The 72089-nt window shown below is 41.1% G+C and overlaps 1 protein-coding gene across 1 annotated transcript; it reads right to left on the bottom strand.

Moving 5' to 3' along the window:
- Nucleotides 1-3227: 3227 nt before the first annotated feature.
- Nucleotides 3228-33756, bottom strand: ALDH6B2 (aldehyde dehydrogenase 6B2). The gene is made up of 19 exons (XM_087331484.1): nucleotides 33568-33756; nucleotides 32273-32376; nucleotides 19298-19372; nucleotides 19049-19210; nucleotides 18891-18969; nucleotides 10825-10979; nucleotides 10685-10748; nucleotides 10320-10399; nucleotides 10142-10207; nucleotides 5832-5882; nucleotides 5606-5757; nucleotides 4968-5058; nucleotides 4737-4817; nucleotides 4453-4530; nucleotides 4338-4373; nucleotides 4220-4263; nucleotides 4063-4141; nucleotides 3761-3851; nucleotides 3228-3669 (listed from the first exon to the last, which is right to left on the bottom strand). Exons 1-19 carry the CDS (start codon nucleotides 33680-33682, stop codon nucleotides 3563-3565), a joined length of 1710 nt encoding a protein of 569 aa, XP_087187610.1. The 5' UTR covers nucleotides 33683-33756; the 3' UTR covers nucleotides 3228-3562.
- Between the last annotated feature and the right edge of the window lie 38333 nt (nucleotides 33757-72089).

The following is a 72089-nucleotide window of genomic DNA, read 5'->3' on the forward strand; positions in this document are numbered from 1 at the left end:
TGTCATGAGTTTTATGATGTGGTTGGATGTATTGTGTATGACCTCATTAGTCATGAATGGGTGCAAATTTCATTGAGGATGAGGTGGACATGGTTTTAAGGCATCTTCCTAATGAAATGGTAAGAGCCTTGGTTGGGATGGCTTGACAAATGAAGTTTTTAAGTGACATTTGAACATTTTAAAGGGGTCCTTAACTTTGATGTTTCAACATTCTTGGAATTTTGGTTGTATGCCTCAAGCTTGGAAGGTTGTTCTAATTAAATTAGCTCCAAAGGTAGCATCTCCCGAGTCATTTCATGAATAGGGACCTATTTCTTTGACGGGGGGGTTGTATAAGATATTTACAAAGGTCTTGGCAAATAGATTACGAAAGTATTTGCCAAAGTTGATACATCCCGTCCAATATGGTTTTATTGCATGTAGGAATATATTGCATAATGTGTTGAATGTTCAAATGGCCATGGATTATGCTCGAAACACTCATCAAGAATTGATTATGGTGCAATTAGAAAGCTTATGATCATGTTAATTGGTCCTTTGCTTCTGGGTTAATGCATACAATGGGTTTTGGACCTCGTATGTCTAGCTTCATATTTTTATTAGGACAAGATGCAGTGTCTCGAGTAATGCTTAATGGGGAGTTACATTAGATATTGCCCTCACAAGATCAGTTCGTCAAGGATGCCCACTTAGCCCATTGTTGTTTGCTATTGTTACTCATCCCTTGTTGGTGATACTATCAAGGCTTGCAACAAATGGTGACATTGTGGGTCTACATCTTTCGTTTGGAGGGCAACTAGTAGTACAAGCTTTGGTTGATGATTCTTTCATGTTTCTACAAGCCTCATGAGAGAATCTTGAGAAGGGGATGCTTATATGGAACCAATTTGCGTTGGCTTCTAGATTACATATCAATTGGAGGAAGTCTAGTCTCATATCATGTACTGAAATGGATTTGGAATGAGGATGGCAAGGATATGCGGTGAAGAAAGACTCTATTTTTCGAGTCTCGACACTTGGGTTATCCATTAGGAATGAATGTTACAAATGGTCAATTGATCAACAGTCACTTGTATCAACGATATTTGACCCCGTAAACACCAATCAATCCACTGTTGGTCTCTTGTTTGTAGAGGTAAAGGGACCTTGCATCAATGCAATATTTTGTAGTTGTTGCTAGATAAACCCATAATTAGGCGAGATGCGTAATAATTGTCGCGCTTCAACAAACTCCAAAATTCTTTGAGATGGAGCCTCAACTATATATTTCACCTCTTTGACCCCCAAACGAAACAAATGATTAAATTGAGCACGCAATCTCTCCTTTCCTGGCCACCATAATAACCGAGAAGACACAAGTAACTCTTTTTGCAAGGAATTACAATGCTCTCTACTAAATGATGGTTTCCATACACATAACAAGAGTGCTTCTTGCCATGAGGTAACCAAGTGTTGAACACATTACGAGCCCAGAATCCTAATTAAAATACATCCATTCAGTAATTGCCACCATGAAGCCTTAATCGTTGTCCTCCCATGTGTAAAACTTTTGTTCTCAATGAAATATTGAACAATAAATATCCATGGTTGTGAGTTTGAACACACATGTCTTGTAACAATGAAAATCTACGAGCCATCATATGCATAGATAAGTTCAATATTCCAGCTCCCCCTAAGCGCTTAGGGGTTGCTAGATGATTCCACGCAACCCATGTGATTCCAAACTTATCCCTCTTCTTCCACAACAAATATCAAAGAGGTTGCAAAATAGAATGCAAAGCCTTCTTTGTCCATGGCAACAATGGCAAGTAATATAATATCATGAGTTCCATAATACATTGTACAACATTCATGCGTACATGAAATGACCAAGATTGTCAATTCCAATACATGAACTTATCCCTCAACTTACTAAACATCATTCAATCATTTTTGCATCATGCTCTATTGAGTCTCTTGGATGGCTATCATCTAAGGCTAAAGAAGAATGGAAAATACACAAATCTGGTCATTTGTAGTGGCAAATCTTACAAAGTAATTGACATTCTAAATTGTCACTTGTAGAAAAGGTCTTCATTTGAAAAATTTTGATTCGAGGATTGCCTTTGGGACTAGCTCTAAAGCATCGTGGACTAGCAATGGGTACTCATAGATTTATACAATAATACTCATCGATTTATACAATGTCTGATTGCTTCTCAGATTTGGAATTACATTTCTCAAATTTGGCAAGTTTTATCACGGTGTTATTTGACACCTAGACAGTGGATGTTTGCACAATTTTCATAAGTTGACCCAAAATTAGAGATGGAGATCGTTTTCCTATTTTTGAGATATTGGGGATTGCGTAATAATTGGGACATGTGCAACACTTTCGTATTCGTTGGTAAACATGGAGTGAAAGTATATCTACGAAAGTTGAAGTACTAATGTAGCAATTTTCTTTATTGGAGCAAGTGAAAATTCTTTCCTCAGTGGAGTGCTCATCTTGCCTATTGGCAGTTCAACATGTTCCACTACCCATGTAGTGTAGTTAATGGGTGACCATACTCCATTGTCACACCCATTGTAAGTAGTGTTTTTCACACACATTACTAATATAATTGTGTGTTTTCACCAAAGAGAGAGAGAGAGAGAGAGCTCATAATTATCCAATTTCTAGAACTACATGGCTAGCTTCAATGAGTAATGTACTTAAACATGGTAGTGAATCATGAGGGTGCATGGGGGATTACGATCATCAGGGCCCTAACAACTTCGATTGTAGACTCACCACATGGAGTCAAGGACATTCCCCCATAATTTCTTTCAATCTTAATCATACACCTATGGATTTGGGATTATACATCGTAATATTTGCTAAATTACTTGAAACTAGTTGTAACCACAATATTTATAGCTATATTCATTAATGAAAACCCTTCATTGCCAAATTACATACACATATTTTAAGTCTACATCATCGCAAACTATAATCCAATCCTTTTGTCTCTTTTTGGGTGATTTGTTAAAACACTTGGGGGGAATCACACAATATTCGGATTTCCAACAAAAAATTATACACTTGCGTATACATCCCCCACTTTAATAAAAACTATCCACACACACACACAAGCACTTACACATAGGTGCATGCATACAATACACATAAACATAGTTCAAAAAGACAATTGCACATAAATCATTTCACTCACACAACACATTTTCACCTATACACGACAATGCACACTGGAACAAGGAAAATGTTTATAGAGCAGCACCTAATATTTTATCGCAATGTACATGCCTATGCATTTGCTTTCTTTTTTTCTCCATGCAAATATCTCTATGCTTGTCCCCCAAGCAAACATGTAAAAGTGTAAGGATTTGAAATAGACAAAGTCTTGCATTGTCATTGAGAAATGCCATAGAGCTTTCCATATGGTCATAACATTAGGTTTGGAGAAACCAGGAATTGCATATTTATTGATATGGGTTTAAGTAATCCATGACGTATAACACCCTTCTGTTTTTTTTTAGTAAACTATCCATTTACGAGGTCTAAGATGACATCGTCATATAATTAAGCTTTCTGTGATGTTGGCATCACAGTTGTCAAGCTTTGATTGGTCGTCTTCCATTGTGCAGTAACAGTTTTGAGTTGTGTAAAGAATTGTACACCTGCTTTACCTGCAATGGAAGTTAACCTCTCCAAAGCTAAGTCACGACTTGAGGAAAAATAAATTCATCAAGTTCAATTTTGGTAGAAAATCATATTTACCATAAAAATTTGAATCTCCAGCAAATGAGCCTCTCCAGCCAGTAAAAGAAAAGAAAGGCAATGGTACAGGGATTGGCACATTTATTCCTACCTGTATTTGAAAAGAATGATTTGTTTCATATAGACAAAGCAAAGAAAAGTTTGGCCTATAAACTACAAGGTTAGGGTTGTCATTGCTGCCCAGTGGTTGAAGAAATTGTCCAAGGAAAACGTATTAGATTTCGAATGTTTTTTTACACAATTTCTAAAAATGCTGAAGGTTTTTCTTACATTAAACTAGGTTCCTTTTTGTCCTAATTTACCTGGCCCACATCAATCTCATGCTGGAAAGCCCTTGCAGTGACTCCAGAAGTGGTAAATATAGCAGTTCCATTTCCATACCTTTGTAAGAACACAGGTTTTAGTCAAGGGAAAACTTAACCTGATATATTTATTAAATTTGATCTTATGTTCGCAAACCTATTTTTATTCACAAGTTCAATAGCTTCAGCTAGGTTTTCTGTCTGCCAGAACATGAAAGCAAGTGAGGACATTCCCATGAAAATAAAGAAAATGTTTTGTAGTCTGGGGCTAATACCTTCATGCACAAGAGGACTGGGCCAAAAATCTCTTGCTGACAAATTCAAATATAGGCATTAGCTCTCATTAATGTTAGATCCAGACAAAATTGATCTCAGTTGACAAAACTATACCTGATAGCATTCCATCTCAGGGGTAACATCTGCAAGGATGGTTGGCCCTATGAAGTTCCCCTTGGGATAATTAGGGACCTACAAACATGAATATTATGTTGTGGTTCGAGATATAATATCACTATGAATACAACATTGATAAATGCACTGCAAAACTGCATTTGAATATGGTTGGGAAACACATGAAGGAAAAATTGATAATACTGTTTACTTGGTAACTATGACATATTGCACTTCCTTTTATGATAACCGATTTAATAGGATAAGGCAGCATTTCCTAATACCTGAATATTCCGGCCATCAAGCACAAGCCGTGCACCATTATCCACACCACTTTGTATCAGGCGACAAATTCGCTCCTTGGCCTGGATGTATGGGAAGGGGAAATGAATGCTAAAGGTAGGATATCATATGGCTTATAATATGAGCTGCTGCCCAAAAACTTGAGCAGATGCCCAAGGAATAATGTTGACCATCAACTATACACGAACTTCAAGGTTGGCATAGAAGTTCACCTGTTTACTGATCACTGGTCCGATGTCTGCCATAAGTTCAATGCCAGCTGTAACCTTCAACTTGTTTGCCCTCTCCAAAATTTGCTTTTCCCTGACAATAAAATCCTACTTATATTGACTTTTACATGCCTCATCCTTAAATAAAATTTGGCTTTCCCTAAATGCTTGTCAAAAACCAATAGAGCACATTATAAGTGACCTTAACCAACCAGGAGGCCCTTGGTCCTTTCCTAGATAGGCTTACAAAACTACTGGGCTTCGATGGTGATGTGGACATGCAAATAGTGTCAGCTACATTGGATCAACAAATCGCTTTCCAAAAATGATATTTTACAGGAAACGTATGTGCATCTTTCATAGCCATCTCTTGTCACTGGATGCATTGACCCACTGAGAGTGCAACCAATGAATCATATCATTTTAAATTTCATGTCTGATTCCCTTGAAATTTTTATTATAACATTGTCATTATGAACAGATGCATGTCCCTGCTAACCAAGACAGCAAGAAGCTACATATTTACAGAAAGCTTACAGACGGCAAGAAGCTTACAAAATAATGCTTTATTAAGCGGGGCATTGACACACAGGATTGTTATGATTTTTGTCATAGCAGGTTTTGGATTGAATTAGAATTACCATGTCTGAGAATCTCCAACAAAAACAGCTGTGCTGATTGCCATACACCGTTGCCCTGCTGCACCAAATGCAGCACCAACAAGTGCATTTGCTGTCATGTCTACATCAGCATCCGGCATCACAACAGCATGATTCTTTGCACCCATATTGCACTGGTCAAAGGTTCTTTCAGCTCAGAATTGATTTATACATGTCCAACATAAAATATAAAGGGTTAACTATCCACCTGGACCCGTTTCCCTTTCGAAGCTGCTCTGGAGTAGATGTGTAATCCAGCCTGCAATTCCAAATTACATGATCTCTCTTTCTTTCTCTTTATTGTCTCACTATTTCAATCATACGAAGTCTGATTAGGACAAGCTATGGAATGAATCGAAACTCAATATGCGCTCTATGATGTGATCAGAAATGAGAATATTTTTTAGTAAGAATAGGTATGGAAATTCCAAAACAGCACTTTTTAAAGAGTTTGGCTTTGACATCAGTAGCACTCATCAGGGAGCAAAGTTCGCTAATAGAATAGAAAATGTGCAAAGTCTCCAAAGCTTCTTTATCTCAATGCAAAAACATTACCAACTATAGAAACAATGATTACAAGTCATTTAGTGTGTTTACATGGTACTAACAACAAGCAAGGTAAAGATTTGCAGCACTCGTTAGAAATATTGAGAATCGATTAGATAGGTATATAGAGTTACAATTACAGAGATGGATATATGAAAACAAAACTTCTATTAAATATAAGAGTAGCTCACAATGGTAGTTTACCCATGCGCTCACACCTTAGAGCTTAGATAGGATATGGACCAGCTCACTTCAAAATTAGTGGGGACTGATGATCAATCCAACCACTGTGTAAGAAAGTGGATTATATTCTATGTTTGGTCTGAGTATAAAATTAAACGTGCAAGTCAGTTGATAGTAGTGGAGATATTCCTTTTCTGTCAACTAACTTGTCATTTAATATGACCCAATTCCCTAGATATAGGCCAATGCTAGATAGTACTTATCTTGAAGTCAATGGCACATACTTCAAGACTAAGTACATCGTAACTTGCCCACAAAATATTCTAGTTGACTTGATTAGCCAATCATATTACCTATTTCTCTCTTTCCTAAATACATTGTGTCCTACACATCTACAGTTTCCTAGATTAACACCTTATCAACCCATATGGTCGAGTTGCACACTAGCCACTCATTTGGGGCGCTATCACAAAATGTGCACTCTAAGAGCACATATGGGGATAGATTTACAACTTCAGGCTGATCATTGATTATATCTAACAGCACTCAGTCAAGGTTCTCATTGTTGAGAATGGGGATCTCAAAAAATTGTTTGAGATGTAATTAACACAGCTCACACAAATTGACAATGAAGCGAAGCAATATAACCAACCTCTTGTGGAGGTAACACTTAAACAATATTGAACATGAATATGCAGTGAAAGAAGAGAAATTGTACACCAATCAGCATCATATAAAAAAAATGAAGAATATATGCACAACAAAGTCATGTGCTGATGTATGCAATGGTGATAATGTTGTTTTCGATTCCCCTATCATGCAAGTTATGGCTCAAGCAAAGAATGTGGAAATATAGAAGCATGTGCATTGAAAGAATGGGAGGTACAATCCAAGAACATTGTTATTCATGGGATCCCAGAGGAGAATACAAAAACACATAAAATGGCTTGGAAATGATATTGGTGAGTTCTTTAATACACACAATAGCATGTCCCAAATGAATGTTTATTGCAATAGCTGTACATAGAGCTGGAAAACAACTTGCCTCTAACTCACGGGAAAGGCCTACTGCATGCAATATAGTTACCAATCGAAATTCCCACTTCTGTGATTGGATGCGACATTCCTCATTATGATTCTTATTTTTATGCTTGATTTGATATTAATCAGCTTCAAAGCCATGGGAGAGGTTATTATCTTTGGTGACATGAGTACCCACTTACGAATTTTGCAACATGATGCAAAACTATTTTTATGCATATATCTCAAAGATGTAAAAGACTATACACATGTATGGTCTCTCCTTTATGCATGAAAACGATCTAAATCAGCATAGAAAATTTATTCTACAAATGTGAAATAGTATCAAACGCTAATTGCAAATGGTGTATATTTAGGAATGACATTGATGACCTTACATGTATAAAACATAATGAAATAGTGTGATTGATTATATGTTATTCTCAGAAGGACTTCAAGACTGGAATGCGGAAATGGACTGGAAAGGAAACACGTGATTGGATAAATGATATTTTTAATTTCACATTGCAACATGACATGCCTCAAGACTGGCATACAAATTGGATCAAATGTTTACATAAAGGGTGAAACATAAATATTGTACACAACTATTAGACTATCATAGTGAGGTTTTTTATGAAAAAGCTATTTGGATGTACAATGGAAGCTATGTTAAGTGCATGGGCTCAAAAGAATGATGGTTTCAAAATCATCGCATCATCCATCACCTTGTAACCTTTTCAAGTGCTAATGGACAAAGTCTTCAAAACTTTACATAAATGGGAAGACATAAATAATGTAGAAAACTATCATATGATCATGATTTGTTCTCTTATCACAAATCTATTTGGATGTATAATGAGAGCTAAGCTAGAGCATGGGCTGAAAAGAATGGTAAAAAGCATTACGAACAAGTTGGTTTAAAAGGGAAATTACTTGCTGCTTCCCAGACTTCAAGAAAACTTTTGACAAGATGCCCTATAAGCATCTTTGGAGATGCATGGAAAAAATCAAGTTACAAACTAACTATATGCTTGCAATTACTGGAATTGATATGACGTGTAAAAAGAAGGCTTTATAATGCACCATCTTCCAACAAAGAGCCATTCTAGGAATGATCCATCTTCTTTCACTATCCATTTTAATGACATTGGTTACAATCACTCTATTCTTTTCCACTTTGGGGATAGTTAAGATCGGAAAAACTAAGGTATAGTGGAACAGAGATAGTGCATTTATAGTCACGGCATGTGATTAGAACCATTCTTGCTTTTCAGCATGCCAACAATGATTATCTTCAGTTCAGCCAGTGTTTCCATGAATTAAGTGCTAGTCATGATTACTTTTGCTTTAGGGGTTGCCAAATACAGTGGATACCAATCACTGATCAAAATAGTGCTTGGATCACTATTGGGGCTGCTCCAATTTCTGGCCAGATTATATCATGGAGCATTGATGCGTTACTCCTCATCATGTGGTCTTTCCGGATTTGCTCAGTTATCTGCTCTATGAAAGCTTCTACTCCATGAGTTTGTGATCCTTGGAACTGTATATGTGCACATTGTCTTTCAAGGACAGCAAGGGCTGCATATCCACTTGGGTGGTGGTTAGAATTATTCCTTCTTGAGGGAGAGCTTGACACTCACAGACCCACCTAAGCAGGGAATTTCGACAAATTTATTTTACATAGGTACTACTAAGGATACTCATCATGATGCACATGCAAATGTCCTGGCTAAAGTTGAGTCACCAATCAGAGAAGTGACAATTTCTAGACCCAGCCCTCTTCGTTGTGGATGTTTTTGATGCCATCACAAACCACAACTCTGATGTGATATCATCTTGATATGCTCAATGGCATCAACCACAACTCTGATGTGATACCTGTCTTCTCCCACTGACCTTTCATTACTCGATCACCTCAAATATTCATAGACAGCAATTTCACATCAAGTGAGTAGGCACATCGAGCGAGTAGGCATCAAACTGATAGTTGGTTACCCATGATTACATTTCCAGCTGTTTTGTTAGGACGATAGAGTAGAAAGAAAATTTTCACTTATCACTAGTGTTGATGAGTCAACATAAAGTTTTTTGCAATCTTTGTGACGGGGCTCACAGGCCATAATAATGTTTTAGAGAAGTTGTTGAAGGACAACAATACAATCACACTAGCTCATCAACAAAGAACAGTCACAACTTTCTATAACCCCATCACTCCTACTCATGCTACAAGTCAATCAAGGGCTACACATGTAGGCTTCTGACCAGGATATTGCAAAGGAGTTAGTTATTTCAAAGAGAGAAATTTCAATTTATTTGACTTGAGAATCTTAATAGTATTGATAACGAGTTTTTCTTTGCTTTTATACTTACATTGATTTTGGTTTTATCTGAAAGATTAGACAACATTTTCAGATGGAATCCCCAGTTTGGTCTTATTGCCCATTTTGGCTTCTTAAAAAGACATTTATATATATCGATAATAATTCTACGTATGCAGTATGACAAAATATATCAGTGAAAGAAAAATATATTAATGTCTTTATAAGAGGCCAAAACGGCCTGTACTACCACGAAATCAGAGATTATATCTGAAAACGTTTTGAGAACAAACCAAAATAAATGTAACTACGTAAAAAAGTCTGAAAAAGAGAAGCTATATCTTGTTATTCTTTTCCTCACCTTGGAAGTCCCAAATAATGACAGAAATAATTCTAATGTGCAAGTAAAGAAACAACTTTGTGTATTGATGAGTTTGAATATTACCACATCAGAACCGACAAAAGAGACTGCCTTGATGTCTGGATGATCACATAGAAGATTGACCACATCCTAATTGCAGAAAATCAGGGAATTAATATTCAATTGAACAGCATCCCAGATATAAAATCTGATTATACAATTTACAAGGAGCGATTTTTCTATAATGATAAATATTACATACATGAGTTCCATGTACAATATTTAACACACCAGGAGGCAAACCAGCTTCTGCTGCAAGTTCTGCCAACATCATAGCGGCACCTGTTCCAAGTGAATGTCACATTAGTTCGCTATCTTCATAATTAAATAATTCAAAACAGTACAAACTGTTTAACACAACTAATTTTTCAGATATTTTGACACAAGGAATATATTATAAATTGATTATTAAACAAGCATGTTGATTAAGAATTGGCATGCCTGTAGACAGATACTCATATCCCAAATGTGGTTTAAGAATGCACAAGATAATGGTCATGCTGATTTAAAGATAAACTTTAATGCTTCAAAATTGAAAATACAAACCAACTGTGGCATTAAACTGACCTGGATCCTTTTCTGATGGTTTCAAGACGAACGTGTTTCCACAAGTCACTGCAATTGGGAACATCTGAATAAAAGCTCAGTTCAGACTGTATCAAGTTTGCAAGAGCTCTGTCAACACAGTACACAATAAACTTATTTACCCAAAGTGGAATCATGGCAGGAAAGTTGAATGGACAGATGCCTGCACAAACACCTAATGGCTGCCTGATGCTGTATGTGTCAATGCCATTGGATACATTTTCAACAAATTCACCCATTTGAAGAGTTGACATATTGCAGGAATGCTCAACCACCTCTGCATCCAAAAAAACCATTTTATGCATGGGTTTAGTATATTGAAATCTTAGGTTGTATGCTGGTCCATTAAGAGACCAATTTCCTGCCATCTCTTACCCTCTTTCTCCTCTCCAAGTAGGAGTTGGCATTGATCTATTTATAGGGTTTAAAGATTAATCAAACATGAAAATTATTCTATTAAATCTTTCTTAAACAATCTTTAATTAAAGTTCTAGAAGAAAAATATCTTAGCATAGAACACGTGTTTAAGGTTTTGGCCAAATCCCTAATGTTTTGATTCAGGTATATCTCTTTTAAATACTTCTAATTAAACTTCTAAGCAGAATCTCTTAGTATTGGACACTTAGATTAGCTAATAAAGAAATCTCTACAGTTTTCATTTAGGCGTATTTATCACTTTAAACAAACTTTCTATATGCTCATTTTTGTTTATCTATTAAACATATACAATATAAAAAGTTGTTGGTCCTGAAATATAATAATAACAAACTTGATACCGATAACATTTTAGCAGATTAGTGTTCCTAATCTCTAGAAAACACAGTTAGGTACTCAATCCCTGAGAACCCCTGATCCAAAGGTTCGTGGTTGGAGAAATGGATTAAATCGGACCACAATAATAAACACTGGCCAAATCGGCTATTACAATTCGGTTACAAGCACAAAAGGATTCCGCAACAGCTGAATCGGCTAATACACACAACACAGTCCAAATCGGCTAAACCAACGATTGGCTATTAATCAACACGGCAATTACGAACTTGATTAAGAATTATCAATGGGCACAAAGGGTATTGTATACACAAAACTCTTCGATATTAAACTCTCAATATATATCCCCTGTATCGCTTCATATCTAATATTATTTCAGCTACATCAATATTTATGCTATTAACATTTTGGCTATTAATAATCTCCGGCTTCACACTGCTAGCTGTCCGATTTGGCTTCGGCTTCAGCTTTCATACACTAGCCGGCTTTCATATGTACCTAGGGTGGGAGTATCACTACCTGACCTTCGATAATCAAGTATACCAACAAATCAAAGGAACAGCCATGGGCAGCAACTTCTCAGTTGTCTATGCATGCCTTTTCTTATCACACTTAGAAAACTCACAAACCACACCCCATCTCTTCTATTTTACTAGGTACATAGATGATGCCTTCGGGGTTTGGACTGGTACGAAACCCCAACTCTTAGAATACCTCGGTTTCTATAGCCGTATGACCAATAACTCCATTAAACTTACGATCCATACGCCCCCCACTAGGCTCCCTTTCTTGGATATTTGGATTAATCTAGAGAACTCTAAGTTCTCTTTCAATTGTTTCCAAAAACCATTAAATTCCTATCAATATCTTCCCTTCTCTTCAGACCATCCCATACACGTTAAACAAAATTTTATTTCAGATGAATTAAAATGCTACCTAGTTAGAGAAAGCACACACCTATAGGGTACTTAGAAATGAAAAAGCGTTTCTTCCTTAGACTCATTAGCCGAGGTTACCCGCCCCATTTCATCCTTAAGGCTTTTAAAAAACATCCTTTCTCCCTTAGGAATAATCTCCCTTACACCTACCATATTCAAGCTTAGGTACTCGAAAAACTCCCCTAAATTAGGCATCCACTCGTTTTTATAAGACTTACATGTTGACCTTAGGCTAGATCCCCAACTAAAAGACATCCCTAAGCCTTTTATATGTTGGACCAAGTCAAAATCACTCTATTCTTATCTAGTCAAAACTAAATATATTGGATCCCCAAATCCCCATTAAAATGTCACACTTATCATTGGTATTTATCTAGTATAACTAAATATAACAAATCCCCAAAATCATCCCTTCCCATCAAACTCATTAAGCTATCCCTCTCTACTATAACTACCTCCCTAACTCCCACATCCTCCTTTATACACATTCAAAAACCCTCTCTCCTCTTTTCTCTCTCTCTCTCGTGGATATGCAGCCCTGGGTGCTCTCGAAAGACAATGTGCACATTTGCAGTTCCAAGAGCCACGGACTAAGCTGTGGTTATTTGATACACTTGTCACACCAACTCTTCTCTATGGAGTAGAGACATGGGGACCGAGTCTTAACAAGGCAAATCATTGGAAAGATTTAGAGAGACCTTTAGTGTCAATGATTGCTCGCATGATAAGGAGCAAAGCATCGGTGCCCCATGATATAATCCGGGCAGAGATGGGAGCAGCACCTATAATAACCGAGGCATTGTTCCGATCAGTGACATTTATCCAACGTCTTTGGGAGCTCCCTAAACGAAGGTACCCAAGGTTGGCACTTATGTCATCAAGACAATTGGCTGAAAATGGAGACACTCATTGTTGGTATGCTGAAATGCAGCAATGGTTCGAGTCACATGGCATGAGTATAAATGCACTACCCCCGTTCCAATATAGCTTGGACTGTCCCCATCTAAATATGACCAAAGTGGAAAAGAATAGAGTGATCCGAACTGATATTATTAACTTAGAAAACAAGATAACATGGATCAGCCCCAAAATAGCACTTGGTACAAAGATGGCCCACTATAAGACACACTTCTTACATACATCGGAGGATGGATTTGTCATAAGGCCACCTTATATGGACATACATCTATCCTATGAGTTGCGTAGTGTGATAGGGCAGCTGCGAACCTCATCACATCAGCTACAGATTGAGGTGGGCAGATATACACGACTACCTCTAGAAGAGAGAATTTGCCAATTGTGTCATCAAGGAGTGGAATCTGAAGAACACTACGTTTGTCATTGTAGTGTCTTTTATGAAATCAGAGGGAGATACCATTGCCTCTTTAAACAAGGCTTTGGCCCACTACGCAAGGTAATGGAATATGAGGACCAAAGATGCCTAGGACTTTTCTTGCTCGAGCTCAAGAGACATCGGGAAAAGTTGTTGAAGAATACAGCCACACAAGCTCATCCACAAAGAACAATCACAACTTTCTTTAGCTCCATCACTCCTAATGCTAGAAGTCAACCCCAGGATACAGAAATGGGATCCAGACCAAGATATAACAAAGGGGTTACGATTGATCGGGCAATGGCAATTTGCCGTGCACGTAGGCCCCGGCCCCATGGACCACGACCCCGACACCCTTGTCATCGAAAAATAAAAGCCATTATCTCCCGCCATCGTAGGTGCTTCCCTCGCTTTGGAGACATTTCCATTCTAGATCGACCTATGATAGAGATCTTTCGGAGACAAAGGCTACAATACACCTAACTTGAGAATCTCGCATGTGCCAAAAACCAGATTCTCTCGTCTCTTTTCTCTTCATCTTATTTACTTTTATATTTATTGTGTAATATTTACTTTATTTTGATTTGTTCTCAAAGACGAGAAAACATTTAAGATGTAATCTCTTATTCGGTCTTATAGGCCATTTTGGCCTCTTAAAAGACGTTAATATATCTTTCTTTCTTTCTTTCTTTCTTTCTTTCTTTCTTTCTTTCTTTCTTTCTTTCTTTCTCTCTCTCTCTCTCTCTCTTCCATCCCCACCACTCCCCATTCTCTCTTCTTTCCTCTTCCCCTATATAAGCCTCTAACATTTTTGTATGGTCTTTAGCACTGATGAGCTCATATAGAGCGAAACATGTTTGCCATAAGACCTATTTCTTACATAAATTGAAGTTTGAATTCTCTCTCTCTCTCTCTCTCTCTCTCTCTCTCTCTCTCTCTCTCTCTCTCTCTCTATCTATCTATCTCTTCTCCTCCTCCGATATTCTCTTTTGAACTATTCTTTAGATACCATACTATCTAACCTAATTATTCAACCGCCGAAGGTTATTCGCTCGCACTCCTTGCTTAGGCCATAAGGCCAACAACTACCCAAGGAGTGGAATCCGAAGAACACTATGTTTGTCACTGTAGTGTCTTTTATGAAATCAGAGGGAGATACCATTGCCTCTTTAAGCAAGGCTTTGGCTCACTACGCATGGTAATGGAATATGAGAACCAACGATGCCTAGGACTTTTCTTGCTAGAGCTCAAGAGACATCGGGAAAAGTTGTTGAAGAATACAGCCACAGAAGCTCATCCACAAAGAACAATCACAACTTTCTTTAGCCCCATCACTCCTACTAATGCTACAAGTCAATCACGGGATACACAAATGGGCTACAATAGCTACAATATATCTAACTTGAGAATCTCACATGTGCTGAAAACTAGATTCCCTCGTCTCTTTTTATCTTATATACTTTTATATTTACGGCGTATTATTTACTTCTTTTTTATTTGTTGTTCTCAAAGACGAGACAACATTTAAGATGTAATCTCTTGTTTTGTCTTATAGGCCATTTTGGCCTCTTAAAAGATGTTAATATATCTTTCTTCTTTCTTCTAACTGTATTAATGCTCTGCTCGACCATCTTATAGAATCCTTTGCTGGTCTTTTACCGATTTTCATAGTTTGCAATTCAATCGCTAGTGCCGACCATTACTTCCATACTGCTGCCGAACTTTCTTCAATTCTGTTCTCCAGCCAACTGCGATGACGCTCGACAATAGGATTTATTTTTTTTGTATGCATTTCATCATGTGCCTGCACTGCCTGTTTCTCTTGCTTCAGCCACTTGATCATCCTTACTGCCGATTGAGGCTGCACTTCATAGGCCTTCCGCTCCATTTGAAAAGTTTCCTGCAGCTGGTCCAATGTCCGCTTGGACATTTCACTAATTTCCTCTCTGATCGAAATCGGCTTTCAATTCCTTGTGCTCCTTGTACAAGCCGTTCGATTTCTGCATTGGCAAGTTTCTGTATCCTCTCTCTTTGTTGCCATAATTCCTCATTTTCCTCCGCCAGTTCCCTGTTTTCTGCATTTAACCGATCATTGTCCTCCGTCAGCTGCCTGTTTTCTTCATTGAACCGATCGTTTTTCTTCTTCAGCCGAGTAAATCCCTCGTTGAGCCACTCAACTTCTCCTTTTAGCTTAGTAATTTCCTCATCAGCCGCTTTCCTCAGCTTCTTCTCCTTTTCCGCGACGTCCGTTTGCACTGCCAGCTCTTCTTTTAAGCCCTCAATTCGGGTATCCTGCCAGCCCCTTCTCTGTTTGTGCCACGTCCTCATCAGCCCGCCCGGCTGGCACAAGATTCAATGAAACTCCGTTGGCCTGAGCCCCTGCGACTATCCTCAACTTTTCCTCCAATAGCTGGATTTGGTTCTTGGACCCTATCCAACCTTTGGATACCTGATTGGCCACCTTTCTGGTGTTCTTAACCCTTTCGACCATATCTTTTGCTACACGCCGGACCGTGGAGAACTCCTGTATTTTGGCTAACGCCATATTCAATGCCGGCATCCCCTCATGCTCGAATTCGGTCTGGCCAGGCCTATTCGGCTTCATGACTTTCCTATCCATTTCTCTGTTATTAACTTGGAAAACAAGATAACATGGATCAGCCCCAAAATATCACTTGGTATACACGAATAACTCTAGAAGAAAGAATTTGCCAATTGTGTCATCAAGGAGTGGAATTCGAAGAACATTACGTTTGTCATTGTAGTGTCTTTTATGAAATCAGAGGGAGATACCATTGCCTCTTTAAACAAGGCTTTGGCCCGCTACGCAAGGTAATGGAATATGAGGACCAACAGTGCCTAGGACTTTTCTTGCTAGAGCTCAAGAGACATCGGGAAAAGTTGTTGAAGAATACAGCCACACAAGCTCATCCACAAAGAACAATCACAACTTTCTTTAGCCTTGTTATATTAACTGTTATATTAGTCCTATAGTATCAACAAATTCAAAAACTAGCCTTGTTCGTGCTGGTTCGTATCTCGAGGTTGATTCGTACCTGCCCTAGTCAACCTAGTCAAGTCGGCCCATTTACTTCCGACACTTGCCAAATCGGCTACGGGGTTTAAAAGGCCTCCTTTTCGGCTTCCGCCGATTCGGCTGATACACTTCGGCCCTTATCTTTGTCGACTACGGCCGATTCGGCCGAGTCTTCTTTTCCAGGCTTAGTCTGCTATCGGCAGATTCCTTCCGGCTCGTTTTCAGCCTGTCGGCAAACAGACTCATCGGTGTAGCTAGGACCTATAGACAATGACATGTCATGATAACAACATTCGGAAAAGAAGCAGACAGAAAGCTCATGAAATGCACATATGAGTTGGATAGCAGAATAAGCTTCAAGTTGGTACCATGAATCTCTGAACGAAGACTGGAACATCAGATATCCCAATTGCCGCAGCACAAGAGGGGGAAAAGATGGCTCTAGACTGAATTCTTCACTCATCCTTCTCATAGAAAAAGAAGAAACTTGCTTTATTCTCCAATAAAAGGGCACTCAAGAGCAACAGGATATAGGTAGATGAAGAGATCATATCAGTTCCAGTAGCACACAACAAAGAAAACATGCCATGAGTGATGGATGCAAGAAAGGCAGGAAAACAGGTTGTTTATGGACATGGTTGGATTATTATTACTGAGAAGAGAACCACAGACAATGTTATGGCCTATAAGACCAGGCACATGACTATAAGGAATTGCAATGGCTCCCACAAGACAGAAGGTTTTTTGAACATACCTTCAAGGATGCACATTGAGATGAATACAAAGCTATATTAGGGCATTGTAGCAAACTCCCCGATGTACATGGATATAGATACTGGTCTATTCCATCCTCGACCATGCACACTAGAAAGTACTAGAAGTTACGGTAAGCAGATGTGTTGTACTGAAAGAAAGAATATCTTAACGTCTTTTAAGAGGACAAAAAGGCCTATAAGACTGAATAAGAGATTAGATCTTAAGCGTTGTCTCGCCTTTGAGAACAACAAATCAAAAGACGAGACAACACTTAAGATGCAATCTCTTGTTTGGTCTTATAGGCCATTTTGGCCTCTTAAAAGACGTTAATATATCTTTCTTTCTTTCTTTCTTCTATCCCTTATACCCAAGATAAAAGAGTTCATTACCTCTAGTAGATTTCTTGTCTTCGCTGCAGATCATGCATATATAGACTTCAAAGGAAGTGGAGAACTATACGAAGATACTCTTGAAAGGAAGTGGTGGGCTGTCTTCCCAGAGTGGTTGGCTTTCATTCTCCGATGTATCTTCCATGGATTTCATTAAGTCAAACCATTGAAATGTGCCTAAACTTACATCTAACCATTGTGAAGTAAGAGATACAGATAGACAAATATGCACGGAAATCTATGGAAGAACAGATATGTCAATTGTGTCATTGTAGCATGGAATCAGAAGAACACCATGTCTGCAATGTTCTATTTTTTATGAAATATGACGGACAATAGTACAGCCACAATAAAGACCCGATCACAACTTTCGTTAGCTCCACTCCTTTTAATGCTACAAGTCAATCGAGAGTCACAAGTTGCTTTCCACGCTTTGGAGACCTTCTATCTCGGATCAGCCCAAGTTGGAGATCTTTAGAAGGCAGAACTTTAAACTTCTAAGCTCAAAATCATAGCTGTTTAGGTTATGAGAATCTTTGGTACCTTATATTTAGTTGTAAAGATGTTAGTGTTTCCTATAATCTGCAGTTTTTATTATGCCTAGGTATTGAGAGCTATTGAAATGAATTTATGAAGTCTCTATTAAATTTGTGTATTAAAATCTAAATCTCGTTTCAAACTCCTTCCAACTTGAAACTAATTGAAATTGCATTACATAGGTGTAAATGTTTAGAAATTCTCAATTAAACAAATTAACAATTTACTCTATTAGTACAGACAATAGAGAAATATGAAGATAAAAATAAATAGAAACAATTGCAAAATAGAAAAACATTCTATTGGGGGAAATTACCATCCGAAGGAGACCTTGTTTAGAAGAAGAATAGGTAATTTTCACTCACAAAATGTCTCACTTGAGATATTTATTGTTGGTTTACACAAATCCAAATCCTAAAGAACTAACCTAAACCACGAAACACATCACCACGTGCATCTGCTAACGTCTTCCCTTGCTCCAAGGTGATATTCTTTGCCAGCTCATCCTGCAATCATATGGTTTAAAGTAACATGATATACCTATTCGTTTCAAGGAAAAGTATTGTTTCTGTTAAGTAATCTCACCATGTCTCTCCTTATGAGCTCTTGAAATTTCAACATGATCCGCTGCCTGGTTGTCACAGGAGTGTCTCTCCAACCAGGATATGCTTGTTTAGCAGTCTCAACTGCTGTTTTGAACTCATCATCTGTTGTTAAAGGAACTCTACAAACTGTATCTTGTGTTGCCTGCTTGATGCATATGAAGCATCTACATTAGGTTTTGGGAGTAAAGGGATAAGTATATCCATAATCGATCAAGTTTTTCCAACTGACCGGATTAATGACATCTATCCATTCCTTGGCCTGTGAGTCTAAAAACTCTCCACCTATCAGTAATTTTACCTTTGGCTGCAGCATAAATATTAGATAACTATGTATCAATAGAGAAACAAAACTTCACATGTAATAGGAAAGTATAATATTTAGGTTTCCCTTACGTTTTAACTGCTTTACACAAAAGAGGAATTTATGCTTTCAATGGATATGGAACCAAACCATAAAATGAATAGGTAAGGACATAAATTAGGAGGCATAATATGTTTTCATACAAATAGGTAAGGACATAAATTAAGATGCATACTAGGTTTTCAAACAAATAGGTAAGGACATAAATTAAGGGGCATGCTAGGTTTTCATACAAATAGGTAAGGACATCAATTAAGAGCCATGCTTCATACAAATAGGTAAGGAGAATTTGAGAGCTAAATTTGCAACGATAGTTCCAATAGAGTCAGGGCAAGATATGAACTCTTGTTATGTGAAAAAAATTAAGAGACCCCACTTGTGAGTCATGGATTGATGCTTAGACCCCACTGCAAAGGCAATATCAGGGCGTGTAGCAACCATCGCATATATCAAACTGCCAACAGCTGAACCATATGGAACCTTAGCCATTTCAGCCTTCTCATCATCAGATCTAGGGCTGTCTTCTGTACTAAGTTTCAAATATGGAGGCAATGGAACCCCAATTGTTTCCCCCCCTCCATATTGAAACACTGCAAAACCTTAGAGATATACTCCTGCTGAGATAGAAAGAGTACCCCTTTCGACCGGTTTCGGAGTATTTGCATGCCAAGGATGTGATTTGCATCACATCCTTGGCATGCAAAACCTTCAGGCTGCTGCATATATATGTCTTCATGTAGATCGCCATGTAAAAAGGCGGTCTTCACATCCATCTGTATGAGCTCCATATCTTCAGCTGCAACTAAGCCCAAAATGATTCTTAATGTAGTCATCTTGACTACAGGCGAGAAGATCTCATCAAAATCAACTCCATATTCCTGCTTGTATCCTTTTGCAACCAATCTTGCTTTGTACTTTGGCGAGGAATCAGAAATGACCTTCATTTTATAAACCCATTTGCATGGAAGTGTTTTCTGCCCTTTAGGCAATTGCACCAAATCCCAAGTGTCATTTTTCTCAAGAGATTCCATCTCTGACAACATGGCTTTATACCATTTCTTATTGTCATGTCTGTCCATTGCTTCCTTGAAGCAAGTCGGTTCGCCACAATCAGTTACCATGACATAATCAGCCACACTATTTGCATCAGGAACAAATCTGTCAGGCTGTCTAGTAACTCTAGACGATCTCCTAACCCAATGTTCATTGTTTGGTAGCTGTTGAGCCTGCAAATCATCATTTTCAATTTGCAGTCAAGGCATTTCAGCCTGCAAATCGGCATTAACAGCTTGCTGTTCTAGCTGTTCCTGCACATTTGGTGGCTCATCATTATTGGCAAAGGCTGGCTGATCATTTCCAACCTCATTTTCTGCATTTGCAGGTAAGTTTACAGCAGGTGTTTGCTGCTGTACAGCGGGCACATTTTCCTGTCTAAAAGGTATTTCTTCTCGGAATACAACCCTACGTACTTCCTCAGTCTTTTCGGGTTGTTTATGCATGCGATTTTCCCGGAAGATAACATCATTGCTGCGTACTATTTTCCTTTTCTCAAGATCCCACAATCTATACCCCATTTCACCCTCGTCACCATATCCTAGGAAAATACATTTGCAGGACTTTGGCTCAAGTTTGTTGCGTTCTTCTTTACGAATGTGCACAAAAGCCTCACAGCCAAACATTCTCAAGTGAGCATATGAAGGTGGCTTGCCCGACCACGCTTCTTGGGGTATTCCCCCTCCCAAAGACCTGTTAGGTGACCGATTAATCAAGTGAATAGCTGTCATAACAGCCTCTGCCCAAAAACCATGGGGTAACACAGCATGAGACAGCATAGTACGGACCTTATATTGAATAGTCTGATTCATACGCTCTGCAACTCCATTTTGGGGTGGATTATAAGGGGCAGTGAGTTCCCTCTTTATCCCTTTGCTGTCACAAAATGCTTGAAAAGCCTTGGACACATATTCCCCACCATTGTCAGAGTGAAGACACTTAAGTGTCTTATCAATTTGATTCTCAACTAATGCCAAAAATGTTCGAAACTTGTCGAGCACTTCATCCTTGCTACAAATAGGGTAAGCCCATACCTTCCGTGTAGCGTCATCGACAAAAGTGACTAAGTATTTCTTTCCCCCTAATGATAGCCCTGGCATCTGACATACATCTGAATGTACTAACTCAAGCAGGGACGACTTCAGCGAAAGAGACTTTTTATGAGATGTTTGTACATGTTTACCATAAATGCAATGATCACAATGTTCAAAATCAGCATAACGAAGACATGGCAAGTAACCCAAACGAGACAATACTTTCATACCAGTTTCACTGATGTGTCCCAACCGGCCATGCCACAAAGAAACACTGGGCTGCTCGTTATGGCAACAACATGGTCACTCACACTAGATACATGGAGAGGATACAAAGTATCACTTTTACTACCCTTGGCAATAACTCTAGATCCCTTACAAATCTTCCCTTTCCCATCACCAAAGATTGTGTGAAATCCATCATCATCTAGCTGTCCTGTGCTAATCATGCTCTTCTTGAGCTGGGGTACATTCCGTACATGCTGAAGTGTGAAAGCAGAACCATGCTGAAACTGTAATTGCACAGTGCCAATACCTGCAATTTCACATGCATAGTTGTCCCCAAGATGGACAACACCATGTCGACCCCTTGTGTAATCTGAAAACCACTCACGATGAGGGGTGACGTGAAAAGAAGCACCGGAATCGAGTATCCAAGTGTGCATGTCACCATCCGTATCTGCAAGTAAAGCATGTTCTCTATGGCATGATGAAACAAAGAGTATATCATTTCCACTATCACTATCATGAGTGACTATATTCACCTCTTCAATTTTAGTATTGCCTTTCCTCGGTTGAATGTCTCTCTTTTCTTCTATGAAATCATCTATCTTCTTGCCCTTTCCTTTCTCTTTCTTCCATTTGAAAAATCACGTTTAAAGTGACCCTTTTTGCCACAGTGATGGCATTCTACATCTTTACCATGTGATTTACTACGGCCATAACTATCAGATTTGCCTCTTTGTTGTGACCTACCCCTCATATGCAACGCACTAGAGGACTTATTGGATGCATTGTTTTGCCGACTCATCTCTTCCATGAGTAGAGAACACTCTACATCGGCATAAAGAAGCATCACATTTGAATTGCTCATAGCAGTCCTGAAAGTATCCCAACTTTCTGGCAAGGTGCAAAGTAAAAACGTGGCCTTAAACTCATCATCAATGATGAATTTCAAGGCAACCAGCTGGCTGAAAATGGAATTGAACTCACTCAGGTGAGTTGACATGGGTGTGCCCTCTGTCATACGCAAATCCATAAGTTTCTTAACCCAATAAACTTTGCTAGCTGCCGTCTTTTGGGCATACAATTCCTCTAGTCTAGTCCATATAGAATAGGCGGAGTCCAAACCTTCGATATTAAAAAGCAAGGCATCAGAGATTGACAACTCAATAGTCAAGCGTGCAAGCTCGTTCAACTCTTGCCAATCATCTTGGTCCATATTTGTAGGCTTTACCCCTTTGACTTTTATAGGCTTTGCATGCTTCTTTTGCAACAGGATGTTATAGCATTGCTTTTTCCATACCGCAAAGTTATGTGCACCCTCAAGCTTCTTGATGTCCATAAGGTGGCTACTATCACTGCTGCTAGTCATGATTTCTTAGCCCAAACAAAGGACCAAACCTGCTCTGTAGAAAACATGACCTGCTATGCAAAAAACCCTAAACTCTGCTTTGCAGAAAACCTTAAACTCCGCTCTACAAAAATCCCTAAACTCTGCTCTGCAAAAAACCCTAAACTCTGCTCTGTAGAAAACCCTAAACTCTACTCTGTAGAAAACCTTAAACCTTGCTCTGCATAAAACCTTAAACTTTGCTCTGCATAAAACCTTAAACTCTGCCTGTAGAAAACTCTAAACTCTGCTCTACAGAAAACCCTAAACTTTTCTCTACATAAAACCCTAAACCCTGCTCTGATACTAGTTTGAAGGCAGCACGAGGATTAGGGTTTAGGTCCAAAACAATCGGGGAGAGAGTTTGAGTGAGAGACAAAGGGAGAGAGAGAGAGAGATGTACGCTGTCTTGGGTACAAAGAGTGTACCTCGTTTTTTGTTTTTAGATATTATGTATATACAAGTCAAAAGTGTGCTACGAGTGTGTTCACACTCATGCACTAATAAAAGGCACGATGGCCCTTTATTCCCAACATCCATTACAAGGTTTGGATTTAAATGTGTACTTGCAGAAAACTTACTTTGTAGGAAAAAGGATTCCAAGATGTATGGAAACAGAAAGAAACAAAGAAACAAAGATATATTAACGTTTTTTAAGAGGCCAGAATGGCCTATAAGACCAAACAAGAGATTACATCTTACGTGTCGTCTCATCTTTGAGAACAACAAATCAAAACAAAATAAATGTTACTAAGTAAACATAAAAGAAAATAAGATAAAAGAGACTAAAGAGTCTTAGTATCTCCATCTTAGTTCATAAAAGACACTACAGTGACAGATATAGTGATCTTCGGATTCCACTCCTTGCTGACACAATTGGCAAATTCTTTCTTGTAGAGGTATTCGTGCATATCTGCCTATCGCAATCTCTGACTAATGTGATGAAGTTCACAGCGCCCTATAACACAGCACAGCGCATAGGATAGATGTATATCCATATAATGTGGCCTGATGATGAATCCATCCTCCGATGTGTGTAAAAAGTGTTTTGTAGTGGGCCATCTTCGTACCGAGTGATATTTTGGGGCTGCTCCATGTTATCTTGCTTTCAATATCAGTTTAGATGGGGACAGTCCAAGTTATATCGGAACGGGGGAAGTGCATTTATCCTTATGCCATGTGACTCGAACCATTACTGCATTTCAGCAAACCCAACAATGAGTTCAACCAGTTGTCTTGATGAAATAAGTGCTAACCTTGAGTACCTTCCTTTAGGGATCCCAAAGGCGTTCGATACAGGTCACTTATGAAAACAGTGCCTCAGTGATTATAGGGGCTGCTCCCATCTCTGCCCGATTTATATCATGGGGCACCTATGCTTTGCTCTTTATGACGTGCACAATCATTGACACGAAAGGTCTCTCTAAATCTTTCTAGTAATTCTTCTTAAGACTCTATGATACTTTATCGATATAGAGACTGAAGCAAGTGGGTGATAGTGTGCATCCTTGTTTCACTCTGATTGTGCTAGCCACCGCCTCTGACAAACCCTTGGAAGACCTCACTTTTCTTGACATGGATTCATATAGTGCATAGACTCCCCATTGCATATTTGTAGGGACACCAAGGGCTTCTAGCCATTGCATAACCGGAGCATAGGGCACATTGTCAAAGGTTTTTCGGAAATCCGCAAAGCAGCAATAAATCCTCTTTATATGGGTTCTGCCCTCTTCGATAAGGGCTCAGAGGGTCAATATGTGATCCAAAGTTGTGAATACCTGCCGAAAGCTTGCTTGTCTCGCTCAAAGACATCAATTTCACTCTGCCCATATACTCGATTATGACTCTAGAATCATGTGTTAGGTGTAAAGGCCCATAGTTCACAAATTAGGTAATTATTCGTATATATGAACACATTGTTCACCTGGACAGGACACCTCCTTTTGTAATGTGAACACACCTCTTTCTTTGTAGGGTTAACTAATATAATAACCTTTTTTTCTTGTGTACCAATCAAGGCTGTTGGGTACACCCAAAAATCTGTGTCTCTACTTTCATCTCTACTCCAGTCTTGTTTACTGAACGTCATCAATCAATAGTTGCTCCCTCAAACATCCCTCTTTACCTTTAACTGGTATCAGAGCCAATTCTCTTTCCTCTGCTTTGCTGTTTTTTTTTTAGATTCAGAATCAGCAAAAAACACAGTTTAAATAAAATAAAATAAAATCTGTCAAACCCTTTCCTATTGGTATTCTGCTGAATTTTCTGAAGGCATCTGTCATAAATCTTGGTAGCAATGGCCTCCACTTCAACTGAAATGAAAAACCTCTTTGAAATCAAGAGATTTGATGGAAAAGGTTTCGAATTATGGAAAGAGCGTATGCTGGGCATCCTCTTTCTGAGAGATTGTGAAGATGCTCTCGTGGAAAAGTAACCAGAGAGCATGGAAAATGATGCTTGGAACACTCTGAATAAGAAAGCCATTACATATATTAAAATGGCTGTTTCTGATGAAATTCTTGTAGATATAAAGGGCTTGATTACTGCCCATAAAGTTTGGGAGAAACTTAAGACAACTTACGAGAATACTACGCCTATGAATCAGGTGCATTTGATGAGAAAACTTGCCAGTATGAGGCTTGATGAGTCAAAAGGTGCAACAGAGCATCTATCGTTATTCACATGTACTCTCTCCCAACTACAAGACTCAGGATTACCAGCTTTTGATGACAAGCTCAAAGCTATCTTCCTACTTATGACTTTACCCGATTCGTGGGAAACATTAGTTGTTTCACTATCTAATAGCCCCACCTTGACCTTCGATGGTGTGCGGGGCTCTATTCTCAGTGAAGAGATTAGAAGACAATCTAGTGGAGAAGGTAGTGGTTCAGCATACAATATTAGGGGGAGATATGATAAGAGCAACCCAAATGTAGGACAAAGAAATAGAAGTAAGAGTAGAGGGAAAGGAAAGCAACAAGATATCACATGCTATCAGTGTGGCCGTAAAGGTCATAAGAAACCTGATTGTAGATATTGGAAGATGGAACTAGAAAGGAAGAAGAATGTAGGAGAGAAGAAAAATAAAGATGATAAATTTAATAAAACAAAGAAAGCTAACATGGCTTCAAATGTTATCATCAAAGACCTATCTGGTGAAGATGGTGATGTACTTTGTATTATAGGTGATGCCTTCATAGCTCATGTTCAAGACATACAAATCACCAAAACAGATGTTATTGATGCTTTATTGTCAATTGATGATGGATTGACACAGACATGGATAGTAGACTTTGGGGCTTCTTTTCATGTTACTCCATGTTTGGAGTGCTTTACCACATTTGACGCAGGCAATTATGGAAAAGTTTATCTTGGTAACAATAGTGCTTGCAATATTGATGGTATTGGAACCATACACTTGTCTTTGGATAATGGTCAAGAGCTCGTGCTCAAAGATGTTAGGTATGTACCTCGCATTAAGAAAAGTTTGCTATCTGTAGAACAGATGGATTTGCATGGTTACACCACATTATTTGGTGGTGGATTGTGGAAACTAAAGAAAGGATCTATGGTTATTGTGAAAGGTTGCAAAAAGGGCACTTTGTACTGTTTGCAATGTAAAGCTTTACCTGGAAAGTGTCTTGCTATTGCTGAATTTGACTCTCGTTTAGAGCTTTGGCATAAGAGATTAGGACATATGAGCCAAAAAGGACTTGAAGTCCTTTCTGCTCTAAAAAGATTTGATGTTAAAGGATCAAAGCTGATTTTTTGTAATGATTGTCTATTTGGCAAACAAGCGAGAAATTCTTATTATTTTGGTGTCTCTCGTAAACCAAATGTGCTAGATTTGGTGCATTCTGATGTATGTAGCATGCCTGTAAAATCCTTGGGCGGTGCTGCATATTTTATTTCCTTTATCGATGATTATTCTAGGAAGATTTAGGTGTACTTGATGAAAAAGAAAGGTGATGCATTTAATGCATTTAAATCTTTTCATGCATTTGTGACTACCCAAAAAGGGACAAAACTGAAATGTCTCAGAACAGATAATGGGGGTGAGTTTACATCTGCAGAATTTAAGTCCTATTGTGACTTACATGGTATTAAAAGAGAGCTTACAGCTCCATATAACCCTTCATCAAATGGTGTGGCACAAAGATATAATAGGACCTTGTGTGAGCGAGTACGGTGCATGCTGTCCACAGCTAATCTCCCTCGTGAATTTTGGGGAGAAGCATTAAAAACCGCGGTTCATATATGTAATCATTCTCCCAACAAGTCCTTAAAGAATGGAATCCCTGAGGAGGTTTGGTCTAGCAAACCAGCCTCATATGACCATTTACGAATTTTCAGTTGTGATGCATTTGTACACATTAGAAGTGAGCTGAGAAATAAGCTCGATGCTAAGTCCACCATGGGCATTTTTATGGGCTATGGTGATGAAGGTGAAATGGGCTATAGGATTTGGTTACCTCAGTCCAGAAAAATTGTACGCAGCCGGGATGTTGTTTTTAATGAAGAAAAATTGCTGAAAAATGCTTGTTCCTCTGTTGGGAACTCTAAGAGCGTTACATTTCAGCAATTACAGCCATCCACAAAATCTGAAAATAAACCTAATGATGCTATACCAAAGGTTGAATATGATGATCGACCGGTTATCTTTGAACCAAAAGAAGTTGGACAGCAAAGAGATGCTCATGAAGGTATTGGTCAACGAGATGAAGGTACTGAAGAACAAAATATAGATGTTGAACAACATGTTGGACATGGTTTGCAACAGCCAGAAAGTGCTGAAACTGATTTTCCTCCAGATTTAGAACCAATCCCAGAAAATACTGATCATTGGGTACGCAGGTCTAATCATTCAAGGAGGCAGGTATATAGATATGACCCCTCTTTGCATTATGTCATGCTATCAAATGAGGGTGAACCTCTTACTTATAAGGAGGCAATGTCATGTGAACTTAGCAGTAAGTGGGAGCTTGCAATGCAAGAAGAAATAAAATCTTTGTATGCAAATGATACATGGGATCTTGTGTCCTTACCTCAAGGAAGAAAAGCTCTTCCAAATAAGTGGGTCTATAAGGTAAAGGAAATTGAAGGTAAACCAAAATACAAGGCAAGATTAGTTGCCAAGGGTTATGCACAGAAGGAAGGTATTGACTTCCAAGAGGTCTTCTGTCCTGTTGTGAAGATGACCACACTTCGTGTGCTATTTGCTCTCACTGCAATGCTTAATTTGGAGTTGTACCAAATGGATGTAAAGACCACTTTTTTGCATGGTGATATTGATGACGAGATCTACATGAAACAACCTGAGGGTTTTGTAGTCCCTAACAAGGAGCATTTGGTATGCAAACTAAAACGTAGCTTGTATGGCCTAAAACAAGCACCACAACAGTGGTATAAGAAGTTTGATACTTTTATGCTTTCTCAAGGCTTTGATCGTAGCTATGCAGATCATTGTTTATACACGAAAAAGGATATTGATGACAGTCCCATCATACTTGTTCTATATGTGGATGATATGTTGCTAGCTAGGAAAAGAAAGACTAGCCTTGATGCTCTAAAAGATCAATTGAAATCGGTCTTCTCTATGAAAGATTTGGGAAATGCAGAGCATATTTTGGGCATGAGAATTAGTAGAAACAAAAAGGACAATTTGTTGTATTTATCACAAGAAAAGTACATTGAAAAAGTGCTTAACAGATTTAATATGGCAAAAGCAAAGTCTCTTGGAGTTCCTTTACCGCCATATCTTAAACTTAGCAAGGCTGATGGTCCAAAGGATGTGATAGGAGACTTGCTGAAGATATTGGCATGTCTGTTAGTACTCCTGTGTTAGGATGTGATAGCCAGAGTGTTGTGTATCTGGCTAAGAATGCCATGTTTCATTCGCGCACTAAACACATTGATGTGCGACATCACTTTATCAGACAAGTTTTGGAGGATGGTCTAGTCACATTGACCAAGATCAAAACACAAGATAATCCTACAGATATTCTCACCAAAAGTCTTGGCAAAGCTCAACATGAGCATTGCATACAGTTAGTGGGAGTTACTTGAATGCTCACATCGGACCTTTAAGTGGGAGGTTGTTAGGTGTAAAGGCCCGTAGTTCACAAATTAGGTAATTATTCGTATATGTGAACACATTGTTCACCTGGACAGGACACCTCCTTTTGTAATGTGAACACACCTCTTTCTTTGTAGGGTTAACTAATATAATAACCTTTTTTCTTGTGTACCAATCAAGGCGGTTGGGTACACCCAAAAATCTGTGTCTCTACTCTCATCTCTACTCCAGTCTTGTTTACTGAACGTCATCAATCAATAGCTACTCCCTCAAACATCCCTCTTTACCTTTATCATGCTATATAGTTTAGCCAAGTAATGGCCAATATTAACTGTTCTAGAGTTGCTTGGCATATGGGGTCTCCACTCTTGAGGATTGGCACAATGGTATGCTTTGTACATCTAGTAGGGAAACCTTCACATGTAGCTCTATTAAAGGTGTGTGGTACAAGGAGAGCATGATGTCATGGGCATAGATAAAGTGTTCACCAACTAATCCATCATGATCCTGGGCCTTCGCAAATTGTAAGCGATCAATAGCATTTCTTACATTTTGTGGAGTAAAAAATGGTGGATTAATGTGGGCATGTGGGTGGGGAAGAGGAGGTTGCCCAGGGATATCATATAGGAACTTTGCATACTCATACCACACCTGATGTGAATTTAACATCTCAGGAAGTCAAAATGGCCCTTAAGACCAAACAAGAGATGACATCTTAAGAACAACAAATCAAAATCAAATAAATGTTAGTAAGTGAACATAAAAGTAAATAAGATAAAATATGGCTAAGGAATCGCATTATCAATACATTTAGGATTCTCAAGTCAAATAGATTGAAATTTGTATCTTTGAAAGATCTCTAGCATAGGTCGATCCAAAATGGAGAGATCTCCAAAGCAAGGGAAGTGCCTGCAATGGCAAAAGATAATGGCCTTTATCTGTTGATGGTATGGGTTGGTGATGAGATTGTGGTCCATGGGGCCAAGGCCTATGTGCACCACAAATTGCTATTGTCCGATGTACTGTAACCCCTTTGTTATGTCCTGGTCAAGAGCCCATATGTGTCGCACTTGATTTACTTGTAGCATCAATAGGAGTGATGGGTCTAAACAAACTTGTAATTGTTCTTTGTTGATGAGCTTGTGCAACTGTACAATTGTGCTTCAACAACTTCTCTTTGTATCTGTTGAGTCTATCAAGCATAGTACTAGACACCATTGGTTCTTACATACATAGCATTCTTCGGATTCCACTCCTTGTTGTCGCAATTGGCAAATTCTTTCTTCTAGAGGTATTCGTGCATATCTGCCTACCTCAATCTCTAATTGATGTGATGAAGTTCGCAATTGCCCTATAACACTGCGCAGCACATAGGATAGATGTTTGTCCATATAAGGAGGCTTGATGATAAATCCATACTCCGATGTGTAAAAAGTGTCTTGTAGTTGGCCATCTTCATATCAAGTGATATTTTGGGGCTGATCCATGTTATTTTGCTTTCCAAGTTAATGATATCAGTTTGTATCACTCTATTCTTTTCCAGCTTTTCCTCAAACAAGAAGAATTTTAGTTCTAATCTTGTTATCCATGCTTGAGTGGTGTTAAACACCATTGCTATAGTTTTATCCATGTTTATCGACAAGCCTTTGTCCGTACAAAATGTTTTGAAGGCATTTAGATGTCTTTATCGTCCCTTGGGAGAGTCAAAAATCAGCATAATATCAACAGCATATAGTAATATTTGTACCCACTAGGCATGCTCAAAAAAACCCCAAATCTCTGTGTACATTGGTGATATTTGTACATCGGGGAGTTTGCTAGCCATACATTGGTGGGTCTCTATGTACATAGCAATATTCATGATTTTGAAAGTATCTTTAAAATACCTAACATTTGTCTATAGAGAACCGTTCCAATTCCATATAGTCATGTGTAAGGTCTCATAGGCCATGCATCGTCATGCGGTTCTCTTATCTCTAATAATGACCTTACCGTCTCTGTATACAACCCAATTTCCTTCCTTTCTTGCGTCAAGTACTTGTGGCATGTTTTCTTTGCGATGTGCCACTTGAGCTAGTGTGAGGCCGTCATCTAAGTATCTTTTATCACCCTTGAGTACCCTTCTTTTAGATATGAAAGCTTTTTTCTTTTCCATATCTATGAAGTGGATAAACAAGGCTTTAGCTCTAGACTCATCTTTTACCACCCTTCACGATGAGACAAATAGAATATTTGATGCCCCAATCTTTGTTCTTAGATTCTTGGCATCTTCTTGTGCACTTCCTTTTTCAGCCCAAACATACACTCGTACATGCAATGCATGAGTTTTCCTTTTGGCTTCTTTTTCTAATGTAGCAGCATTCATCATTTCCATCCTATCCACTAATGTTCCTTTTTGCCATTTCATTACCTCTATCCAAGGACCATTTGCTTTAATTTCTTTTTGAGCATGCATACCTTGAGTTTTGGCATCTTCGGCCATCTCTACCCATCTTCACATTTCCTTGGTTACATTGGGTTTAACTGTGGAGATGCATTTTTGCACTACTTATTGTCCTTTTTCTAAATTGACTTCTATAGCTAATAATTTAACCTTATTTGAGGATATTTCATTCTTAAGGTATTGCATCCAATCATCCTTGAGCTCTAAGTTTGATTTCTTGACATCGCTCTTGATGTCTTTTAGTATCTCTTCTAATAACTCTGAGAATGTGGAATAGCACCAGATGGTAGTGTGTTTGTTGAAGCCCTAATAAGGACTTAGCATAGGATTCTTGCATCCATACAAATCTTATGGCTTATAACTCCTATCTTGAAGAAAGTGATTCTCGATTCCTCAGTTAACCACAAACTTGATACTATTTTTCTTGTTCCATGCACCTTTATTGATGTCTCAACATACTCCAAAAATAAGTACCAAAACCTATCTTCAAATGTAAAGTTTGAAATTAATCAGTTTTAAGTGTTACAAATATTGCTACCAGAACCTTTCAACTACGCAATCTGCTTTTTGCATGATGAATGAAGGAAATGGAAAAATGTTGTTATACTCAAGCTTTGATACATACAACTTTCTCTGAATGAGAAGAAAGATCCACTGCTCCTCCAGCGGCGAACGACCGAAAGGTTGATCTATGATATGATGACTGTAGGCCATTTTGCTTTACTGATCCTGAATTATCAATCAAACCATATTTTAAAAGGTGTTTTCAAATTTCCTACATCTACACACTTGTGGTCTCTTCTCTTCATAGAAAATCAAGCTTTTCCCATGCCAGAGAAATTCTAGGAAAGCTTACTGCCATTCATAAGTACAAACTATGAGGTCAAACAAAGGAAGCAAAATTTCATGTTTCAATTGCAGCTAGTATATTTTCAACCAGAAACTGCAAAATTAGAAACTTAATGACTATTTCCAGCTGGCAACGCCGATTTTACTTTCAGTTGGTTTAAGTAATACGAAATAAAGAGGATAAAGTACAACAAAATTATAGGTTTAGCATAAAAGTTCTGCCGGATTCTGGCCTCTTTACAAATTCCTATAATCTCTAACTGCAAAGGTTGATTTTCTTTTCCAGGAGAGATATAGAATACTACGAGATTTCTGAGATGATGAAATAATAAAGACGTTTCTTTGTAAATATTTCCAACTGAAGATTTCAAAAAAATTACATGAATAATTCCTCCAACAACTGGAGCTCTAATGAGAACTTGTACAGTGTTTCAAAGTCACATCTAAACTGGACGGGACAATTCACGGAATTGAACTTGATTTCTAAAACTGAGTTCAAAAATCACAAGATCCATGGGTCAATCAATACAATTTGCGAAGAATGCATTTGCATGGCATGTGTTTAACAAAGAATGCAATCAATGAATTGGTTGATAGTGGACACAGTTATTGCATTTCCAAGTTGACTTCAAGAATACATGTGACAAGGTGAGCTTCGAAACAAATACGCTGCATGGACCAGGTGATACAAGATACAAAGATTCTATATTTACATGAGTATTTCAAAGGTTCGGAAATGTACTTTGAGCTTCCAAAAGAATGAGATTCTTTGGATTGGTCCCATACTACTAGATGCAAAGGTTCGGAACGCAAGACATCCCATGGATTATATGATACAAGATGCACAGATCGTATTTAGGAGATGCCTTGAGCTTCCAAAAAACATGAGATTCCATGGATTAAACCAAGACACCTAGATACAAAGATTATAATAATTTGCATGGAATGTATTCCAGGAAGAATGAGTTCGTAATGAAAAGAGGCTCAGAAAACCAGGAGAATGTAAGGAAAAAAATTTGACACAAAGAAGAGAGAGAGAGAGAGAGAGAGAGATCAGATCGATTGGAATACCTGTGAACGTTGGAGGTGTCGTGAGGTTAATGTGAGGAACGCGAGAAGATGGTGAAGGAGCGGGAGGTGGAGCTGGAGCTGGAGCTCTGATGCGACGGAGAGAAGCACGGAACATGGTGTGGTGGCGTACTGGCGGGGCAGGAAATGAGGAGGATCGGAGTATGTATGTATGTATGTATGTAGTTTGAAGAAGAAGAAGAAGAAGGCTACTGCCGCTCCTGCAGGCTACTGCATTTCCATTGGAACTCTCTTTCCCTAAGAGTTGGCTGTGGTTGTGCACTCTCTTTTTTTTCTCTTTTGTTTTTTGTTTGTCGTCCTTGTCGTCAAAGATTCCCTTGTTTTCTTGGGGGAAAAAAAACACCTTGAAAGTCGAGATGATGCTCCACGCTTTCCACTCATAAAGCATGTAAACGCTACGTTTCTATTTTGCTACCAGATAATAAAGAGGCCTAGTGTGGGAAATCACGGTCACCGACGGTGCAGAGCATGTTTCGAAAGGCGTGTGCGATCTCTATCCACGAAAGGCGTGCGCCTAAAACCCAACCTGGCTCTGATGAGCCTATCTCATGTTTAACCCGAGCAGTGGCATTTTGCAACCTGGGCATTGTAATTTCTAACCCGAGCACATCTTGCCATGACATTACGTTGAGAATCAAACTCAACCTAAGTCTAGTGTGTGAACACACCTTTTCTTGAGAATGTATGAACAGTCAAAGGTCAAAGGTCACCACTGCTACCTTCTAACATTAATTATGTGTCATAGAATCATATTCTATGACAGATAACTAATGAGTTTCCACATTCCTCATGACACATGAGCTTCTATAGCTGCTAGAGAGTGAATGAATGGTTTAATGAGAGGGTGATATTATATAAAGCACCCTCCTACTTTGTAACAGTCTGGTTAATCTCCCTTGTAATGTTATTATCTTTGTACTTGCTATTCTCTACTCCTTGTTAATATACATCTTGAGTATTCTATTTTCCTATCTATCTTGTGTTTAATCTTCTCTTCTATCTCCCACACACACACACAAACACACATCTACAGTCTATTCCGCTGCATAGAATCAAACTCGATTCTTTACATGGTATCAGAGCGATTTGGTAGCTCAACCTAGCTCATCCTCATGTGTTGTGTTCTACGTCGAAGATCCAAGAAGAACCGATTCATTGCTATCGTACTGCCAATACATAGCTCGTGCCTGAGAGTGAAGAAAAAAAAGGAAATCTACATCGACCATCATGAATACTCAAATGGGTAGCTCTCTTCCCAGCGAGAGAGTTGGATCGAAACAACTTTGCATCTTGGGAATACAAGATGCACCAATACCTTGTCGGACAAGACTATTGGGGCTACATTCAAGGAGCACAAGAAAACAAACCCGGCCCCAAGGACGCCAACTACTCAACATGGGATCAAGCGGCAAGTCGAGTGATGTATTGCTTGGCGACATTTGTCCATGACCACATGCTTGACGACATTCGGGAAGCCAAGATGTCGAAAGAAGCTTGGGAGAAACTTAAGAAAATATTCGCCACCAATACAACGACACGAAAGCTTCAACTCCGCCAAGAGTTGAACAATGTCCAACAAAGGGACATGTCCATCACAAGCTACACCTTGAAGATCAAGGAGCTTTGTGATTCACTTGGCTCAATAAGCATCAATGTGGAGGATGATGAGATGATGCAAATATGCATGGGTGGCCTCGCACCATGGTTCGGCGCAATGAGAACCACCATCCTAGCAAGAGAAAATCCTCCCTCTTTCTTCGATCTTCAATCAATGTTATTGGTTGAAGAAAACCATGTTCAAACTGAGAGCAACACCTCAAAATGCCACATTCTCTATACACACTCAAATAAGGGAAGAGGACGCGGTTGTGCAAGAAGAGGCCATATATAGCCAAGGATGAGGCGAACAAGGTCCGATCTATGAAAACAACTCCCATTACCGTCAAGACTAAACTCATGAGGTATGTTCGAAAAAATGGGGAGCTTCCATGCTGTACCAAGTTAGAAACACAACCCCATTGAATGCGGATATTGGGGCAAAATCGGCCACCCTAAAGAGGAGTGTCGAAAGAAGTAACGTGAGTTGGCTTCCACAAGCCGACAACTCACCAATTACACCACCAACTCAGACTATGACGACCATGGTGGAATGTTTGTGATGAGACATAGAGCAAATTCCATGTCGGCCTCTACTTCGACTACTGCCTCCAGTCCGGAAGACGTATGGTTCGTCGATTCCGGTGCCTCAAACCATATGACATCTCATCAAGAATTGTTTTGAGAATTGTGAGAGCCAGATCGACTCGGCTATGTCGAGACCGGAGATGATACCACTCATCCAATATGGCACATTGGCAATGTCCCATTCGGCAAAGAAGTCAACCAGACATACATTAAAAATGTCTTGCATGTACTGACCACCATGAAGAATTTGGTCTTAGACGGCCAAATTGTGGAACAAGGCATGCAACCAATTCAACCAAGGCAGTTGCTTCATTGAGAAGGAAGGCCGACTCATCGCCATGGTTAAAGGGAAGGGTGAATGTTCATCCTCAAGTCAAACGAGGTAAAATCGGTCATGTTCACAAAAGGCCATAAAACTGACGCCGACATTGAATTGTGGCACAAAAGAATGAACCACATCAATATCCAAAAGTTGAAGGGGATGCAATAAAAAGGAGTCGTCATTGGACTCCCTACATTTAAAGAAAAGGAAATCAATGGAGTATGTGAAGCTTGCCAATTCGGCAAGCAACATTGACACCCATTCCCGAAATAGAGGAACATGAGCAAAGGCCTATTCGACGTAATCCACTAAGATGTGTGGGGACCTGCTTAGATGACAACATTCGGAGGATGTCGATACTATGTTACCTTTATCGACGACTTTTCCAGGCACACCTGGATCTTCCCCATGAGATAGAAGAGTGAAGTGTTCACACACTTCCAAATTTCAAAAGTGGAGTAAAAAAGGAAACATGTCGTCATGTTAGATGCCTTTGGTCGGATGGAGGAAAAGAGTACTTCTCCAACTTATCTTTGAAAAGAAGGAATTCGGGGAGAGTTTATGTGCCCACACACACAGCAACAAAACGAAAGTGGCCGAACATAAAAATCGGCACATCCTCAAAGTAGCAAGGGCCATGATGAACGAGAAGCACATGCCAAAGTCATATTGGGTTGAACCAGCATGCACATTCGTCTACCTAATGAACTGATGTACAACATCCGACATGCATGAGGTCACCCCTCACGAGAAGTACTATGGAAAGAAGCCATATCTATCCCATGTAAGGATATTCGACTCAATTGCATTTGTGCACATTCCCAATGAAAAGTGATAAAAGCTAGATCCCAAGTTAGAGAAATGTATCCTCGTAGGATACTCACTAGAGCAAAAGGGGCACAAATGCTTCAACCCCTCTACTCGAAAGGTTCGCGTAAGTGAGGACGTAATTTTTGACAAATCAACATCTTGGTATGAACCCGATCCGACTCTACCCGAACCATTTCTAGTCGACATTGACAACACAGAGCATAGTGATCAACTAAGGTCAATACCCGAGGAGAGTCTGATCTCAACTAGATTGAGCAAATCACAAGAGCCTCCCAGCGAGCAAAGCATGTCACGGCTAAGTCCGAAATCGGACAAAGGAAAGGAAAAAAAGCCGGAATATGAAGACGATCAATCCGACGTCAATGAATCGGCTCACTCACTTGACCATGAGGTTGATGGCTTTGATGTGCCTATTATGAGGAAACTTAGTGTGTAGAAAGCCATTGCCATGACAAATGAAAAACTCCAACGCGCCACCCATGAAAAGAATCGAGCTAGTCGATTTGGCTACAATGATGAGATGGCATACCGCTATGTCTTTATGATGAAGGTGGTAGTTGTTCATGAATCGGAAAGCTTTGCCGAAGCCGCTAAAGATCTGCGATGGGTCGAAGCGATGAATGAGGAGATGCAAGCTCTTAGTAAGAACGAGACATGGGATCTCGTCCCTCACTCACCTCACAAGAAGGCAATCTATTGTAGATGGATATTCAAGGTGAAGTATAATGTCGATGGCTCTATCAATCGCTATAAAGCCTGACTCCTAGCGAAAGGATACGCACAGACACATGGAGTCGACTATGAAGAGACCTTTGCCCCGGTGGCAAAGATGGCAACTATTCGAACCATGATTGCACTTGACGCGGCAAAAGGATGGCACCTCCACTAGATGGACGTAAAGGATGTTTTTTTCCAAGGCGAATTAGAAGAGGTGTACATGGTCCAACCACCTGGCTTCGAATCCAACAACCATATGAAAGTAGTCTTCCGACTCAAGAAACCTGTCAACAACCTCAAAAAAACGCCCAAAGCATGGCACTCAAAGATAACACAATATCTTCATCAAATTGGCTTTAGAATGTCAAAATATGACAACTCCCTCTACGTGAGAAGTGATTCTAGAAGCCCAATTGTCATCATCCTATGCGTGGATGACCTGGTCATTGACGGGGAGCATTTAGTCGACATCTGGTTGAAGTACTTCGGACCCCAAACGACATTATGATCTCCCAATGACACTACATCCTCAACTTGTTATACAAGTTCAGGAGGACTAAGTGCAAATCTATGGCAACCCCTGTCGATCAAAACCTGAAGCTAGATGTCGACTTCAGCACAAAAGAGTATGAGCCGATTCACTATCGTCCGCTAGTCGGAAGCCTAATTTACCTTACGATCACTTGATTCGAGCTCAGCTATTGGTCAGTCTTCTTAGCCAATTCATGCGAAATCCATGTGACATTCATTTGGATTGTGCTAAGCGAGTGTTACGATATGTGAGTGGAATGATGAACAGATGCCGTCTGGGCGGATATACAGATGTTGTTTGGGCCGACTACAAAGCTAATCAACGATCGACTTCAGGCTTCGTATTTTCAATCGGCAGTGGAGCCATATCATGGAGCAGTAAGAAGCAGCCAATTGTCGCATTGTCAAGCACAGAAGCCAAATACAAGGATGCGATTGTAGCTACATATGAAATCATATGGCTCAAGAGGATACTTAAGGATCTGGAAGTCTCCATCAACAATCCAATCTTGCTCTACTGCGACAACCTCAACAATATCCATCTTGCTCGAAACCTCGTCTTCCATGCTCGAACAAAGCACATCGAGGTGCATCACCACTTCATCCGGGAACGTGTCATTGTAGGGGATGTCGGCCTTCAACATATCAGTACCGATCTTCAAACGGCCGACATCTTCACGAAAGCTTTGGGGACTGACAAGCTTCGGCAATTTTCGACCGAGCTTGGTCTTTCGACCTACCACTTGCCGAGCTTGAGGGGGAATGATAATTGACCTTATAGTTGACTCAGTCATGACATGGTTGAGCTTGACGGGGCGTGTTGAGAATCAAACTCAACCTAAGTCTAGTGTGTGAACACACCTTTCTTGAGAATGTATGTACATTCAAAGGTCAAAGATCACCGCTACCTTCTAATATTAACTATGTGTCATAGAATCATATTCTATGGCACATAACTATTGAGAGACGAGCTCAACATGGGCCGAATCGGCTGAAGAAGAAGACAGCTGAATCGGTTGGAGACTGTTTGACTAGGCCTGAATAGACTAAAGAAGTAGAGAGCTAAGAGCCGAATCAAATAGAGTACGATTCGGGTGTGCCGAGTCAGAGGGAATCTGATAGGCCATTAGGAGCCTATATTGTTAGCATAAAAGGTCGACTCCTTCCAAATTGTATCCGTCCGAGTGTGAACTCGTTAATAAGTTAAGGCTTAGTATATAAACTAATACCTAACACTGTAGTGAGTGATGACGAGCAGAGTATCATATCTCTGAGAAAGAACGAAGTAATAAGAAGCTCCCCATTAAAGCTCCATCTGTGTGTAAGTCTCCACGCCTATTCTATTTTCTGTATGTGTTGTTTGCTATCCAGTACCGACTATAGATCCATACACATTTTCCGCACATAGCACTCGTACCCCACAACTGGTATCAGAGCCGAACCTTTGTTGTTCAGCGGCAATAGACAATAGAAGAAGCTAAAAGAAAAGACCAGGTCAGAAATCTCAAGTTCACAAACAGAATATGGCTTCAACATCCGGAACATTAGTTGAAATTAGAAAATTCGACGACAAAAACTTTGCCTTGTGGAAGGAGATGATGCAGGATGTGCTAATCATTCAAAGATAGGTCGAAGCCATTTGGCACAATGAAAAACCTGCTTCAATGACAGCCGAGGAGTGGAGATCAATGGACGAAATCGCACGCTCCACCATCCGAATGCATCTGGCAAAAAATGTCTATTTCAGCATGGCGAAAGAGACGACAACGTTCTCATTGTGGGAGAAGCTACATGCCATCTATGAGAAGAAGTCCTCATCTTCGAAATTGATCTTGATCAAACAATTGTTCAACATGAAGATGAAAGAGACTGATTCGGAAACCTCCCACATCAACACCTTTAGCCGAGTGTTGTTAGAGCTCTCGTCACAAGGGATCAACTTCGAAGAAGAAGTGAAATCCCTTGCCCTCCTATCGAGCTTGCTGGCGAGCTGGGAGATATTCTATACGACTTACGCCAATAGCCGACCGATCCTAAATTTGGATGAAAAAATCGGCCAAATCCTCACAGAGGACATTAGGCGAAAATCGATGGGACTAACCATCAATGGTCAGTAGAAGCCCATCACTAGACCGAGTCATTCGACCGAAAGAATCAACGAAAGAACAAGCCCACAGAACCAGTCGACGCTATAGTCGATCGAAAATAAGGGGTGACCGACAACAATTGAAGTCGAGAATGGGTCGAACAAGTGAGTATTGCACACACTGCAGGAAATCTGGCCACAATGTTTCCGACTGCTGGTCAATAAAAGGAAAAAAGAGTGGTCGGCGATCCGAGCGGAATCGGGGACGTTCCGACTCGGACCACTCTCCAGTTGACAACCAGATCAATGTTGCCGACACCCGATCCGGAGAAATCCTCTCCCTAGAGGATTCGATGATCGGAGAAGTCCTCTATAGTGCACAAGTTGCACACACGTGGCTACTAGACTCTGGTGCCACATTTCACGTGACCCCCAACGTTGAATGGTTCTCGAACTATTCAGCTGACACCAATGGTACAATCTGACTGGGAAACGGGCAAGAGTGCAAGATAGCCGGAACCGGGGAGGTTCCCATCATATTGCCAAATGGCAACACAATAACCTTGCACCGAGTTCGACACGTACCCGATCTAAAGAGGAGTCTGGTCTCCATCGGCATGTTAGCCGAAGACGGGTATTGAACGACTCTACACGACTTGACATGGGTGATCAGTCGAGGAAATCTCAAAATTAGTAGTAACCGAGGAATATGCATGGCCGGGTCTTCGGATCTAGTTTTCCTCTCCGGTCCTTAGCTACATGCACATACGCAAGACACCCAAATACCTTAAAATGCCGATAGGACACTTCCTTACCGATCTAGACTCTCTGTGGCGTGTCTCTGTCCAAGGGTACTGAGGGTGATCTGTTTATCACATATGTCGCCGTCGACAGTGCCTCAACCCAAAACTTCTTGGGTAGTTTTGCATGCGCCAACATACTCCGGACCCTCTCCATTATAGTCCGGTTCATCCTCTCGGCCAACCGTTTAGTTCCGGCGTCTTCGACACGGTAAATTCGAGCCGGATTCCCTTTGAGCGACAGTACTCCTCGAACTGCCCCCGGTATTCACCTCCGTTGTCTGTTCGAACTGCCTTTAGCTTCCTACCGGTTTCTCTTTCCACTCTCGCGTGGAGCTCTTTGAAGACGGATAACACCTGATCCTTCATCTTCAACGGTGTGCTGCAAAATCTCGTCTGCAACCACATTATGAGTCCACCTATAAAAAGATATCCAACTGCCTTGCAACGATGAATGTTTGATCTTCAACAAACGATCAACTGTAAACTCCAAATGATAACATCCTTTGCCCATGAATTGGATGTCCACAATACTACTGATTTCTTCTAGGAAGGATGCGTACAACATTCGATGCAACTCAGGCCTATTCGGCCTTGATCCTTCCATATGCGCCACCAGAGAGACCGCCTCCAGCCGCTCTACTTCTACCAACACAATGGTCCTATCATAATCTAACAAGGAGAGTGAGATGAACTTACCTCAAATATGGGGAGAGGTAGAAGGTGGATCGAGAGGAGTTGCACCGAAACCCCCTTTGTGCATCGAATCAGATATCCATCTTTGTTCAGTCATTGCTCCTCTCTCTTTATTTACTGCTGCTCCTCGCTCTCTAACTCCCAAGTTAATTTTATGGTTGTCATTGCCAGGTCGCTTGCTTTATGGGTTGGATGAATCCATTTTCAAATGTTTATCTATTTCTTCTTTGACAGGAGCCGCTAGTTTGGATTCATGTGATAACGTTGCTGTTGGATGGGCTTCATGTCTGTCGCAAGGTTAATCTCGTGCTGGTGGAATTTCAGATCCAACCCTTTCATATCTTGGTGGGACCATGCGAACACATCTTTATATTCGTGTAGTAATTTGATCATGGTCGCCTTTCCCGAAGGTAGTAAATCCTTCGCAATCGAGAGGGGTCGCAATGTGTCGGAAGTTCCAACATTGATCTCTTCCAGTGCTGACACCGTGACACGTTGTCGTGAAGATTTTCGGCAATGGTGTGAAAATCACATAAAACATACGAAATCGAGTATGAATCATATAAAACAATAATAATGAAAATAATATTTTAAATAAGTTTAATATCTTAGTGCAAAAAGATGGAGGTCTTCAAGAGCTTTCGAATACACTTTACTACATAAGAAACGGACATCTAAGTCTCAAGTTATGTGGGTAGGAAGTTTGCAAAGAAAAAGAGAAGGATAAAACTGTGAGATATCCCACATAGACAGGACAAATAAGGATCTCACCATATATAAGGCAAAGCAAAAGCTATTATCTTTGTGTTTATGTGTGGAGCATAGAGAGTTCAAGGTGACTTAAACTAAGATAATTGGATGAGTGTGTGTGGCCTAGTTACTTGTAAGGTTTTTGGCCAACCAAAACTGGTGGCAATCGGCGATGGAGCCGGTGAGCCGGCAACGGCTGCGAAACCGGTGATCGGCAAGCGACTTCGGATGCGGACCGAACTGGATCGGGATGCGGACTGGGCCGGACCAAACGAATGCAAATCGGACGGATCGGTTGGGTCGGTTGATCGCGGTGCATGGTGTCTTAAAGATATTTGGTCCAAAAGCCTAATAGTATTTTGTGCATAAAAGAAAAACATCTAAGCAAGACTCGAACTTTGCACCTCCAAGATAGCAGACAATAGACTTACCACTAGACTATGTCATTTCTTTAAAAATATTTTTCCTATCATTATAGTTTTACATGTAAATTCTCATATTAGAGCTTGATTGAGTGACATGTGATGCATGAGCGCCAAATGGCAAACATGCATCACATGCATTCCATGCATTGTATGCATGTCTTGTACCCTCACATGCATCATATGCATGGGAGCATTTATAAAAGGATGGATGAAAAAGATCAAAGAGAGTGATGTATTAATCAAGAAATTAAAAGTAAGAAAATTCGTCATCCAATTGATGTATCAATCTTGTTCTTCAATTCTAAAATCAAGAGTTCAATCTTAATCTCTCTCTCAATCTAAACTCAAGCGTTCTATCCTATCTCAATCTCTGTCTCTTTTAATCTATCTTAAATCCTTTCTCGCTAAAGCTAGTGCGTACTTCGAGTCCTTTCAGTCCAGAACCCCTACGGTTCTGCCTCACGATCCACACATAGTGATGGATCTTCACCACAACATCGGGAAATCTCCATCTCTTGCTCGAATGCTTCTTGCACCCTACGGAGTTCCATGAGTGCTTCCATGTCCAGTTCGCATTCTTCGTCTCCGGCTATCATCGGAGTGGTATAAACCCTCGCGGTTTTGATGATGTCTATGTCGAACAAGGGGGCAATGCGAGGGTTGTCTTGCAAATAATTTTCTAATTCCTCATCGTCTAGTCCCTCTGATAGGCTTTTGTGAGTGGTGCACTTTCCTGCGTCGGCACCCAAATCTTTGCTCTGCCTCAGCAAAAGCTGATGTTGTTGTATTGCAAATTCTGCTTGATGTTCGCTGAGCGCAACCATGGTCTTCCTCGTACTAAGGGCTATGCTCCCGGCGTGTCAACCATGGTCTTCCTAGTAGCACTACCGCCACGATTTCGAACATATGTCCGCCGATTACGATCGCTAATTTGTGCAACAATCTTAATGGACAAATGGATCGGGTATCCGCCATGTGTAACCAGAATGGGCATGCTTCCCACTTTGCGATGCCCAGGCAATTGCAAGTGGCTTTGCTGATGACATTAAAGCCAGATCCGCCTTCGATGATGCAACCCGAAATTTCTTCCCCTTGTAGGATGACCTTAATGGCCGGGTTATGGTGGTCTACCATTGTCGGCTCTATTGCTGATTCGGAAAAATTGGTAGGAATAATGACCTGGTCTGCCTTGCGTAGCCGAAACCTAGGGACTAAATTCAACGTGTTATTCATCGTCATTATGATTTGGCAAACGGTGAGATCTTGCCATATCGGGTCGTCTTGTGTCCCAGTGTCCTTGGTTCATGATGGCAGCGCTTCGGTTGTTCAATCCTTGCACATCCGTTCGACATTTGCCTTGTTAGCTTTTTCGACCCAGGCTTTCATGGCTTTGCAAATGTCGTCTTGGGCTTCCCAATCGGTTGCCTTTGTGTGGCTTTGGGTGGTCACTTGTTGAACCTCCATGGTGATCGTACTGACTGTCGATTCCTTCCCTTTGTCATGTTGTGGGCACTAGGTCATGTAGTGCCCTGGCTGTTGGCATATAAAACAATGCACGTTGGACTTGCCTCTTGCTACTACTAGTGGAGCCACTAGCTCAGGCTGCTGTGTCTTAGGCTTATTGCATGGTCACGATTGGTACTGGTAGTGCCGCGTGTTGCGGGATTTCCTGCGGTAGTCACGTCAGTTGTTATTGTTTAGTTCGCGTTGTCGCGAAAATACGACGAAGACATGTGAACTTCAGGCAGGACCCCGGGGCCTCCGACCAGAGGATATAAAATTCGTGCATTTATACTTTAAGAATTAACGGAAACGAGAAAATTTAATAAATTTCATTAAGAAAGGGAAAGAAAAATTACAATCTATCCCAAGATTGGGATTATAGAAGCTTAGATTTAAAGAGATTAATAGATAAGAAAAATTAGGGTGTATATTTTTTTAGAGATATCTTCCGATAGGAAAATTAGGGTTTATATGACAGATAGCTTTCATAAGGAAAATTAGGGTTTATGAGAGATAGTTTTCATAAGGAAAATTAGGGTTTATGTGAGAGATAACTTTTGTAAGGAAAATTAAGGTTATTGAGAGATAACTTCCGTAAGGAAAACTAGGGTTTATGGCTCTGATAAAAAAATTAGGGTTTTTTCCCCCAAAAGATGGCTTCGATCCCCTAAGGACCATTAGGCTCTATGGATGGAGCATCGAGAGCTAGCTTTTCTCCTCCCTTCTCGCACTTGCATGAAGGAACTCTAGTTTCCATCTTTAGTTCAATTGCATGCATCCACATGACCTTTACTTTACAAAATGTTTGACTTTAGTTGCATGCATTCACATAACGTTTACTTTACTTTACTTTAGTTCGCCGCATGATCCGTCCGGCCTAGTTCCGTTGCCGTCGGTCCGGTTCCGGTTCCGTCGCCGTCCAGTCCGTCCAAAACCATTAGCAATAATTAAGCCACATCCATCCATTTGGACAATGTAACCCAAGTCCAACCTTGTACATTTTGTGCTTCACTCATAGACATAATGTAATAGGTTCTATCTCTCCTTATATACTCTGGGATCCAATGTTGTGCTATCTATGTGGGATATCTCACAATTTTGTTTTCCTCTTCTTCTCAAACTTCACACACACGTAACTTAATACTTGTTTATCCGTTTCATGTGTAGTAAAATGTGTTATGAATCTCTTGAAGACATCTATCTTTCCATATCAAACCATTAAGATAATCTTAAATAATTATTTTACTAGTTTTCATATCGTGTGTGAAAAACCACACGACAATGCCAGACTTCCTCCGAACTGTCGTCGTGTGGGTGTACACCCACGGTTCGGCTTGCCCACCTCTATCTGGTGGGACATCATCAACAATGGCACTCGGTGGGGTTGAATCAAGGTTCTAGGATTCGAAGAAATGTTGCATCAAGTGTTCAAAAACACTATTGTTATGAACCTCAGATTTACATGCTGGGTCGAGTATTTCATGGCTTTTCACAACGTTTCCTAATTCAATACAATATTCCAAAAGAATAGGGTGAAGCAGATCTGAAGGAGATGTGATAGCAAGACTCTCACTTTCAGTCATTTTGCCAGCTATCTCCTCATTGGTTGCGGTGTCATCGGCACTAGACACCTCATGCAACCTCCTTAATCCACGAGATTCTACAACAACATGTTAGCTAATTAGCGACTTCTCTTTAACCAATTAGCTACTATACCACTCTTAATACTGCTTAGCTAATTAGCGACTATACTTTAGTTTGCTAGTAGCTAATTAGCTACACTCATGATACTTCTTAGCTAATTAGCTACTACACTATAGATTGGCAGTAGCCAATAAATTACCACTCTTGATAGTACTTAGCTAATTAGCTACTATACTTAGTTTGGAGGTAGCTAATTAGCTACACTCACGATACAACTTAGCTAATAAGCTATATCATAGCTAATTAGCTACTATACTTTAGTTTGCTAGTAGCTAATTAGCTACACTCATGATACTGCTTAGCTAATTAGCTACAACTTAGCCAATTAGCTACTACATTATAGATTGGCAGTACCTAATAAGCTACCAATCTTGATACTGCTTAGTTAATTAGCTAATTAGCTACAACTTAGCTAATTAGCTATTATATTTTAGTTTGGTAGTAGCTAATAAGCTACCACTTTTGATACTACTTAGCTAATTAGCTACTACACTATAGATTGACAGTAGCTAATTAGCTACCACACTTTATACTACTTAGCTAATTAGCTACTAAACTACAGAACCACAATAGCTAATTAGCTACCACACTTTATATTGCTCAACTAATTAGCTATGTTGTAACTAATAAGCTACTACACTATAGAGACAAGCAGTAAATTTATACTGTTTGTTTTCTCCACTCATAAGGGAGAGTTGTATTGCAATCCCCCAAACATACTGTAGAAGTGTGACATGCACATGCAAAACAAGCGATATGGTTTGTATGCTGGCATGGTCGTAGGTGTACTAGTAGGGTAGCAGTTTTGTCCTCTAGGGCTAAGCCGCAAGCGATGGAACCTGCTTGAATAGTCAATATATTGTTGCCTGGTTCTCCTACTTTTGGTAAGGGAGCAAGAATGTTGAGGTCCAATTCTTGCCTACACCTTACCCCTCCACAAATTCTAGCTGCTTCTTAAGGCAGCTAACTACGTGTTCTTGATTTGTGTATTGTTCCTACAATGCAACCGAAAATTTTACTGATTTATCATTCGTTAATGAGGAAGAATGAACAAGAAACAAGAATCATTAACTTAGTTGGAGGTTCTCCACATTGTTATCAACGATAGTATTAACCCCTAGAAGATCTAGGTTCATTGAAAGGATCTGAATATCCGTCCGTAGCTATATTTTACGTTGGGGATCCAACAACCCCTCAGTTTCGAGCTCATGTTGAGCAACCTGTTCCAGATAATGCCTCACTGAGCACATTTTCATGTACAAGTTATTTATAACATACTAGCAAAAAAATAGCTACCTGAATCTTGTTTCTAATTGTTGTCATTGCCAAAGTGACCTCGCTTTCCATCACAACAACCAAAGTTGCTTTCTCTAAAGCAGACTTTGTTGCCTCCAATGTCTCACTGGCTTCATGGACATTTTTCAGCATATAGCTAATCAATGTCTCACTTGTAGCATTGACATTTGCTTTCACGTTGTTTCTTGTGGCATCTCCTTGTGGGTTTGCTGGGAGTCAACAGTTGCCTCATCAACTGCCATGCTCCAAAATCGTGCCATATTTTGTTGCAAGTTCCCCATCTTCTGGCATCGTTCTACTGACACCTCACCTACGCGAGCCCTAGCTACCCTGTACATTTTAGGGTTAGTTGCTTCCTTCGTTGTTTTGCAATACTCGTAGGCAAAGGTCTAGCAAATGCAATAGATAATTTGTTGTTGACCGGGATCTCTTGATGTACTTTTTGGTGGAGCCTCATGCAGTCGTCATACAACTGTGGTCATACATGCTTCAGCTTCACCTTGCCTTTCACTCTGGGCACTTTATAGATGACAACCAATGTATATAATTAATCAATTTATCTGTTAGCACAACATGGTCAATACCCTCTAGTGACAGACCATATACGTGGTTGAAGTCCTCATTTATCTCGCAAAACTTGGCAAAGGATATGGAGGAACGCGCCACCTAAAATAAAAAATCAATACATGTTACCTTTGCTCTACTAGGACATGTGTATTTAAAATCATAATTAGTAGGGAAGAAAAAAAATTAAAAATCAGGCAACTACATCAAAATCCTAAATCAAGTTTGGGTGAAATTTGCAGACAAACAACCATTGTAATAAGAAATGTGTATTGATGCAAAATTTCAAACCTAAATAATAAAAAAATCAACCGTAATCAGAAATCAACTGCTTAAAGAAATCAAAAACCCTAATTAGAAACCTTAATTAAAAACCCTAATCAGAAACCCTAATTAGAAATCAACTACTTAAAGAAATCAGAAATCCTAATCAGAAATATGTATGAAATCAACCTAATCAGAATTATTGACCAGGAACACACCTGCTACCACACCTCGATTTTTGTGATATCCTTGTATTGGATTCCAACGACGTCACCCTTACCATTTTTTATAAAAGATGAACAAGCAAGACAATTATCAGAAAGGGAAAGAAAAGAAGATTTTTGAATGCATGTAATGTGTAACTGATTCATACCTGGACGAGGATCGAACTAGTGTGTGTTGGTGCTCTAAAGGTGCAATGTCTATATCAGAGTTTTTGTGTTGTTGCTGGAGCTTTGTCTACGTTCGTGCTTAGAGTACTCCATCTGTTTGGATCTCGAACTCAAACGTAGGATTAACAAGACTTTGTTGACTTTCAAGTTGAGTTTAGATGGGGACACTGTTCCCCAAGTTCCACTATGTTAGAAACCAAAGTTCAAAATTTTGAGTATTGCCATAAATTACCTATTCACCATAATAAATGACATGTATTTAAGTAATAAAGAAAAGAAAATTCGTAAATGATCCTTATGATTTACTCACGAAAAATTAGCTAAACAAATAGCTAAATAGCTATGGTCATTGTAGTAGCTAATTAGCTATAATAGTGTTTCTATTGCAATGTCGGCTTCTCTGTTCAAAGATTGTTAGAGTTCTTCTTAGCCGAGCGATCTTGGACTCTACTGATCTCACCGTCTTCTTCACTTTCTCAGCTATGGCCTTTTAGGCTTTGAGGTTTTCCTCCAATTCCTATAAGCCAGTCACCAACTGACCGACTGGGTCAACTTTCTCAACTTTCCCCCTTCCTTCCCGCAGATGTTGTTCCAATTGTTGAATTGTCGGTTTATGCTCTTGCAACTGTTGTGCGGTTTGTGCTACTACCTTCTTGGCCCTCTTGTTTTTGTATGCCATGTTCTTTGCCACTATGCGTACTTTTGCCAATTCCTAGTGGACTTTTACCAGGGCCATATTTAGTATTGCAATTCGATTGCATTGTGCCCTGTGTTCGCTTTCCGGCTCCAACCGATCTTGTTGAGGACCGACTCTTCTTCCGGCTAATGCACATTGGATCATCTATCACTCAGATTGTTCTTTTGTCATCTGTGTGGCGGACTCCACCTGTTGACGGGCTATGTACTCCCTCAGTTCGAGAGATGTGCCGAATTGCAAGATGGTGGCCATTTCGTGCACTGCTGGTGGGATATCTCGGTAGGCTAGGACCTCGCTCTCCGAAACTAGGGAACCCTGGCCCTCCTCTAGCTTCCCCGTCAGCATTGTGTTGGCGGCCGATATTAGAGCGATCGTCTGCTCTGATCTTGTCTTGACAATTGCCTCGTCCACTTGTCCGGTGGCCATGTCCTTAGCCAATCCTTGGTCGTTTTTTCTGTCTAGTCATGGTCCTCCCCTTGTTTCCGCTTATCACCTTGTTGGTGGATGGTGAAGTCGCTCTCGGCCCGCTTGTGTGACTCCTTCCATTGGGTGCTCTCCTCCTCCCATCTGTACTGTCTTATTGGAGTCGCAGGTTTTGTGTCGATCGATGTCGTCAGTTGGGCTGAGGAATCGGTTTATCCTGGACCCATGATGTCTTCCTCTTGCCATTGACCTACTACAAGACTCCTAGACGCGATTTCCACCCCGACAATTGTTGTTGTGTTGATGGCGGTGTGGGCACAAACCTTTCTGGCAAGGCCAATGCCGGGGGAAAGAACACTAATAGGTATTGTGCCATGATGGGCAATACCTTTGTTCTCGCTTGCAATGCAAGGATGCATGCTGGTAGAGTCGCTCCTGTTAGAAAGCCCCAATCAATTGTGCTGCCTTGGTATGTGACAATGATTAGGCCGCCCTTGTTTCTTCGGCATCTCATAACTCCTGGGATGAATGCAAGTGACTTCGAAGAGGAACATGGCGACCTCTCGGAAAAAGACATTAGGACCGGACTGTGTCCTGTAAGCCTTAGTAGTGGCGGAGTACTCACCGAAATAGTCTTCTAAGATTTTGGTGGGTGAAATGTCGAACTGCCTCTCACCTGTGGGTGTTAATCCCAATTTCTTTTGAATCGTGGTGTTGGTGAGGCTGTCAGCCGTGATCTCCATCCTTGTCTCCAACACATTAGGGAGCGGTAGTGCGTCTGCAACCTTGGTGTATCCAACTAGGCTGTAGTCATGCAACCACTGTCACAACGATGGAGAGACTTCAATCGTTATGGCGATGGTTTCTTCTATTTGGGGAGGTTCGAGTGTTAGAGACTGGCGAAAACAACTTCTTCTCTTCTTTGCTCCTTTTGCTTCTCCTATGTACAAAATGACTTGTTCGTTTCCGTGCTTTGCCTTTTGTTGCGCATCCTGAGGGAATCCAGTGTGCCCTAAATCCAAGATCGTTTGAAGAACCATTGTGCGCCACGCGATTGGACAGAGTTGTACTTGCTTTTCTTGGGCACTGTGTCTACATAAAATCCATCTTTAATAGCTTTGAGTGCTTTTCTTCTTCTTCTTTTGTAATGGAATGGAACGGTAATATATATACAATACACTTTACATTATGAGCCATTCTATTTATAGGGAGTGGGATCCTCCCCCCGATTATGATTCTGCTAATGGTGGCTTCCTTGATTTATCCACGATGTTTTGGCTCTTTCTTGAATGGGTTAGGGGGTGTGTGGCCGACATAGGGCTTGAACCAAAAATCGTTGACCCAATTTGGGTAAGATTTCGCCAGCCAATGTGCCAAGTTGGTAGGTTCCTTTCACGACGTTCATAATTCAATAGGGATCCGTCATTGAAGATGCAACTTACCCATGATGTGCTCCATTCGAGTCTGAGAAACAAGAACTGCTTTGCCAATCCCGAACGTTTTTTCATTGCCCTTCCTGTGGCGGTCGACAAAAGTTTTATGCCGACGTTGCTCCTGCCCCACATACTATGCAACCGCCCTTCCTCCAGTTCTAGTAGCCGTTTGAGTCGGTGATGTTTCGACTCCGTTTCACCTAGGCATTTGTGGACCTCTACTTGCAGGCTCGGAATTTGGAATTCAATTGGCATTACTGCTTAGGGCCCAAACACGAGTCGGAATGGGGTCGACTGGATACTTGTCTGATATGCCCAAAAGAATCTTTGTAGCTTAGTATCCCAATCCGTCCTGTTCTCATTGACGAACTTCTTCAAGATATTCTGTAACGTTGTCGAGGAAATCCTCGCGTGTTCGCGAAATGAAGCGGGATCACTGGGGTCTTGGACCGGAAGGATTCCAAAGTTGTACTAGCTTTAGCGAGAAAGTATTTAAAAATAGAGACAGTGATTCCAATTATGAGACAGATTGAGAGACACACAGAGAGAGAGAGAGAGAGAGAGAGAGAGAGAGAGAGAGAGATTTTTCAATTTTGAGAGACAAGATACATCACCAATAAGATAATTAGATTTCCTGATTTAGTACATAGTTTATTATAATTATTAATTGATTATTTGATTCCCCCCCTTTTTTTTCACTCTTTTATAGATGCCCCCATGCATATGATGCATGTGAGGGTAGAAGACATGCATGCAATGCATGTAATGCATGCGATGCATGTTTGCCATTTGGCGCTCATGCATTACATGTGATGCATTATAAGCATGTCACTCATACATGAGAATTTACATATAAAAAAGTATAATTATGAAAATACAACCTTTTTAAAGAAATGACTTGGCTTTGTGGTAAGTCAATTGTGTTATGTAAGGTTGTCCCTCCTTGTGGGGGTAGTCGGTCAAAAAGCCAAAATGAGAGTCGGCTAGCCGAAATCATCCAGAAAGCCAAAACAAGAATCGGTTGGCCAAAATCGATCAAAAAGCCGAAATGGGAGTCGGCTGCTGAAATCGGTCAAAAAGCTGAAAGAAGAGTCGGTTGGCCAAAATCAACTGAAAAGCCGAAATAGGATTCAGTCGAACAATAGTCGGACGAATAGAAGTTTGGACGAATACACACACACACACACACATACATACATACATACATACATACATACATACATACATATATATATATACATAGTACATAAAATTCGTGCTCGTCTAGCATAACATTTGTTTTCCTACGTTGGAAAACGAATGCGAATGTTATTCAAACATTCTTGTGTTTTTTTTTTTGTTTTTTCCCATTTTTTTAATGTTTTGTTTTTCATTTTTAGGCTTTTTTACCTCATAATAAATTTTTAATCCAAAAGTATGGTATTTATCATTCTTTAAGGTTATTTTTTTTACGCGAATGAGTGAAACATTCGCGAATGCAAATGCACGTATGGTACGTATGGTTCATACTATGTATATATATATATATATATATGTGGGTCTTTATATAGAGAGAGTCATGTTAGCTACATATATATGTGGGATAACTCACTGAGAAGAAAACAGTGAGAGAAACGCGAAAGTGACCCCTTCTCGGTTTTCTCCTTTCCACATGATTTTCACACCGTTGCCGAAAATCTTCATGACATCCACTCCCACCAAATCGCATGTCCTCCGGTACGTGCGAAGAAGAGTGTGATATTTTGGTTACGATGATCAAAACGATTCCTCTATGTCCTCATTGACCTCGTTCACATTTGTGGGTTCTGCCCTACCATTTTCATTGTTGAGGTCATCGAAGTCAGGACCCTCATCTTGTCTTTTCTTGAAGATTTTACTCTTTTCCCGCAATGGGTATGGCCAACCTTGATCCGTCTAGCTCCCCAAGGTGGTAGGTGGCATTGTCGTTGGCACTCATCACCACATACGGTCTGAACCACCTTCTTGCGAACTTTCTTGTTGTCCTGTGTTGATTGTCAAGGCTGTTGTCGTAGACCAATACCCAATCTCCTTCTTTGATTTTCTTGGGACGCAATCAATGTGTCTTGTCAAACCGAATTTTGTTCTTCACTCGGGCTGCCTCCATTATCTTTCGCGCATTTTCTAGATCTTCAGGTCTTCTTTCGAGCTGCCTTATTCGTGCCGCTAGTAATTCTTCTCGGGTCATCTCATTGTGCCATGGTATCGCTACCCAAGAGGCGATCGTCTTTTCGATGGGCATTACCGGTTTCTACCCATATATAACCTCTGGCATATACCATGTCACAGAACTGTGCGTAATTCTGTCGGCCCACAAGGCATAGGGCAATAGTCACGGCCAGTTCCCGACTCAACCGTCACATGCTCGTACTATGGCTTTGACTATTGGTTCATGCCCTCGCTCAATCTTCCCATTTGCTTCCGGATTGTAGTCGGTCGTGAGGGAGAGCTTCATGCCTAGTCGCTTGAAGAGCTCCATTGCTTCGCGTGCATCCAACTCCCCTCAGTTAGCCACTATCTTTCCTACACATCCATATCGGCAGACGACCTCTTCGAGTAGAAATTTGCAAAACGCTGATGTCGTCTTATTTGCCGAGGCTCTTCCTTCTACCTGATTTGTCAGGTCTTCTCTGGCCAGTACCAAGTACTTCATCTATCCTACTCCCATTGGCATCGAGACCAGATCCACCATCCATTTGCAGTGTATGGTGAGTGGGTATGTCAGTCGTTATTCATCATGGTGACGTATGTTCGAATGTACTTGGCGGTTTTCACATGTGTACACGAAATGAAGTACATCTTTATACATGCTCGACCACCAATACTTCTCCTTCAGCTTTTCAAACGTCGCCCATGTTCCTCTATGACATGCCCAAGGACGCTCGTGGAATTCAGACATCAACGTTTCTTGTTCCTCTCTCTTCACCACTACTCGATGTGGCATTCCTGTCCTCTTTGGGTGCGGTAGAGGAATCCTCCCTTCAGAAAGTATTGATAAGCTTTCTTCCAGATTCGTAGAGCCACCTCCTTCGTCCACGAAGCATCCACTGTCATTGTTCTCAAGAACCTGCCAATCAGTAACCACTCTCCCATGTACTCGTTCTCATTGAAGGCATGGAGGTTTGGTATGTCCTTGTCTTCTGCTGACAGTTGGGCCACCTTGAAGAAGTGGAGGGTGACGTCTTCATCTTCCAAAACCATGTCACTTTCATTCTCAAATCTTGCTCTTGATAGCATGTCAGCCATGACGTTGTTCTTTCCTGCAATGTGGTGGATTTCTGGGTTCAAAGACTTGATATAGGTGATTCACCGTAGCATAGCCAGATCTGGTGTCGCACACCCTGAGATCATCTCGAGGATTGGGAGATAATCCGTCTCAATTATCACTTCTGACCCGATCAGGTAGTCTTTGTCTACCTTCACCGCAAACACTATACCCCAAAGTTCCCGCTTGACTTGGGCATATCCTTGTTGTTGTTCGCTGAAAACTTTTGCTCCGAACCGGATGGCATGCCGTACACTATCTTCTCCTTCTTGGTTGACGACCCACCTGATTCCGGTTGGGCTCGTATCTAGAATCACATAAATTGGCTTTCCTTCAGTATAGTCGACCTTTCTTAGCGTTGGAGCTTCAAGAAGTAGTTTCTTCAATCTAGCTATTCGAACTTCCTTCTTTTCTTTAGCAATCCATATAATAGCTCGATGACATGAGCGTAGTGTGGAATCCAGATATGATAAAAGGCACACGCTCCCAAGAATCTTCAGACCTCTGTTTTGGATATACATTCTTCTTGCATCTCTTGAATAACATTCACCTTCTCAGGAGAGGGTTTCCGTCTGTATGGTCCGCAAAGATGTCCCACTACTAGGACCTCGCGTTGGCCGAATGCCGACTTTTCTTCGGAAAATGTGAGCCCAACTCCTTCTGTTCTTTGTAGCACTCTCTCCCAGTCTTCAATATGGTTTAAAACAAATCTTCGACATCCATCTTGATCTAAAGACTCATCCTTTTTTGATTCAGGGCACCCTTTTATAGGGATATCATCGAGGAAAGGCATCATAATATTTGGGATGCAGTTTCTTAGTACTTTGTTCATGGCATTTACCATGTGTGCTATAGAGTTTGTTGCACCTTGTGGTAGGGTGCACATCCGTACCAATCCAATCGGAGTCCTCATTGTTGTGATGTCTCTGCTGTCGACTGCTAGTTGAAACTGATTGTAGCCTGAGTAGAGATCACCAATAGAATAAATGGACCTTCCCACAAATGCTTATGTGAACTCATCGATACTTGGCCCGATCCCGGCATGGCCGATCATCACTTTATTCACTAGTTGAAGATCTTGTATGAACCTTAAGATTCCATTGTTCTTTGGTACTGTGAACCACCTATTCGAGTAAGGAGCATTTGACGGCTCCAAAATTCCCATCTCGACCTTCTCTTTCAAGAGCTTGATTAATTTCGGAATGTGTGCTCTTGGGACTGGTATCGTCTTAAGGTTCCAGGACACATGTGGTATTGTGAATATCCCCATCGGTTCTATTATCTTTGGATTGGCGCATCCGATTTCATTAGGATAGAAAGCAAATGCTTTCCCATGTCTTTCCCGAAATGCGACTTCCTCATCAGGCAAGAGAAATTCATCTTTCCCGACACGAAGCTTTTCTCTTGTCTCTTTAGTGAAGGTGTGTCCGATTCCTCTCGGATCCCTTAAACTTGGATCCCATGCAACTTCCTTCATTCTTTGCTAGCTATCCTCAAGTAGCGGAATAGCAACAGGCTTTACTTTCTTGCTCACCGTCTTGTATTTCATATTAACTTCAACTTTCTCTGCCATGATACTTCGACTATATTCGTCGATGGCACATACATGTTGATGGAGTTTATCTTAATTGATCGTTAGCTACGAGGGCCCAAATCCACGACATTCTCCATTTCGCCAATGGTGTCGTTAAATGAGGCTTCCTCCATTACTCGTTTGTTTCTTTCATCTCTTTCCAATATTTGTTCTTATCTTAAGGTTTCATAGAAGCTTTGCATTTGAGACTCCATTAGGGGCTACATGCAACCCTCCTTTTGCAAATTCATGAGCTCTTTTATCTTCTTGGGGCATACACTTGTTTGGACTATTCACCCCCCTCTTGCAAATAGCCCATCCTAAAAATCCGAAGCATCTTCTCCAAGACAATCTCGATTCCTTTCGTGGTTGGCACATACAGTCAAGAACTCCACAACCTTTTTCCCATCAAGACTCCTTACTCGAGCAAATGTCGCACCATTGTCGAACGCTTTGGTTTCCATCGGGGACGAAGTTATGTATGATTGCCCAAGAATGATAGGATGGGGTGCCAAATCTTTAACAAAAAACTGTTTATCTATCTTGACATCGCCAATCGTGATGGGGATATTAGGACATGCCCCATACAAATCTTCGGTAGCTTTCGTTTTCGCACGGATCTTCAACCCATGATTTGTATTTATGGGTCACCTTCCCTTTTTGTAGACCTCAGTCGACATAAGGTTGATCTCGAACCCATGGTCTATTAAGGCTACAATCGTCTCTTTTCTCTCTCCCAACATTACTAGCGTCTTCGTTGTCGTGAAGTTGTTACTTCACAAAGTCAAAAAAATTTCATAAACCTATAGAAGTACATTTTCCATCTGGAGCTTATGACGAGGAGCATGTGGGAATTTTCGGTTCGTGAATCGTAATTTAGAAGCCCAAGATACAAGCTTCGAAAAAACTAATGCAACTCGAGACACAAATGTAATTATGTAAAAAGGGGGATTCGAAATTAAATAAGGGCCATTTTTGTAATTTTTCAAATGTACAACTACAAAATCAAATTTTTAGAATTTATAAAATAAAAAATAAAATAAAAAAAATAATAAAATAACCGCTTGCATGAGGCGGTCTGTCAACTGCCTCAAGAGGGTGGTAGGGCGGTTGACCAACCTATAAAAGCCACGCCCATGGAGGCTAGAGAGCAGGGGTAGAGGGGAAAAGGAAGAGGAGAAGAAGAAGGGAGTGAAGGAAGGAAGCGAGGGAGGAATCTCGCAAGAAGAAGGAAGCTAGTGACCTATTGAACAGAAGACAAAAAGTAAAGAAAAGAAAGGGAAAAGAAGAAAACCATGAAGTTGAAGTGGTGTATCTCAAACGCCTCTCTGCACACAAAGGTCGTGAGTTCAAATCCTCTCAAAAGAACTTCTTGGTAAACAAATTTTGTAATATAAATTTCGTATATATAAGGAGAAAGAGACATATATAGAAATCAAAGAAGTTGAATTGGTCTATCTCAAACACTTCTTCTCCAATAGAGGTTGTGAGTTCAAGTCTTGCCAAGTAACTTTTGACAAATAAATATTGTAAGTGATGTTTTTACATATAAATTGCTTTTTGCGACAACGTCGTATCTATCTTGCTTTCTCGGCTTCTTGTCATCGCACCATCTGTGATTACGCCTTGTCATCCCGATCATCCCCGAGTCACAGAACCCCGGTGGTTGCCACACACAAGCACAATCTTCTCGACATAAATTTGGTGAACCCGACGTGAAGTGTCGTTGACAAGGGGAGTTTCGGAGTTAAAGTTTTCCAAAGAGGTCGGAAAATCAAAGAAAATGGTGGATAAAGGTGTCAACACAGAGATGGCAAATAAGGGCTTCAATGAAGATATGACAAGTTTCATGATGACAATGATGAGTCGTATGTTGCAAGAGCAAAGTGCGATGAATCAGATGGAAAGTGAGTTAACAATTGCCATACAAACGATCATCGAGAGGATAAGCAAATTTAATGGTGACGACGGCACTCGATTCCTCGAGGTCTACGAATACGAGATGGCCAGTAGAGGGGCAACCAGAGTACAAATAGTGTCACATATCAACTGGGTGTGCACACTTGATGCCCGAGCAAGGGTAACGGAACTATCGGAGAAATTCCATGAAGATTGACTTGGGTTTCGTCAAGAATTTCTTGATGAATATATGTTAGACGATCGAACCCGAATGTCAAAGAATAGCTTTCTCGAATGGACTGAGAAAGGGGGTAAAGGACTATCAGTCTCAGAGTTGCCGAGGGAGTTCCAGAAAAGATATAATGAGCTCTCGGTAAAAGACTGAGAACTATTACAGTTAAAAAAGGTGGATTTATTCGTCCAAGCGGTAGATTAATCTTTTAGAAAGATATCACTAATCTTCTAGAAGATCGGACAAGCGCGACCGGTTTGGTGTCCGATTGGGCAAAGGTACCCGAGGCTTGTCGAGTACTAAGAAGGAGAGCACTACGGATGGAGGATGGCTATGACAACAAAATAAAGACAACAACCAGAGAACATCCAAAACAAGACTCGGGAACTCGAATGAATGTTTGCAAGGGAAAGGAGCCAGAGACCGCGATCGATGAGATGATAAAAGGAATGCGGGATTTACAACTCAAGTTCACAAAGCTTGAGAAGGGTGAAAGCTCGGGTGTAAGACAAAAGCCCAATGAAGGGGAAAAGGGTGAATTCATTTGCCGATGCATATGTTGCGATAGCACAGAAAAAGGGATTGTCAGAGCCATAAGGAAGCATTAGAAAGAAACACTATCTTCTATCAAAATGGGAGAATTCACTCCTCGGAGACCCGACAACCCCTAAAAACCAACTTTGACAAAGGTGGGATGAAGAAAATGGAGGACGAAGAGTTGAAGAATGTTCAAGCAATGTACTTTTCGACTACCTCTGGATTGAAGGTTGATGATTCCCAGATTGTATCAGGATTCTAGGGCAAAGTGATAAAGTCTGCTAATGACAAATGAGTCCAACCATAGGACTTACGAAAGGTTGGTGATGAGATTAGGAGTAGTACTAGGTGGAATGACCTAGTAGATTCAGTCACTACGATCGCCAAGCTAGCAGGGGTGAATGCCCATGAAGTGACAGACTAACAGTCGAAGAAAAGAGACGGAGAACTGAAGAAGTGGAACCTTCAAGAAAACCTAAGACACGAGAGCAAAGGAGACAGGAAATGGAATAAGTTTCTATAGAGGCAATGACAGAAGACAAGGTAAGCAAAAGGTCGCCTCGTCATTCAAACTCGCCTCCGACATAGAAACATCCAACGACCTAAAGCATGTGCTCGAATCTAGGATTCTCAATAGTAAAGTCGAGTTAACACTCTGAGAAGTACAAGGGATCACGAAGAAGGAATTTCATGAAGTGGTCATTGATGTGATTCGGAGAAAAAGACAAGTGGTTGAAGAAACGAGTGGAGTAAATACCATTCTTATACGGGAGGAAGATGAAGATATGGAGACTGCATTGTTAGTCGGGGTAAGGAGTGTTGACATATAGTGTAGTCATAAAGAGGAATGAAGCCATTACACCCGCACACACTAGGCTCGGGCGACAACCGAGGCTCCTGTCAGAATTGGTGATCAGGTGGAACCGTGTGTGGCACTCATCGACCACGGCTCCGAGATTAACATCATATCATCTGATTTCTACAATCGCAGGAGATGGCCAATAGAGAGAAACCACGTGTGGAAGGTGAGAGTAGCAACTGAGATCATGGAGAATTTATGTGATGCATGCCCAAATATTAAAGCTACAATTGGGGATGTGTCAGTAGATCAAAACTTCTTCATCCAGGAGAAGTCATTTTATCTTGTAATCCTGGGGCAACCGTACATCACAGTAGTACGAATGGAGGCTAAAGGGCTTGATAACGAAGCGGCATTTGCCAGTATTTGAAGCCAGGATGGGAAGAGGTCGGTACACTTCCTAATATTCGACCAAATCATGAAAGGAATAAGGAGCATTTACGGGATCATCCACTATGAGATGTGGGGGATTTCGTATAGGATTTCTAGAGTGGGCCCTTACAAAAAGGGGTTGTGGTGGCCTGAGGGAGGTATGAAGACCTTCATAGCATTGAAGATACAGGTAAATTATATGTTGCATCGATAGATGGCGCAACTATAATAGAAGATTTCAAAGGAAATAAATTCCGAAAAATAGAAAAAGAATTACAAGGTAGAGGCATGATAGATTCAGAAGAAAAATTAGTGAATATATTTATAGAATATTGTTTTAAAGATACAGTAGGAGAGTTGGGAGTCTCTAATGACAGAAGATGATGAAGTTGAAGTTATGGTAAACTCCATTGAGATGTTAAAAACCATCAAGGAGTATCTTGAAAATGAAGAAGCTCGAATAAACACAAAGTACAGAATGGTGGAGAAGATGGTTCAACCAACATCAACACCGCTTCTAGAAGACAGTGTAAAGATAATGAAGGAGGTGTCGATCGAGCCAATTCTTTGAGATCCAAAGAGAATTGGGCATAAATTCACGGAACAAATGAGTAAAGAACTAAGAATTAGAGGGGGGGGCTTCCTAACGCCTACAGAAGAAGTAGAATTTAGAAAAATGCTAGGGCGGCACGGGAAAGAATTCTCCATCAACCCTGAAGAAATTGGATGTGTGGATCCAAAAGTGGTTGAACCAATGGTCATCTTCACAATCCCACACATTCCATGGAATCTGAAGCCAATCCCATTGCCAAGAGCAAGGATACCACAACTAATTGAGCTTCTAAAAGAGAAAGTGAAGATGAGCATCTTGGAACAATCAAACGCTCCATACTCGAGTAGATGGTTTACGGTGCAAAAGAAGGGTGGGCAGCTTTGATTCATTCAAGGCATGCAATCTATGAATCAAGTTACTATCCGGAATTCAGGAGTTTGCAAAGATGTTCGTCGAAAGGGCGATCTACTCCATATGTGATCTCTACTCCGGCTACGCGGTTGTCGAGATAACCTCCATTAGGACTCCTATTGGATTATTTCGGATGTGTACCTACCTCAAGGTGCGACCAACTCAGTCGCTCACATGATGAATGGTATGCACAAAGTTCTCTGAGATTTTATTCCTCACATAACCATGCCTTTCCTAGATGATATACCCATTAAAGGATGTGAGGAGAGAATGAAGAATGAAGAATTGGATAGTGGTAGATGTCGGAAGTTCGTCCGGGATCACATAGAAGATTGTGATAAAGTGCTTTCAAGACTAGAGGAGGTACACCTAACACTTTCGGCTCCAAAATCAATATTCGGGGTTCAAGAAGTACTAGTGGTAGGACATATATGTGGGCCATACAGAAGGAAGCTAGCACCAGTGAAGATCAACACAATACAGAATATGAAAGAGGAATGCAACTCTGTATCTGAATTTCGAAGGTTCTTGGGTGCATGTGTCTTCTATTGTAGGTGGATTCCACATTATGCCCACATATAAGATCCATTGTATCAACTATTAAGAAAAGGGGAAGCATTCGAGTGGACAGAAGAACACTCAACTACAATTAGAATACTGAAGGCGAATTTGGCGAAAGCTCCTGCTTTGAAACAACCTGACTACACCCGACCGATAATCCTCACAGTTGATTTAAGTTTGATTGGAATCAGGTGGGTGATAAGACAACAAGATAAGGAAGGAGAAAGACATCCAATTCGATTTGGTGCGAAGGTACTTAGAGGACGTCAACGAAAGTACGCGCAAGTGAAGAGAGAGCTTTGGGGGATAATCATCGCTATCAAGACGGATAAGGACTATCTGGTTGCTGTAGAGGTGATTGTGGAGACATATTTCTTGCTAGTTCTTAGGATTATTGCAAATTGCAATATTCCAGACCAAGCAATGGTTAGCTGGTGTTTCTACATCAAAATCATCAATCCAGAAGTTTGACATATATCTGGTGAGAAGAACGCAATGGTGTTATGTCGTCTAGAGCGAAATACGAAAATGAGGAAGCGGTAGAATCAGATAGCGACGAAGAAGAATCAGCTTTAGCCATAAATGCAATTAGAGGGGGTGAGCCACATGAAGAACATGAGTTTAAAGAAGAAGAATATAACGAAGAGTTTAAGGAAATCGGGAAGTATTTACAAGCACCATGGAAGGAAGGAACTTGGAGTGGGAGAAACTTCTCAAATTTCCGAAAGAAGGAACACTGATTTTTCTTGCATCAACGCTACCTTTGGAAGCACCCAAAGTGTAAAATGGGAAATCCACAACGGGTTATCTGTGGCCAAGTGCAGCGGGAGTAGATATTAAGGGAATTACATGACAGGGAGTGGGCCGGACCCCATGGAGTCTGGGCAACATTCAGTAAAATAAAGGAAAGATATTGGTGGCCAAGATTCTACAACGAAATCAAGAGGTATGTCGAGACATGCCCAACCTGTCAAATCTACTCCAACATTAAGCATAGAGATGAGTTGCACCTGACCTACACGCCGACTATACATTACAAGTGGATGGTAGATATAATGGCAATGGCAATGGGGGCAGGTCAAAATAAGTTCTTGGTACTTGCTAGAGAAGACCTTACAAATCAAGTTGAAGGAAGAGCACTAAGATCGAAAACCACGTCGACAGTATGTCAATTCATATTAGAGGATATAGTATGTAGATATGGGTGTATAGGAAAGATTGTGCCTGATAGAGGTGAGCTCAATTCTGATGAAGTAAGGGAGTTCTTTGATAGAATTGGACTTCGATTATCATTGAAAACATCATATAATCTTGAGGCAAATGGAAAGATAGAAAGAGGTCGTAGCCCGATAGTTAAAGCACTTGCAAAGGCGTGGAAAGGTAAAATATGTAATTGGCCAAAGGTCTTGCCATATGCATTGTGGGCGGATAGGACCACACACAGTTCGGTGACGGGATATATGCCGATAGAGCTCATGACAAGACAAAGGCCGGTGATGCCGATTGAAGAGAAGATTGCTACATGGGCAATATTACCATGGAATCGGAGATGAGTAGAGAAGACTTGCTAGTTGTTTGTATCCGACAACTACAATGTCAAGTAGAAGATGCAGAAAAGGCTGCTGAGAAATTGAAGGAAGCTTGGATAAAGAACAAAGCAAGATTTGACAAAGTAAACAGATTACGACCACGAAAGATTCAAGAAGGAGACTGGGTGTTGGTATTGGACAATAGCCTCTAGACCAATATAGTACAATGAGGAAGTTCGCACAACGGTGGTTTGGGCCTTAAGAAGTACGAAAGGTGACTGATAAGGCTACCTCCTACCTGAACGAGTTGGATGGGACTGAGATACAAATGCCGATTGCAGGAAAAAGAATAAAGATTTTTAAAAGAAGAGAAGACACTGAACCTAATTTCATAGAAAATGAGGATGGTTTTTTTTTCCGAAGAGGATCAAAATGAAGTGGTGTGAACTTGCCCACAGGTGTGCAAGTTCAGAGGGGGTGGGTGTCATGAAGTTGTTGCTTCACGATGTCAAAAAAATGTCAAAAATCTATAGAAGTACATTTCCCATCTGGAGCTTATGACGAGGAGCATGTAGGAATTTTCAGTTTGTGAATCAGAGTTCAGAAACCCAATATTCAAGCTTCAGAAGGACTAATGCAACTCGAGACACCAATGTAATTATGTAAAAAGGGGGATTCGAAATTAATAAGGGCCATTTTTGTAATTTCTCAAATGTACAACTACAAAATCGAATTTGTAGTATTTATAAATAAAATAAAAATAACATAAAAAAATAACCGCCTGCATGAGGCGGTTTGTCAACCACCTCAAGAGGGTGGTAGGGCGGTTGACCACCCTATAAAAGCCATGCCCATGGTGGCTAAAGAGGAGGGGTAGAGGGGGAAAAGGAAGAGGAGAAGAAGAAGGGAGAGAAGGAAGGGTGTGAGGGAGGGAGGAATCTCGCAAGAAGAAGGGATGTAGAGATCACTCATGAAGCTAGTGACCTGCTAAATAGAAGAAGAAAAGTAAAGAAAAGAAAGGAAAAGAAGAAAACCAAGAAGTTGATGTGGTGTATCTCTAGTTCTTCTTTGCAAACAAATGGTCGTGAGTTCGAGTCCTCTCAAACAACTTCTTTTTGGTAAACAAATTTTGTAATATAAATTTAGTATATATAAGGAGAAAGCAACTTAAATAAATAGAAATCAACGAAGTTGAAGTGTTCTATCTCAAACGCTTCTTCTCCAATAGAGGTTGCCTTCTTCTCCTCGTCCGACTATTGCCTTTTTCTCTTTACGAGGTCCACGATTGTATCATGGAACTGCTTCTTCGTAATGTCGAGCGAATCCCTCAAGGACAAGGTTGCGTGGCTATCAACAACACGCTACTCGAGAATCTTCTTTAGGTCTGTCGTTTGTTCTATGTCTGACCTTTGTTTATAGGCAGGCATAGTTCTTGTCTTCCGAACGGGGTCTTCGACGTAAACCCTCACGGGCCGAACCGTTTCTTCGACTCGTTTGCTTGACTCCCCTTTCCGGCTTGAGTCTCCATCCTCCATTCGTAAAGCTCGACTTGCTTCTGCATCTTCTTTCTTTTTCACGCTCCTTGTTTCATGTCTTTTTTATGGGTTATCTTGCCCTTCCATTGTTTTCCTCTTTTCATCCACGAACACCTTGTCGTTGTCACACATCACTTCCGTGAGTATGGTGTTGTCATCTACCGGATCCGACCATCCAGTGATACTTTGTACACTTCGGTCCGCAAGCTCTACATCGTCCGAAGTAACATTGCCCTTCTTCTTACACTTGAGAGCAGAAGACCAAAACTTTGTTCCCGTCTTAGCAGCTTCATTTTTATCTTTCCCGACGCTTATTCCGGCCGATGCAACGTAGTGCATCGCATCCACATGAGTCGCCTCAACATCTTCCATAACTTTCTTCATTCACCCTCTTCCGAAATTCACTCGCAAGAGTCTTCGAGTTTCACTCTAGCAGATCATGTTGTCATCCATGTACATACGATATTTTGTCGGATGGCCTCTCGAAGGCCCGCACAATCCCTTCTCATGTGGCCCATGTTGTCGCACCACACACATCTAAAGGGTTCTTTTCCTTTCGGGCCCCGACGATTCATGTTCGCTATCGTGACCGTCTTGAGCTTTTTTGCCAGTTCTTCGATGATGTCATCATCAATCTTCTTTTCTTCAGGGTTGTTTTGTTTGGGCGGCTCAGCCACTTTTGGTTGTCTTGTTTTCTCCCCGCTCAATCTTGCCAAGTCAGTGTAATCAACCCATTGACGACGCTTGTCGAGCCTATTGCATGCTCGCTTCACCGCAGTTCAGTCTGCGACAAGTCCGTTCACGTGGAGAGTACCCAGTTCTCGTCTATCCTTCATATCCATAGTTTTTAGGAAGTACAAAGTTTTGTCCTCCTCAAGTAGCACTTGGTCTGTGGCGGGGAGACGACTAAACATCTGGTCGAATTCGTCGTACACCCTTGAGGTGCTCATCTTCTTATTCTTCTTCTTTATCCACTTCATCAAGACATGTCAAGTCATCCTAGACAAATCTTCCGTTGCGAACTCCGCTAATATTGATTTCTCGAACTCAGACCATGTTGTCTTCCCTTCTTGAAGCTCGATGGTGATAACTCTCTTGAAACTTGAGATTTGTTGTGCTTCCGACATGTCCCTCTAATTCATCTCCCTTTTGTATGCATCAAGGAACTTTGTAATGTTCCTTCCATCAAATTGACCCTCGATCTCCACGACATGGTCAACGGCCTTCTCCACGCTTGTATCGTTGTCCTGAGATCTCATCATTTGTTCGACGATTGCCATCATCCTTTCGAACTCTCCCGCTTGATTGCTTGAGGATGCCATCTCCAAGTATCGGTCGATCCTCGTCTTGTTCCTTCCTACCGCTTCTTCATGTCACGTACACCAAGAAAGATGTCGAGGGAATCCTCACATGTTCACGAAATGAAGCAGGATCACTGGGGTCCTAGACAAGAATGATTCGAAAGTTGTACTAGCTTTAGCGAGAAAGTATTTAAAAATTGAGGCAAAGAGATTGAGAGATGGTGATTCCAATTATGAGACATATTGAGAGAGAGAGAGATTGAGATAGAGATTTCAATTTTGAGAGACAAGATACATCACCAATAAGATAATTAGATTTATTGTTATTAATTTCTTGATTCAGTACATAACTTTTTTATTATAAATTGATTCCTTGATTCCCCTTTTCTTTTCTTTTTTCACTCTTTTATAGACGCCCTCATGCATATGATGCATGTGAGGGTGCAAGACATGCATACAATGCATGTAATGCATGAAATGCATGCGATGCATGTGAGGGTGCAAGACATGCATACTATGCATGCGATGCATGTTTGCCATTTGGCTCTCATGCATTACATGTGATCCATGATAAGCATGTCACTGATGCAAGTTCTCATGGATAAGAATTTACATATGAAAAAGTATAATGATGAAAGTACAACTTTTTTTAAGAAATAACTTGGCTTTGTGGTAAGTTAATTGTGTTATGTAAGGTTCTCCCTCCTTGTGGGGGGAGTTGGTCGAAAAGCCGAAATGAGAGTTGGTTGGCTGAAATCGAGCGAAAAGCTGAAATGAGAGTCGGTTGGCTAAAATCGACCGACAAAGCCGAAATGAGAGTTAGCTGGCCGAAATCGTCCAAAAAGCCGAAACAAGAATCGGTTGGCCGAAATTGATCGAAAAGCCGAAACGGGAATCGGCTGCCGAAATCGACCAAAAAGCCGAAATGGAAGTCGGCTGCCAAAATCGGTGAAAAAGCCGAAACAAGAGTCGGTTTGCCAAAATCGACCGAAAAGTCAAAATAGGATTCAATCGAACAATAGCAGGCCGAACAAAAGTTTGGACAAATACACACACACACACATGGTTATATATATATATATATATATATATATATAATATATATATATATACATATACATGGTTATATATATATATATATGTGAGTCTTTATATAGAGAGAGTCATGTTAGCTGCATATATATGTGGGATAACTCACTGAGAAGAAAACAGTGAGAGAAGCGCGAAAGTGAACCCTTCTCGGTTTTTCTTCTTTCCACATGATTTTCACACTGTTGCCGAAAATCTTCACGAAAACGTTCTTTTCATCGACTCCGCTAACCCATTCGCCTGCGGGTAGTAAGGGGGGCTTGTCTTGTATGTCACCGTATAGTGATCCATGAATTCTTACACCACCTTGTTGATGAAGTGGCCACCTCGGTCGCTAATAAGTTCAATTGGGCATCCGAACCGACACTAGATGTTTTCATATAGAAATTTGGACGTCAATCTAGTCATATTGTCCTATACGGCCTTTGCTTCTACCCATTTTGTGTAGTAGTCAATAGTGACCATGATATATTGATTGCTAGTTCGTGCTGCTACCAATTTGAATGGTCCAACAAAATCAAGGCCCCATTTCTAAAAAGTTTCAAAGGGCAGTATCGAGTGATGATGTATGTGGGTTCGTTTGGATGTTTGCCCCATTCTCTCATAGAGATCACATTCCCGACAATACGCTATCAAGTCCTTTTGTGTTGTTGTCCACCACAACCCATTCTGCCATACTTTTCAGGTAGTTGTCTCTACTGCATAATGTCCACCGGCAATGCAGCAGTGTGCTGCTGGTCTAGGCACTGTCCATGATCAACACCCAATCGATGACGTCGTCTAGGGTACTCCATGTGAAATCATCGACCAACAAGGTTGTTCTAAGTGCTTCTTGGAGGGCTGACAAGAATGTCTCTTTCAGCTCCTCCGCCAAGAGAGGGCGTACCAACTGTCGCTAGTGATTTTGGAATTGAATGAAAAACTGTGGAACTGTCTCATGTGGTCCCTGGTATATCACGTAGAACTGGCTCATTAGTTCTCACTACGGAATCCTCTAATGGAAAAGTCGGGTAAAATTCTCTCGCAGTTGCTGGAAGTCTCAAAATTCGGCCAAGTCGTGTTGAGAATACCAGTTAGCCGCTTGTCCCTCTAGGAGTTTGCCCAAGTGTGTGCTTTCCCTCTTCTTGCTGTCTCTTTGCTTCCTCATCGGCTAGATGGAATCCATCCCCCTGTTGTTCTCTTGATAAGAATATTCACCGAAATCTTGATATTGCTTACACACCATCCAAATCTACATATAATCACAACCTCACAAGCGCATCCTCTGCATCAACCTCGTCTTTCCCACAGTTAAATAAACAAAACACCTTTCCACTCCCTTTATCAAATTCCTTGAGCTCTAATCCATATAATCCTGAGAGCCCCCACACTCATCAACTCATTTCGCCATTTCATCTTCACTCAACCGATGTCCCTAGTGGTTATTCAACCAACTCCAAACGACAATCCTCACAAGGCTATTAGTTGAGAAGCAAGCTCAACACGGACAAGATTGACTGAGTAAGCTGAGAGCCGGATCAGTGGGGAGCCGGCAGGCCGTTAGAGACCTACGCCCCTAGTTTAGTAGGTAGGTATAGCATTAGGGGCCTATATTCCTATGTTAGTAAATAGGAATATTATGGGCTTAGTGTCAGGCTCATTCATGAGCATTAAAGTACACATAGTACTTGTGACAACCCACTGTCAGGGCTTGTATAAAAGTGCTCTCTAAGCACACTTGTATACACATAGAGCGTATTATTTTTTGAATCTGAGTTTTTTAGTCTTCTGCTCTCTCTGTCTCTCCCGTGTTCTGTTTTCTTCATTGTTTCTCTGTGTTTTCTCTATTTCTATCCAACTGAGCCGGTTGTGTTTTGTTTAACTTCCGCACATAAATCTTTTCATGGTATCAAAGCGTGAGGGTTGAGAATCCTCTGTTGCTGACAAGCATTTCAACATAAACAACCTCTTAATCTCAGGACAAGAATAGACAGGAAAAATGGACAAAGGAATGGGTGGTGCTCTTCCAACAAAGAAGTTGGACAGAAGCAATTGCACATCTTGGGAATGTAAGATGCACCAGTACTTGCTCGGGCATGGCTACTGGAGTTATATCCATGGTGAAAGCAAAGTAGCACCAGAACCGGCACACAAGGATTTTCCATTGTAGGAGCAAGCAAAAAGTAGATTCTTGTACTGCCTTGCATCCTATATGCAAGATCAGATGTTGGGCTACATTCGAGATGCAAAGAAGTTGACGGAGGCCTAGGAAAATCTGAATAAGATTTTTGTAGCGAGTACAACAGCCTGTAAGGTACAACTCCATCAAGAGCTCCATGATATCCGACAGAGGGATATGATGGTAAACGACTACACCACGAAGATCAAGGAAATCTGTGACGCCTTGGGGTCCATCAATGTGACGGTGGACGAGGACGAAATGGTATAGATTTGCCTCTGTGGTCTAGGTTATGTTGGGATTTCGGTCCCTCCGGATGGGATGTCCGGAGATGAATGACGGCAAGCCCGGTTGCGGTTACGGTGCCGGATGATGAAGACCCCGGCTACGGAGCCGGATGATGAAGACCCCGGCTACGGAGCCGGATGACGAATGTACCCGGAGGGAGATCCGGATGCGGGGACATATTTGTGAATATGTTTGCCAAGAGCCCTTGAGGCTATATTTGTAAATAGCCCGAAAGTCATATGTGTATAAATATGACTTAGGGCAAACAGTTTACGTTGTTGCTCATTTTTCTGTTTTCCACTAAGAGGGAGCGAAGTGAGAGCAGCCGAGAGAGAGTGAGAGAGAAAGAGGAAGGAAGAGGTCGACGCCTCTGTGTAATACCGCCGCCTGTGGCGAGGACAGCGAGCTCAAGGTCGTCGCCTTGCAGCTCGCCATTGTACATTCCCGCGTATAGTGATAGTTGGAGTCTTGCACTCCCGTGGTTTTTCCCATTTAGGGTTTTTCCACGTAAAACATCCAGTGTACCCTTCTCTCTATTGTTTTTCGTGCATTGTTGTATTTCCCGTTTTCTGTGAATCGATCCTGTTCCTCGGTTGTGGACGAGCGCAGAATTGCGACAAAGTGGTATCAGAGCGACTGTTGCAGAAAATGGAAGGCGGCGGCAGCGGGCAGCCGATGATGATGGTGCTGAATGCGCAGAATTACGCCGACTGGAAGATCAAGATGGAGGATCTTCTGATTGTTCGGGACCTGTACGAACCGATTGACAGGTCGGAAATACCGAAAGGGGTACTTGAGTCGGAGTGGAAGCTCCTGAACCGGAAAGCCGTAGCGACGATCCGACAATATGTCGATGTAAGCGTCCTACAACATGTGGCAAACGACACCAACGCATATGAGATGTGGAGGAAGCTGTCGGGCCTCTACGAGAGGAAGAATGCGTTGAACCGGACCTCCCTGATGAGAAAGATAGTGAACCTCAAGTACCGTGACGGCGAGAGTATGGTGGAACACGTAAGCACGTTCATGGGATTCGTGAACCAGCTTGCGGCGATCAAGTTCCCGTTGGAGGATGCAATGCAAGCCATCATCCTGATGTGTACATTGCCGGACAGCTGGGAGAACTTGGTGGTGACTCTCAGCACCTCCTGCACCGAAGATAACTTGTCCCTACAAACGGTAAAGACAAGTATTTTGAACGAAGAAGCGCGTCGGAGAGATAAAGAACCGGCCTCCGACTCGAAGGCGCTGCTTACCGAATCGGAACGGGGAAGACAATGGAACCGGAGTCCGCAAAGACGGGAGAAGTCGGGGACCCGGTCGCAGTCAAGAGGAAGACCCACATGCTTCCACTGTGGGAAGCCGGGGCACTTCCGGAAGAATTGTCGGCATTACCGAAAAGACAACGGAGCCGACGACACCGATTCGAAGAAGTCACCGGAGAGAAACGGGGCATACCGGGGAGCCACGGACCGTAGAGGTCCGGATCGGCGAGGGCAGGACCGGAAAGGAACGACGGCACTCGCGGCAAGTGAAGAAGAGATAATGCTCATTACCGAAGAGAGGGAGCTGAACCTTGCCGGTGTAGAGATGACCTGGGTGGTCGATTCCGGAGCGTCGTTCCACCTGACCCCGGAGAAGAAATACTTCTCATCCTACACAGCCGGTGAGCATGGCTGTGTCCGGATGGGAAATGAAGGCACATGCCGGATTGCCGGCATAGGAGACGTGTGGCTGATGACATCAACCGGATGCAAGATGCTGCTGAAGGATGTGCGACATGTTCCGGAGGTCCGATTGAACCTGATCTCGGCCGGGAGGCTAGATGATGAAGGCTACACGGGTAGCATCCGGAACGGTGTCATGAAGTTCAGCAAGGGGAGCCTGATAGTGGCTCGGGCCCGGAAGGTCAACACACTGTACCTGATGAACTCCCGGCTATGTCCGGAAGAGCTGAATGTGGCAGCCGACACTGCCGGTGAGCTGTGGCACAAAAGACTGTGCCACATGAGTGAGAAGGGGATGAAGAGGCTTGCAGAAGACAACCTTATCCCAGTGAAGCATGTGCACCTGGAAAAGTGCACCGATTGCCTGGCCGGTAAGCAGAACCGAACCTCCTTCCACTCAAGGCCACCGACGAGACGTAGCGCACCATTGGAGTTGGTGCACACCGATGTGTGTCAGGTAGAAACGAAGTCACATGGCGGAGCCCAGTACTTCGTAACATTCATAGATGATCATAGCCGAAGACTGTGGACGGCACCGATGAAGACAAAGGACCAAGTGTTGTCCGTCTTCAAAGAACTCCACGCGAGAGTGGAAAGAGAATCCGGCAAGAAGCTGAAAGCGATACGAGCGGATAACGGAGGGGAATACCGGGGGCAGTTCCAGGAGTACTGTCGCTCGAAGGGGATCCGGCTCGAGTTTACTGTGCCGAAGACGCCGGAACTGAACGGGCTGGCCGAGAGGATGAACCGGACCATAATGGAGAGGGTTCGGAGTATGCTGGCGCATGCGAAATTACCCAAGGGGTTCTGGGCTGAGGCAATGTCGACGGCGACATATGTGATAAACAGATCACCCTCAGTACCTTTGGACGGAGACACGCCGCAGAAAGTGTGGACCGGTAAGGAAGTGTCCTACCGGCATCTGAAGGTGTTCGGGTGTCTCGCATACGTGCATGTGGCAAAGGACCGGAGAGGAAAG

Source organism: Azolla caroliniana, unplaced genomic scaffold (assembly GCF_043228905.1).
Source record: "Azolla caroliniana isolate FFs.n. ecotype wild unplaced genomic scaffold, voAzoCaro1.0.p SCAF_15, whole genome shotgun sequence".
In the NCBI taxonomy this organism is placed as follows: domain Eukaryota; kingdom Viridiplantae; phylum Streptophyta; class Polypodiopsida; order Salviniales; family Salviniaceae; genus Azolla; species Azolla caroliniana.

Excerpts from the sequence above, each read along its gene's own strand:
- ALDH6B2 (XM_087331484.1), bottom strand. The coding sequence starts at position 33,682 with ATGTTCCGTGCTTCTCTCCGTCGCATCAGAGCTCCAGCTCCAGCTCCA. Across the intron at positions 10,749-10,824 it reads CTGCCATGATTCCACTTTGG|ATGTTCCCAATTGCAGTGAC; the intron begins GTAAATAAGTTT and ends GCTTTTATTCAG. Across the intron at positions 10,400-10,684 it reads ACCATCAGAAAAGGATCCAG|GTGCCGCTATGATGTTGGCA; the intron begins GTCAGTTTAATG and ends CACTTGGAACAG.